The sequence below is a fragment of the Myzus persicae genome, unplaced genomic scaffold, assembly GCF_001856785.1.
Source record: "Myzus persicae strain clone G006 unplaced genomic scaffold, MPER_G0061.0, whole genome shotgun sequence".
Lineage (NCBI taxonomy): Eukaryota > Metazoa > Arthropoda > Insecta > Hemiptera > Aphididae > Myzus > Myzus persicae.
This window is the reverse complement of record NW_019103123.1, coordinates 33,354-105,442: the sequence shown is the minus strand read 5'-3', so window position 1 is coordinate 105,442 and position 72,089 is coordinate 33,354.

Sequence of the window (72,089 nt, the reverse complement as noted above, 5' to 3'; positions counted from 1 at the left end):
GACCAAAGTCGACTCACGAATAATTCGCTTGTGATGAGGACGAATGGCGCGTTACGTGGTCGTAAGTCGTTACAGGTGTCCCACAGTGTTTGGATTTGTTTTCACTGTGGGATAATACTCGCTGTATATCTCCGCATACTCGTCGAGGAGAATGTAAGCTATATAACATACCTACCCAGGTGTTTTGGACATTTGGACGAACATAACGTTATAAAATATAATAATAAAAAATACACAACACTACGACAATATAAAATTCTTGTTAAATGAAATTGTATATCATGTATAGTTACGCAAAGTGATTAATGATACATTCTTCGATAAACTGATTTCATAATAAGTAGTTATAGAGATATTTGGTAATAATATAATATGGAATGACCGACGTGAGATTCACTTCGAATCAATACAACAAACATCCTACATTTAAGGAGAACAGTAAGTTGTAAGTAAGTTTGAAGCACTTATTTATCGTAGTGTTGCAGTGGTTTATCCGAAAGTTTGAAGGTTTTGGAAAATAAATAATCTGAACAGTTTCAAGTCAAATATGGTATTTGAATTAAACACATTATATTTTTATTCTGCTAAATATCATATTGTTAATTACAGCTACACAACTATTAATATATCATAATTTATATTACTAGTAGGTAGGTACATAATACTTGTGTATACTGTTTGACTATGTTTATTACCAGTGTATTTATATATATTATCAATTCATTGTGCCCACTGTATTGGCAATTTAAAATATTCGATAGATAAAGCATGGTTGATATATTATCAAGGTAAAATATTGGTAGTTTTATTCATTAGACACGAAGTCACACACACACACATAGTGGCAGAATCTATGACGTAAGGCTGTGACGACTTATTTCTAAACGGATACTACTAAAGTACTAAAGTTTATTATTTCGTACTATGTATTCAGTCGATAAGCTTTTATTCGGCAATAGTAACTACTAACTGTGAATGTTTTCACGCATTGTCCATTTTAGGTACCCTCCAGTAATCGTGCTAAAAATATAACACATTTTAAAGGATGTGAATAAACATTTTTATTTTTTTACTTGTTTAGGATCGAAAGATAAACTATTATTTTGAAACGACTCCTATAGATATAAGTATATAACATTTTACCATAAATCTCGGTTGTCAGTAAAACGTTTTCTTTGCGATGATTCATTCTATTCACTCGCCAAATATATATATATACATAATACCTATATAATATTTATTATTACTATTTATTGTACTTTAAAAAAATATATAACACAAATATATTATCTCTTTTGCGTTGGCTTTTCGTTTCTATACGTTAACGTTTCGTCACAGTTTTCAAAGCATATGACCTTCAGAGAACTGACATTTTTTTGCAAATTAATTTTTACTTCAATTATTTAATTTAAACCTCTAATATATCTATCGGGTTACTGCAAGTACAACTAATTAACTAAAATACCCATAACATAAGCCGGCAACGTTTAATCGTTCGCGACTGAAAATGATCGTGACAAATCTGATACGAAAAGTTAATTGAAACCACAAAATTGAATAACTGTACACAGTGAAGTATTTACGAGGCATCCAGAGGTATTGGACCTCCACTCGGAGCCAAAAAAATACATGTATTTTTAATTTCTAATCAAGTTCTCTAATCCAAAAAATGCTTAGATACTCTATTACTCTGGAATATAAACTAGCCCCCCCCCCATATGCATTTTAAAATACGCCACTGATCCTACTCAAGTTAGTACTTAAACTGTATACTACCAATACTATGAACTATATATACAGGCGTGTTCCTCTGTATTAGTGTATCGCACATGATAAATTCATACAAACACAGATAATATTATTATGTATGCCTACCTGCTTATACTTAATAATAACATCATCATTGGTACATCACAGATGAGTCTGCTAATAAGCCAAAGCACGTTAGACGCGATTATGTAGCGAATGATGATTGATGAATATATATGTGTATATTATACATAACATATTTCGTAGTGGAAAAAAATCGAAATAATCCCCAGACGGAACGACACTCAGACACGAGGAATCGCGAGGTTATACGAGGTTGTGAACACTTCATGAGGATTATGCGTCATGTACAGATTACGACAGAATTTATTAAATATTTTTTTTTCACCTGCAACACCGTTGGAAAAACGTTCGCAAATCAACATTGGTTTTATTCAGTATATACTTAAGTAGGTATCTCACCTCACCACCATCAGTGACTTTATTTTATAGGACTGGCTCTAACCCCACATTAATATTGCGGAATAATTGTCTTTGAAATATTCTGTAGTTATAATACTAATTTATTGGAGTTTAAAAGATAAAGTTCAAAGTTTAATCATTTACCTGCAGGCTACAACAGTTACTCCACCTACAGTCAATTTTTTTTACTCAGTCCCATAGTAGCCTACTTCCACATTTGTTGTATCTGCCTATAACATAATTATGCGTGTACCTACGTTTTTACAAATTGTAGATTTCGATAGTAATTAGAATAGTCAGGTCGGTTCGTGGATATTCGATATTCGATACGATACGTCATTATTATTATTTATTCTTAGATTGTTGTTGTTGTCATACGATTATATAATTTTTATACGGTCTGCTGCAGCATCATGGCTGTAAAAACATTCCGATAACATTTTGCCTGTAAAATAACTTCAGTCCGAAAAATACAATAAATAATAATTACTATAATAATGTACGATTATTTTTTTGTTAATACAAACACCATATCATATTATTATGTACTATGTACTGCGACCGACTTGCAGAATTACCTTTCTATATATATATATATATATATATAACAATAATAATTTCATTGCGCATTGCTCAACAAGTAGATGTCTGTAGCGCAAAATTATTGTCATCTTATTAAAACAAAAATAGAAATAAGAAAAATATAATACAGTTCAATGTCCTTACCATGATCGTTCTCGGAGTAAATATTATTTCGTTCGTTTGGAATATTGTGCTATTTTTTTTCTACCGACTATTATACCATCGGCTAGCGTATTATAATATTATAATTCTGGTTTACCCGTACAATATGCGTGATTATAATCAGTATTTTTTGTTGTAGACGATTTTATTACGACGACATAGTGGTTAAAAAAAAGCGCCATGTCCTATATTAATATTCAAATTATTGCTGAAACCCGTCTTACGAAATAACGTACTTATGCGTTACAACGGAATAGATACACACAGATTTTGGGTTCACAGAACGAAATTACCGACAGTGAGTTATGTCGTTGTGGGACTGGAAAACATGTGAATATTATCGAATATCCCAAATGAATGTTTGCGGAATCCGATTTATGTCGTTTACATAATAATATATTATAATGTACGCACAGCGATAAGATAATGTAAACGTTTTTATTCTGAAATCGTATTTAATTTTCTAATAAACAATGACATTTCCATTATTGATTTTGGACCCTTAAAAAAAAAAAATTAAAAAAAAACTCGTTGACACAATGACGTGTTCCAGTTGATATCAGTGCTTAAAATAGGTATTATTTGATGTAATACTTTTGCGAAATATTTCAAAATGCCATACAGTTCAACCCACGCACTATAAACACAATTTGAAGGAATGCTTTAAACATTTCTCATAGCATCGACTTATATTTATTTTTGATTTAGTGTGCACTTTTAGGTATTAATTATTATGCAAAAATATAGGCTGTTATTTAAACTTTAAATTGTTGATTCTGAATTATTGTCTGAAAGACAAACGATTCCATTTTTTGATATTCCACTTGGAACCATATAATTAAAATACATGCACAGGTAGAATTTTTAATAACACGCTTACACTGCATGTATAGTCGATTATTGTGTTTTTTGAAAACTCAAAGAATTCGTAGCTAGTTTACATAATACTATATTTTTTACATGGTTTTAAATGTCAGACCATAAATCAGAATATAAAATGAAAAAATAAGTGTATTAAAGTGTGTATTATATATATATATTTTTTTTTTTGAAAACAACAATCCATTGAAATAGTGAGATACAAACATAATAATTTGTATAAGAACAATAAACCTGTACATAAATATTTTAAAACTATAGTGCATTATTAATTACTGAATTTATTCAGCTTAAATATGAATCACTTTCTAAAAGGTTAAAATGTTATATATTCTAGAGTCACCATTTGAACTTCATATTAAACTTATAACATAAGTATCGACATACATTTTCCCTAAAAGCCAAAAAATAAAAATTCAATAATATAATATACATTTATATTTTTAATTTTAATTAAAATTAATAACAATTATACGATACTTGTACTCTACGTTGGAACAGAAATGAGAATGACACTTATTATCACTGCAGAGTGTTAGAGTGTCACTTCAGAGCTATCCGAAGATGTGTGCTAAAACGCGCGTGTAAATAAATAAATTATTATTATGTTTTATCTGCATCGTCGTACCATTTGTAAATTAACTTTCGAGTGTCCCCTTATATACTTGAAAAGCGATGTAGATAAACGATTAATATTAAACTGTACATATATTATATATGACTCGGAAAGAGGACATACGATTGGCGACATTAGTTGATGTTTAAACGGATTAATGGCCACGCGAAAAGTCACGTCGTCAGATGACGTGTACCTACAATTTATTTTCGAGTTGTGCACGTAGGCATTATAGTATTGTAACACCTGTAGCACAATTCATTTGGTTGGATTTGCATATTTCGTGTTTTGATAATACATTATTACTTTTCTAGTCGATCGTGTCCAGACCCAGCAATTTCGGTCGGTCAGTTGTCGTCTGCTGAAAATTACAATTTATGTGAAAAGACGTTTACTTGCCCCGCTGACGTCACAAAGGACAATAAAATGCCCCCCGGGCCGTCGTCATAAAGTCCAAGTTGTCTTATAAGTGCTTAGTATCCGATTGTCGAGACTGCGGATGTCTGTTCCCATGTCTCTGTCGCTCAACTGCTGGTTATTTGTACTAAAAAGTCGTCTCAGTTCTCATATAATATATTAATATCCTTTCAGATAAATCTCTGATGCAATAATTGATTTAAATTTTAATACAATTATTATAATGTGTATTATGTAACTCCTCAACAATAAATAAGTGTCTCAATGTAAGTACTTCTAAAAAACAGCACTTAACGAATACCTGATCTTTTTTTATAATACCATAAAATTATGATTAATTTTTTGGAAAGTTTTATACTTAGTATTTGATTATTTCATACCAATTCTTACTTTCATATATTTTATGATATTTTAATTTATCAAGCATTAAATATTGTTACCGTATTGTTAATTATTATTAATAACCAACACACATTTTATCAAGATTTTCGTAATAACATTACGTTTTGTACCACTACCACATTTTCGGAATATCACATTATCTATATGTGAATATCTATAATATTATAAATTATTAATATTATACATTTATTTTATTATACATTTATACCATCACGTTATACACAGTGCAATGACCTGTTGGTCGTTTGTCTGTCGTGTTTGCTTGAACGTTAACTGCCGATAAGCAATACTAATAACACAATACGACAAATGCATCAAATCTATTGTCTACAGTTGTTTAGTATACTCTAGATTAGAGCTTGGATGTAATATTGACCTTTTCGAAATATTATAATATTAAATTATCATCAAAAACTTTATTGTTTTATTTACATAGTTACGTAACGGCGTAATGCAATGCACGTTAATGTTGTGTTCGACTTGAAAAAGCCGTAGGTCAAATTATAAAAATTGGTCGAAATGTCCATAAACAAAAACCAAGTTCCTACCAAGTACCTACTAATATTATATTACACAACTTTTGTCCACAACGAATTTATATAGGTACTAGACATTCTCGTCTACTTAGTAAAAATAAATAAGTCTTATAAATCACAAACTTAAATTGTACACGGTAGTTCGTAGTTGTTATTCTACCGCAGTTTTATTCATTCGTTTCGGCTAATATTATCTGTTTCTTCTTGTCTTAACTTGCTTTTACCTATTTATAATATCTGTCAATGTCAATAAATTAAATGGCAGCACTTGTTAATCGGTAATGTGCAAAAATGACATTGTTTGATTATGGCACTCATTATTGAAGTGCTAAATTGTATAAAAACTAAGTGACATGGGTAGGTTCTCGCGTAGAATGCTATTTTTAAAATTTAAGTTGTTATTTCAATAAGCCCTTGTTATTTGGGATAGAAAAAAAAATGATGATATTGTAATTATTTGGGTACTACCTTCTTGACCATTATCCTAATGGTAAAACACCTTTTCTAGAGTCCACATTGACGATTTGAAAAAGAACCACCTGAAAACTTAGTTATAACCTCTTATTATGATTATTATTATTTTAATTGCTGTTATTACGTTTTTTCACATGACATTTTAATATATAATTTGTTGGACATATAAATACAGTAAACATTCTTAAGCCACTTCAAAGTGTCCTAATTTATTCATACATTATACTATGCCCAAGACCATATGAAAACAATAACCGAATCACCGATCGGGTATAAAATGCCAAAATGGCTCTTTCGTAATGTTATTATTAATCATCGGCCGTCGTTTAATGGGTCCCACCATGGTCATTTCACGAATTTTTAAATTCATGTCACAATCCTAACTCCGTAAATCCAGTCATAAAACGATTAACGAAAATAAGTATATATTTATATAATAAAATTATTAGGTTTAAAAATTATATTTTCAATAAATCTCTTTCGTTAAAAATAATATTTTCATTGTTATAGTTGTGCCTTCATAATACGATATTTTTCAATTAGTTTCAATTGTTTTATTTAATTATTTTAAATTAATTATTAAAAATACATTTTATTTGAGAAGTATTTTAAGAGCAATAAAGTACAAAAATTATAAGCTAGAACACATAAAACTTTTATCGAATTAACAATGTAATAATGTACCTACCTATTGATTAGTATTATATTATCGCTATTAATTCATAATATAGCTTATCAAATATATAAAACGCTAAGTTGAAAAGTAAAAAACACTTAACTTATAAGTTCCTATGTATTACAATGTATACATACCATATTAAAATCTCCCAATCGCATTTTTTAGAAAATTATTTCACATTTTATGCCACTCGCACTTGTGAAATTGCAATTGCAACAATAATTTTCAGCTTTAGAAAGGTTTTATCATCACATCATTTCAGTTTTATATTTCATATTGTTTTGTCCATAATTATTTTGTTCCGATCAGGTATTTTTTCAAGTTTTCACTTAAACCTTTGAGTTTATGTACATGTATATTTTTATTGTTGATCGAAATCGTTGAAGAAAATAATAATATTGATCGAATGGACATACTTTAGCTTACATCATACTGTCGCGCCTGGATGGTAGGTACTCCAGCTAAATCGAATAATATACCTATTATGTCCATCAAATTACAGCAACTCAAGTGCGTCTGCGTACCTGCATGATATATAGGTTCCGACTTTAATTTTGAAATACAAACTACCACTATAGGTAAACGTGTATATGGTTGTAATATTATTATAATTTTATTTTTTATTTTTTTCTTGTTTGTATTACTATTACTGCTCGAAGACGAAACGAACGTATACGAATAAAAATTATAAATTATATAATTGATTAATTCAGTCAGTTTGTTTAACATGACAGGGCGATTGACTCAGCGTTGGCTCATCAAGGAAGACTTTAAACTGAGAAGCTCCATAAAAAAAAAATACCTGTGCTAGCTACTATAATAAGCAATAATTCATATTATGAATATTTTTTTGAATTAAGTAGTATAATATATTATTGTGTTTTTTTATCATTATTTTACACAATTATAAACTATAATATAAAATTTATTGCTGCGTGATTGTAGGTATACTTAATACTGTAAAGCTATATCATGACGGTTGACGTTCATCGAAACTGCAGCCCGACACTTTCCATTGTAGCATGTAATGTTATTGCTGGATTTGGTGTAAAGACCAGGGAGTATAAATAACTATAAAATAAAATAAGCCACCTAGCCATCTAACCTAACCATAGGTGGTATTGATACTAGGTTCATAAAAATGTATGTCGTACCACCAATCGTCTCATCACGTAGTGTGTCACTTCAATATTAATTTATTATTAACGAGTGACCAGTGGTTTGTCTTGTCAAACCTTCGAACGGTGGTTGTTACATGTTAATAGGTTTGATACTAATAAATATTTGGACTTAAAATTTTAACAACCTTTGACGAACGATTAATTGAAAGTAATGATAATTTTTATTATATCTTACAGCTGATATTGTATATGTAAAACGCGAAATGTACCACTTTACACTTTACTTTAATATATTGTACATGCATTGGAAAGTTTTCTTATAAAATAAAATTAAACTTTTAACTTTATTTAACTGAACTGATTCTTTACTTTTAGAGTCAAGTTTTTATCTAGATTTTCCTGGCTTTAGTAGTTCTATTAATTATTTATATGCACGATTTAAATGATAGGTTAATTAAAATAATTAATATGCAGTTCGCAGCTATACTTTAATCATGTATCTTGTATTTAGTATTAATTACTTTGTATATTTAGTTAACATAATAAGTTATGTATAATATGTACCTACCGTAAAGTTTAAAATCCATAAACAAAAATAAAATTAATTAAAACGAATACAATAAAAAATAAAAACCGAATGTTAAAATTTTAAATAATTTGTTACTTTATTTTATAAATATTGAAACAATCATATTATTTATTGAAATTCAATTCAATATCAATGTGCAATGACATCAAAGTATGTATTATGGCCTTTTAGACGTATTTATAACTAATTAATTATTTGCTTTCAATGAAATAAAAATAACCCTAGTACCTACCTGTACATTATAATATAGTATATTTATTTTAAAAATGCATAACATAGAACTTAATTTGTGACTTTCATAAAATAATTATCTTCTAACTTGTAATTTGATATATTATGTTTTTATAATCCTTTGCGCGCCTATTACCAACATACATGTAAATCTTATATACTGTAAACTTTGAAGCAAAATAAGATTTAATCAAAAATACGAACAAACTTTTATAATATGAATTCAAAAAAAATAATTTTCGTGCATACATTTTGAACTTTAAACGAACGAACCAGTTGAATTCCGAGGTTTGTACAAACATAATAAGTAACAAGTAATAAGTATAACTGACAAACAAAAAAAAATATTCGAGCGTATATCATAACAGGCGACGGTGCAGTATATCGACAGAGTTTTTTCTCGGTTCTGGTTGTACGCGAGGAGAAAATAACAGTAAGTCAGACGCCGCAGTCTATTTCGATCACATCTGCAGAGTTGCAGTGCGTGTGATGATGATGATAATAGTAATAATAATAATATTTATGTTATAGCTGGAAATATTTAGCTGCCAGTATACGACGTTCGTCGGCTTTTCGTTAATGTAAACTTACACTGCTGTGATCGTATATTATATACATTATATTATTAATCATTTATTGTTATGCGCACAATAAGCCGCCGGATAAACCTTACAGTTATACACTCCGGCTGTCGTTTGGAACGGTTAAGCATATTTTGGTCCGACACCAATATCGTGTAGGTATATAGATTATAGAGATTCATCGTTCAACAATGCGAATAGATTACCTAAAATATATAATATTTCACCGCAAACCGAAGGTTGAATTGAATGGAATTCTTAAAAGTACGAGTTATTTTGACGGGGCGACGTGATATAATATTTATGTAATAATTAGTATTAGTCCATATACATTATAGCCGTTTGAGTCAACATCACGGTTATCTACGGACCTACTCCGGTCTACTCCATTACGGTATCACCGGTATGTTAACTGTGGTCAACATAATATTATATTACAGTATGCTCTGCGGATGTGATTTTTTAAGAGTAGATATCGTAAAAATGACATTTGCTATTGGTAGTTGTTTCGTATTGTGCACGTCGTGACTCATCTCATTGGTTGTCCATAAGGCTATTGTGCCTATTTGTGCTATTGTGTTTGGTTTATTTGGAAAAAAAAGTAGGCTACACGTAAATACGCGATTTTGGCAGTCACCTTATTATTATAATATTGTAATAAATTCGTTTTGTGCCATATGTGGTCGTATTATGTAGAGCGATTATTTCGATTGTAAATAATTATGTTCATCGTTCACGGCCGATAACCGTTGGCACGTGGAGCTTACCAAGAGAATTCGTGTGTACAGACACAGACGTGTATTAGTTAAACAACAATAATAACAGACGCTAATCTAATACATTTGATTAATACACTGCCACAGTGAACTTTGATTATCTACCTATTTTTGTGATTTAAAAGTGTATTATGACGGGCCTTGTGTTTTGTTTTTTATTCAAACGATAAATCATTAAGCCCTTCAGTACAGAGACTGTTCACACAGACGGCAAAAATTTAATGAACACTATTTTTCTGTTACTTACAGATGAGATTGATTTTTAAGTTTGTTTAAACCGGTTTCGCACGTGTTGTTGGCTGAGAAACACCTCAAAACCATTAAGCATTTAGCATGCTCGATATTACACATTACTTATAATAATATCTCGCATGTAATGATTTATAATTTTTTATTTATATATTTAGAGGACCTCTTTTTTCTCAAAATAGTTAAGTCGTCGGTTAGAGATGCATAGCCGGAGTCCTAATCCGTCCGTGTCGTCCTTGCCGACAGAACAAGTAATATAGGGTATTCCACGAGAGCGCTCGAAGGTAGTTAATATAATATAATATAATGCGCTTAATGATCCGTGATTTCGTCGCGTACGAACGCGTGCAGTGTGACCCGATATAATAATTTTGACACGCAGAAATACTGGCCGTGAACACGTTTCTAGACCGTTGTGGTAAGGGGTGGTTCGGAATTATATTTTTTGTCCGAATTCAACTGGGGTCGGCGACGGTGTGAGCACAACAGAAAAACGTTCCGGAGGTAGGTAGGTGCATATCATTATGTGTAATATTTTTGAAAGTGAACGTAAAAAAAAATAACTCAAGATATAAATTATATTATTATTGTTATCTTGGTCGTTTTCGGTTGACTCTAAACAACCAGCTCCCAAAATTATTCCTGTACGGTTTATACATATATATATTACATCGAAACGAGTAGGTAATGCAGCATAATAATAATAATATTATACTTATATATTATTATTATGCAGTCGCTCGAAGGATCCCGTACAAACGCGTAATATATAAGTACACATACACACGGGTATATTTTAACAATATGTGCTATTGCTTATAAGCTGTATATACGTAAGACAATGATAAAACATTAGTGCACCGAACAATATTATAACATATTCATGTCAGAATACCTGTAGGTAATAAAAAAAAGACTACCTCATGTCAGACTTCAAAAAAAATAAACTCAACTAAATTATCTAATTATTATATATTAAAAGCAAAACAATGAAATCATGGCAGGCCAATTGGAATAACTGAACTCTCCAAAAGACTAAAACCAAACACAGAAATATCATACAAAACATATCATAACTTGTATTTCACTTTAGGCTTTAGCACAACCTTTCAACATTGATGTTGAAACATAAAAAGAAAAAAAATAATAATCAATATGAAAGAAAAAAAATTAAATAGCATTTTAAATCACCGATGAGACTATAAAAAAAAAAATTAAAAAAAAATCAATTTTCTATCGTACTGTCCGAGCACTGCCTTGCTAATTTCATTGTCCAGGATAAATTGGCACCTCTATTAAAGATGCATATTTAAACATTTGTCGCACTTTAAAATGTTACCCTTTAGCCACCCAAGAATATGCTAATTTCGATCATAGGTACCTACAACTTTTTTTTAAACAGAAAAATTGCCTGTGTGAGGTCGTAAGTACTTAAACATTTCACTGCCGCGTACATTCTTGCATTAATATATATGTATGAAATCTCATCAAAAATGTGCTCGCGTGTGTTTTTTTACATAATATATAAGTGTGGACATGTTAATTGAGTACGTGTGACGAGTAATAAATGATTCGCAATGGTGTATCCAAAGGATACGAACGTTATAATATTATTATCGACCTCGAGGTCAGATTAAAACATATAGACAAATAGGTATGTGTACTTATAATATATTAATATCGCACGAAATCGGTCGACTTCTATATTATTATAATGATCGTAAACGATTAAATTAGATCAAACGTTTGGTTATCCGCCGAGGAACCAGCCGTGGTTGGTCACACCGATATAGGTGCAAGTCGTATAATGCGGTTTACGTGCACTTTAGGTAATAGTATCAATGGCACACGATGTCGTAAATATAATTATTGTCGTTCCCTCCAATGCTCGTGCATTGCGTCTTTCGCGTCACCACAAACTTTTCGCCGAACTACTATTCAACTTCTGTTCCGAGTGTACAGTTATTTTTTGTCGTATAACGTACACCGTCTAGCTGTTATTATATAAAGTGACTACTATTACTACTACCATCGCGTTGATTTGCAACAGGATTCGATTCACGGAGTGACCGCCGACAGACCTTGCGCGACGTCGGCTGCCATCGATCGAAAACACGGCATTAATATAGTATATTATAATACTCTCAAAAACGCAACATGTGTGTTGATTATTTTTTTATTCGTCGAGACGTCGAGTGCACGTTTTAGGTCAAACGTTCGAAACCGTAAGCGTACACACACACACATACACACAAATGTTGTACACCGATAAAGTGATAAAGATATATATTTATACACATGAGTTATATCGGACATAATTATCCGTGTAAAAGCGCATTATTTATTAAAATATAGGGTTCGAATGCAATATGCTGCAGGTGGCCGTATGATATTTTATTCTATCCGTCGAATGTTTTACGACGAGTCGTCGACGGGCGCTGGCAATCCCGCCGAATTTAGTTTGAAAAAAATCGCAGGTCGCGGTTTGTCTGAAAACAATAATATACAAGCACTGTATACAATACACATTGTTTTTGTATATAGGCATAGATATTCGGTTTTCTCTGGTATAGCTGCTCGACGAAACATGTACAGTATGCATATATAGTTTGGGGTGGTTGTCATCGATGGGGCGAGAGTGCGAGGGTGGGAAAATGCGCGTCGTCAAAACTAAATGCGGTTATCCCGGTGGAACGAAACAAATTAAACACCCTATGAAATACGTACGTATATATTATGCACCCCACGGCGACGACAACGAGCGACGTGCCGAAAAAAGTTCACATGATGAACGCGAGCGCCCGTTGCTATTATATATTATTAGACTACATATCGCGCGTATCGTGTAATTTGCGGTGTTGGCCTGCACTATATCGAAAGCGTTTTTTGGCTTTCTAGTTTTGGGTCGGGTGGGCGCGTGTCCGGCGGCACGTGCCAATTATTGAGGCAGAATAACAAAAAAAAAAAAAAAAAAATGCACAATACATACCACCCGTTTGTACGATGTATGTTGTATATATATATATATATATATATTATACACTCGCTAATTGTGCGCGATCCGTGGCGGGTGATAAACTATAATATGAGCCTTAGGCATGGTTAATGCACGGAAATCCGACTAGTGTACACCTATATACGAATCAATAGTATGGGACGTAATGCGATGTGCGAATTATAACAAATCGTTCGTTTCGGACGTGCGAAGAGTTATTTTTTTCGAAATTTCTCCCGAAACGTTCGCGCATTATAATATTGAACATACACGACGCGTGCACAGTACCACGTGACTCTGCGTCGACGGCGACTGCGACATAATGTACAGTATAATATATATTATAGACATGTACAACCTAACCCACATACACATACACATATTACATATTATTACGTATAACTGAGTCGTCTCCCGGCCGTGCATATGTGTTCATGTGCGCGGGCCTTCCCATCCACGGCCCCCCCCCTCACGCGAAGTCAAATAAAATGAAGCATGTGACGAACGTCTTCCCCCGGCACTGAGACGTCCGCGGTGTGACCAAGTATGTGTTTATGTATAATATTATACGTTAAAACCGTCGGGTGCGTGTGTCGACGGTTTTTTAACCGAACGGGGTTTAAAAACGCCGATCGCCGATAGCATGTGCACACGCCACCACACGATATACGCTTAAATATTATATTATAATGTTATTGTGTACACAAGAAACCACCTCTACCACCGCCACCACCACCGCCGCCGCCGCGAAGTAGTATACGCTCTCGAGTTTTATTTATTTTTTATGCCGTGTATTATGGGGACGTAAAGTGAAAAAATCGAAAAAACCATGACGTTGTTTCGGAATCGTTATTTTCGCAAGTCACCGCACAACTATCCTGTGACAACGTTTACTGCCGAGCATAAACCTGCAACTTCGATTTGGGAGATAAAATCTTAGCGCCGACGGGCAAAACTTTATGCATAAACCATACATTTTTGTAAGATAAATAAAAACAGCGCATTCGACCAATAAAAATATTTATACCGATTAGTTATTGCTAATAATGAATTGGTTTGAGTGCTTTTTTGTTGTTGTTTGTCGACTGTAACGTCGACATAATAATAATATTATCGGAAACGATGCTAACAATAATCTAGTGGTAGTAAAAATACGGAAAAGCTAAAAAAAACTCCGAGTAGAACATTATTGACACAACCATCTCAAAACCGTTGACCACTGACACCAATAATATTGTTTATGGGGTGGCCGTGTAATATACTATTATTTGCTATTTGATTTGTTCAAATTTGATCCTATGTTCTGATGTTCAATATATCCACAGCCGAGGAATTTGAGGTTAATAATAATAATGCTAATATATAATATTATAATATATATATATATTATGTACTAGCAGAGGCGATTTCGTTGCATCGCATCGAATACAATTTTAGAGGCTAATTGAAAACGTGTAAAATAAAGTAATTTTTTCAAAACTCAAATAATCGAGTAAATATATTTTAAGATTTTCTACGGTTGCAGCCAACTGTCGAAAAAGTAATATATAATGGCATGTACGTATGAACATAAGAATGGACGTTCGGAACAAAGATAAATGAGGATTTTACCCCCTCCCCGTTTGTGGAACCATTGATGAAAATTGATCGGTTTGGACTCGACAGGAAGAGGGTGATGGTAATACTATATACATACATACATCAGCATAAACGCATTATATTCCTATAAGTTTTAACACTCGGTGAGCACTGTAACGATATGCACGCAACCACTATCCGGCAGAGGATTTAAAACAAGAATGCTCGAGCTTAACCGGTACAATTTTTTTTATTTTATAAACCACCCCACACGCAGAGCACGGTGACCTAATTTCGGGACGGACAGTAAAATTTGTAATCCACACACACACGAGACACATCAGACATGTGTCGTAAAACGTAATTTGCCATAAAAGACCTGTGCGCGTCGCAAATTCGCTTTATACATATTTACACGTATAACACAATATAAATTCGGAACGACTGCTCATCGAGCTTAATATAATATGTATTTATGTGCATGTATGTAAAAAGATATGCGTTCTAAAATTGCATTAAATGTCATAAACGCGAGGTGGTGGATGATGGCGAGTTTTTACTGTGCGCGCATTTCGATTTTACAAGCCAACGAAACGCCACGAAATATAATATTTTATAGTTTTTATTATAATAATAATATGCACATTGCACATGTACCCGGCGATGGCGATAAAACGATGGGAAACGTTACAGGGTAGGTGCTGGTGGGTGCCGGTGGGTGGGTGGAGTGGACTAACGCGAGTGCGCGACATTGCAGAATAATAGAAAACGATTTTATTTCAAACACGCAATATGTATGTGTTTTACATCGCCCGAACAATAATAATTATATTACTGTTCCACTATTACATTAAAATATAATATTGCGAGTTGTACTGCAGAAGCAGCAATAATAATATACTATATTAGTCCGCATTTATCAGAAATCGCACGACATTTTCCGTTTTGAACAAATCTCTTGATGCTAAGCTCAGATCCCGGGACGTGTAAATAATTTATGAAGGTTTATCGCAATTTATGGCGCTTTAACGCACCCACCCGCCACACTTGACCTTCACCGCCGAAAAACCCCGCACTGCCACCACGATTAACATTCTCGAGAATAGTAGAATATATAGACAAATTTACAATGCTGTAGTATCACCGTATCCGATAAATATAATATTAACGTTATATTGTACTCTTATAAATTAAGCAATTCGACAGTTTTTCCGAAAAATAAACACACGCCGCTCGTCATCTACTTGTAACGGGTGGGCTCAGTGACTCCGCAGGATAAAAACCAAATAGTTATAAGCTTATAAGTAATAGTGTATGGTTCATGGTTCATGAAGTCTGTTCGTCTCCAATTTTCATTTGATCTAATACATTTATTAAAATTATGATTTTTGAATCTTTTACTATACTTATAGATCATATTTTAAATGCAATTGAAAGACGACTGATCTGTAACAGACTTCTATTTTTCCACTGATAAGAGATAACCACCTTTTTTTATTGTTAATTGTTAAATTGTTAAGAAAATGATTTTTTTTGTAAATGTCGATGTATGTAAATCAAAATTCAAACTTAACGTACTTATTTAAGAATAACTATAGTCCATGATTAGTTTAGAATTATATTGGAGCCACAATAATTTGAAAATTATGAAACATATTTAGTATAATTATATTTTATGCATAGCATCATTAATAAGGACTATTATTCTTAGTAAATAAAGTTTGATAACTCAGGTCTTAGAACCTCGTTGTTCAAAATTTGATACATCAACATTTTCAAAAAATTAATTTCCTAAAAAATGTACAATGAAAATGGGTGGTTTATTTGAAAAAAAAGCTTATACCACCACAGGGCAATCCTTAAGTTGCATAAAAAAAATAAACATTTGAAAATGTAACCTATTGGAGTTGAAATTCCAAGGCTTGATGAATCACCTTGTCTATACAATATATAATATGCCATACCTATATGTGGCTACATGTAATCGCTTCAGCCTGCAGCTCATATAATATGCTTTATGATAATATTTCCGTTGATCTTTCAAGGATCAAGTTCAACACTAGTGACTGATGCTATGACGTCGCAGGCGAGCTTATTAAAAATCGTGCAATATTCTAAAATGGTGTTTGATTTTTAATATCGAAATAAAAGCGGTGTGAATGCTGAAATATCTTTACAATGATATGATGAAATACGCGTATTGGTATAATAGCTAGTATGCATAAGCGTTACGTGTATACCTGTATTAGATCGGTTGTAAAAAAAAAAAAAACCATTAAATCTAAGGGAGTGATAATAAAAACCCCATGGGATCCGAGCCAAATCACGCGTGTCCGGAAAACGAGGTCCGTAAGAAATTTGTAGAAAATCACAGAGCGCGTTTCCTTTTGTTTGTTAAACGCATCGACAAAATTCGATTTTTTCCCTAAGGACCCTATGCAAGGATATCTCATAAAAAAGAAAAAGAAAAAAAGAAGTGGATAATAAAATGTACAAAACCTGCAGTACTATAAAAATAATAATAATATAATACCTAATATGTGAATGGTGCGCGACGTAAAGGCGTCTGTATAATATAATGCATTATGTTTTATCGTTTTCGGGGTCCGTGACTATATATACGTATATATATGTATGGTATTAATATATAGGTATAGAACATAGTTGTGGTGTATACCGAGCAATGATGGTATGTGGTGGATGGAAAAGACGGTTCGAAAGAACAGAGTCTGTGAAAGAGGGAGAGAGATCAAAGACGACGATAATGACGTACCGTCGTTGTGTTGTTGTTGTTATTATTATTGTTGCGTGCTTGCTTGTGTGTGTGAGACGTAGACCGTATCGCGTTTTGTGTCAGCTGGGCGAGGCAATCTCCGAAGGATCCGATCCTTACCTCCACCCTCTCATCCTCGGATTTCCACCCCGCAGCTCACCACTCCCTACGCTGGCGACCGATCCGTGTATTCGTCCTTTTCCTCAACTGCATAGAACCCCCGCAACTAAATCGTCGTCACAATCAGTTTGGGTCCAGTCGATCCTTTCCTCTCCATTCCTCGCCCCGCATGGTTCTGAAGTCCGTGCGGACCCTCCGACAACGTTTCGGGCCGGAGACCATTAGCGCGGACTTGCACGATGTCGCCAAGGCCAAACGGATTTTGACTACCTTTAGGTGCAATATACTATACATGTATATACTACATACATAACGTACAAGCGATGTTTGCTGTAACTGCGGCTAAGGGAAAACACAGTATTTACAATATATATATATAGTATGGTGGGGTTTATAGTTGTTCAACACTACATGTCTTGGATGATGTCTCGGAGTGATCTATTATAACACGGCGTTAATGCGCCTGTAACCGGAAAATGAATTCGCTATTTTCAAATGAGCTTCTTTTTGTCAGAAAAATTACTGTTTTCCGCTTAGTTTTTATACTCGTCATATTTAAGGACTATTGCACAAATCGTAACTGTTTTGCGCGTCAAATACTATACAAATATCAATAGTCATCACATCAAAATAAACTTAATATGCTCAAGTATGCATGTTGTAAGCATGCTAACTCAGGGGTGCGTGTTTTCAAATTTAAACTAGGTTTATATCACAATAATCAGCTATAAGTAAATAAAAGTCATCCAGATGATTTCTCTTGACCTCGTTGCCCAGCATTCGTACGGTGGCCCGATAAAGCGTCAAAAAAACCATAATACCCGTCGTGGCGTTATTCCGCATGAAAATGTCATCACTATATTATAATATTGTATATAACAATAATATAATATACCTACACCTATTCGAATAGGTATTACACACACGCATTATGATATATTGTTCCGAAAATGGTTTACTGCGCAGGCTCGGCGTTGACATTCGGGAATAAAAAAATTAATATTTTGACAAGCATATTATACACAACTATTACGCAGAGGCGACCACGCAGTTCCACCGCACAAACTATACACAAAATATTATAATAATAACACACTGTATAATATTATATCATGTTATAATATATATACCGCACATCATAAATTCACTCGTTCGCCCGTTGGGGATCGCCGCCCTCGGCTGAAACGTTTTAATGACGGCCCAACAAATAGCAACGAGCGTATACGGTGCCCCGGGGCTATTAATAATAATGACCGGTTCGGCGGGCGTCTCGCGGACGAATCTCAAACACAGTTTATTAATTGTATTTTTCGTTTCTCGTCCGTTCCCCCAGCAATGATGATAATATGGTTGTTGCTCCAGCCAAGGCGTATCGGGGTGGCTGTGGGCCGATCTAGCCTCCGTATACAGTCTGTTATCATACATATTGTAGTGTGTGTGTCGTACATAAAAAACAGTATCAAATGAACAAAAATAATCATAAATCCTTTCGAAATCATTTCACACGGTCGCATCGTGCATATTAATGTACATATTGTATACCTATAAATACAACACGTGCCTCAGGGGCGGCGAGCGACCGCGTTATCAAGACTTCCGGAAACGGGTGGGACAGGCGGCCGTCCCTCGTCGTCCCCTCGACAGCGGGGTTCCTAAAACCTGGGATGTATAACACATTTAAACATTTTACGGTAATAATGATAACATAACACAAAGCAGGTACCCATAATGGTGGAGTTTGTTCAAATTTTTTTAATACTATTATATACCCCACTCCGACGGCTTCGGATGATGATCTGAATAAGTTTTGACGTCGAGGTCTAAATTTTTTAGAAAATCGTTAGGTTAGGACTTATGAGAAATATTTTTTCTTAGCATGTAATCCAACTTGTCTTCATTAATAACTCTTCATTATTATAAATAATTAATAATTATAACTCTTTACTTGTACATCAAATGATAGTTCACTAGACAACAATAATACTATTATCTATTACCAATATTATCTATCCATGCTAGTACGTGATAACATTGATCTTGGGTATTTAAAAAAAACACAAACATAAATAATATTATCATTACAATACATTGACACTAGCCAACAGTTTTTTTTTATCCTAATGATGATGATATAGGTGTGTTACTTTGAATTTACATAACTCCAAAATCCCATAATTGTGAAAAACCAAAGTAATTAGATTTCTAGAGACACAATGTGAACTTATTTTAAGCTGACGAAACAAAAAGCACAGACAAAACAGCATCTTCATACATTTTTATATTTGGCAAAAAAAAAATAACACAGCAATAAATTATAAACTTTCCGTTTATAACAAGAAAGCAAAATGGAGATATTTATGAGGCGATTGTTTATGTTGTGTTTTATTTAATAGAGGGTTCACGCCGAAAAAAAACAATACAAAAACAAGACATCGTGATTTTATGTTATTAGTTTCGATAGCTTATTAAAAAAAAAACAAAAGTCTCTTGTCAAAATGTTGACAAAGTAAAAATAATATTTATATTGGAAATTATCAAGAAAATACATTTTACTTTAGTAACAAAAAATACGTTAACCATAGTTACTCGTCAAAATGATGTCAGTGAAGTTGGCCCTCGAATTTTTCGACGAACAAAAAATATCATCAATAATCAAGTATTATCTAAAGTAACAATAATAATAATAATAATAATAATAATAATATTAATTATATATCTACCTAAATTTTATCATTACAAATATTTATATAATTTTTTGTTTATAGTCTTAAATTATTTATGAGTTTTTTCCGCATGAAAACTAGATCAGTAATTTTTACTAAAATAAAAAAAAAAATACCCGAGATGATTTGATTTGATTAACTTTTTCTGAATCATATTTTTGTTTACAAAAATATTCATAAACAGCGGTAGTCCGGTAAATTTCCAACCGACGATGCAGGCAGTCCGTTTAGGGTATAATACGTAATAAAAAACACTTTTTATAACATCGCCCGAAAACGTGTTTTAGATGACTTTTCACCTGAGATCGCGATCATATCATAGCTGTTACGTTTTTAATGGTACGTATAACATAATATATTATAGTATAATATGGCTAGCGTGTTACGATGATAATAGGCGTACTTCACAATATTACAAAATACAGTATTCGTAGTGTAAACGCGCGGTCTGAGGTTTTGCGAAAACACGGTTTTATTATTTTGCACCACGTTGCACGTATTACTAATATTGTCTCTTGTTGTTGCACGACATTGAACAATACTCTGCGACCAAGTCATTTATTTTGTGAAATTACCGAGTGTATGTTTTTCACAGCGGCTTTACAGCGGGCAAGTCGATGTTGTATTTCAATAATAAGTGATAATAATTATCAAGCGGGGAGTTTTGAATTGAATTTCTAGTCTTAACATTTTTTAATATTTCTATGCTTTAAGTTAATAATATCCCGAGGTCTAAATAGTTATTCGTTTATTTTGACGATGGTGATAATAATAAGTCGTTTTAACGTTAAAGTCTATTTACGACAGAGACAAAATAAAAATAAAAACAGATAAAAGCTATACTTACTGAGTGGACTAAGTTGTTTTTATTTTAGGTCTAAATTTTTTAGAAAATCGTTAGGTTAGGACTTATGAGAAATATTTTTTCTTAGCATGTAATCCAACTAGTCTTCATTAATAACTCTTCATTATTATAAATAATTAATAATTATAACTCTTTACTTGTACATCAAATGATAGTTCACTAGACAACAATAATACTATTATCTATTACCAGTATTATCTATCCATGCTAGTACGTGATAACAATGATCTTGGGTATTTAAAAAAAACACAAACATAAATAATATTATCATTACAATACATTGACACTAGCCAACAGTTTTTTTTTATCCTAATGATGATGATATAGGTGTGTTACTTTGAATTTACATAACTCCAAAATCCCATAATTGTGAAAAACCAAAGTAATTAGATTTCTAGAGACACAATGTGAACTTATTTTAAGCTGACGAAACAAAAAGCACAGACAAAACAGCATCTTCATACATTTTTATATTGTCGATCCTTTCCTCTCCACTCCTCGCCCCGCATGGTTCTGAAGTCCGTGCGGACCCTCCGACAACGTTTCGGGCCGGAGACCATTAGCGCGGACTNGTCTGAACACGTAATTAGATAGTATTTTTACCACGTATATACATACGTCCCAGTTGAATTCGTTTTTTATTAAACTTATTATTATGTATCATGTTGGGACCACTTAACTCATAATATATTATGCACATCCTTAAGATGTTTATAATGTTTTCATTATGCTTAAGTAATAATTATAGCTTACCATTTTCAAAGATCAACAAAAAAAAGATTTTTTTATTTTGCAATCTTTCTCAAAGCGTATAAACTAAGAGTTAATATTACAATTTTACTCGTTTTTTGTGTAGTATTGGGTAGAGTATAGACAAAGCAGTGAATAGTGTTGAACAATAAATATTGAATTGATAAATAATACAATTTCAAATAAGACTAAATTAAAGTAGGTATAGGTAGGAATAAGATACAAATCAAACAGCGTAAGCAATATATTCAGCAAAGTATAAGGATCGGCAGACGAGAGATGCCATAATTTATCGACTAGGAAATATCGATATGACGCTTCGGTTTATTTTCTACCCATATTTTCAGCAGTTCTATCACTACGCAGTGTGCATACCGATAATACCTATGCACCCCTAAAAACAAAAAAGTCTAATTTAAAGTCAATATTGTTTTATTCGAGCCGAATACAAAACGCATTACAACAGCCGAGTCACTGCATTTTTACTGGAGATGAATTTGTGTTTATTACGTGACTGGAGATTTTAACGAACGCATGTGATTGAATTGTTTTTCCTTTATTCCTAGACATGGGTTGCGGTGCCCACTATCAATAATGGGAGTAATGAGTACTTATTACATACCTACACTTCGCGATCGAAATATAACTATCATCTAACGGTGTATAAATCAGCTGTTCGGCTGGTATATGTTTCGAGATAGCCGTTATCATAATAATAATATAAATTATATTATAATATATTATACTTAAGATTACGGCAAGAAACCGAGCGCGGCTGCCCCTCCCTCTTTTTCACGGTCTACCCCGCAGGGATTGTAAACCGGTTCAACAAGCGGCCGAACGTTATAAATGTTCACGACAAGTAGGTATATAGGGTGGTATTTTTTCACACCGAAGGGAGCACTAACTTTCTTATCCATTACTATATGGTTTTGTCAATGTTTTTGTTTTTATTTCAGCTTTTGATCATAGATAAATAATTTAATTATGAACGAAAAATATTAAATTGTATTTTCTTAGAAGTATTAAAGCACATAACTCCTGAACATGGTATTGGCTGGCTCGTGAAAACATATTAATCACCCTGTATACCTACAATTTATATACGCCGGCGATAAGGGTCAAAGAGCCGAGCGTGAACGAAAACCGTTTCCCAACTCGATGCGTGTTGAGCCGCCCCCTCCCACCACCTACCTACCCACCCACCTGGTGGACTGCTGCTACACAGTCGTATTAAAAATATATACCGAGGGCATTTAAATTGAATCGTTTCACCCGAAGCCATAAAATAATAAGTATTTAAAAACCATATGTGTAACGAAGTTATTATTCACATAATAACGAATGTGTTAATTATATATAATATATATTAGTATATACATGATATAAATATATTATATATTATATACATATACGTGTAATGCATAAGAGAGTATGTAATAATTTGGTTACACATCTGTTTTAAATAATTCGTTATGCTCGCCGAGTGGTTTTACTGTTTCAGTATAAGATGGATGTATACGCGTGCGCGCGCGTGTGTGTGTGTGTGTGTGTGTGTGTGTGTGCGTGGAGAGAGAATGAGAGAGTAGGGCGGAGTGAGCTAGGAGATGCTATTAGAAACGCGAAAACCTACAACCTTTCGTCGAAATTAGAAATATTAAAACACATGATGTATAACGAGTCGTTATAGAATAGCGTTGATATTCAATGTGCCGTGTAGGTAAAATAATATTATTATCCATAGGCTGGTGGCAGGGCATACAACTACAACTGGTAGGTACCTACACTGAGAATGTATATTTTTAGTTTCAACGAGAATGCAAATAATTATTTTACACGGCCGGGCTAGATATAGGTACCGGTACATCGGCTATATCGTGTTTTTAATAACCCGTCGTACGTTTTTCGATTCTCGTATATAATGAAATCAATGAATTATCTTTCCTCCGTGGCCCAAACTCTGAACAAACGTATATCGTGCACTCGTTATCACAGGGCGTAGTTGTATATTATATTATTTTAAAATTAATTTTTGTATAAACCCGTAATGCAAAGGCCAATGGCGTCTGTGCTGGAGGATCGATCGGTATACAAAAAAAAATCGTCAGTACAAAATAATATGTGCGTGTGGGTTTCCAGGTCGTTTAATGATATTATAAATATTATATCAATGGAAAAAGAAACTATTTGCGTAGTACTCGTACATAATACATTGCATGTGATAATAATATATAATATTATAGTTTACTTCGAGGTTGACTGCTGCAGTGGCGTTTAAGAATTCTTCGACGAAATGAGCCGCCACCGTCGCGTCATCGCTAATCGCTGTTCTACATTATTTTTTTACAAGAATAATATCAATAAGAAGCGCAACAAACGATGTTGCCCGGTAATTTTGTAGGAAATTAACCCGATATCCACATAAACTGTTGAAATATGCATATCGAAGACCAAGAAATTGTACCAGAAACCCTGCTTTAAAACGTCGGAATCGTTGTGGCGTGTCGACAAATGTGATATACATATCCCGTAAATGAGCACGATAAACATATAATATTTATAAATATATTAGTCGAGACGTTTGAATCTTTATATGTAATCTAATATTATTTTAAAGTCATATCTGTTTTTTTTTTTAAATTAATTTTATATGTATTAGAGTTTTAACTCGGTCAACCCGAATATTACGGTTTTGAACATCCAAATCATATTATTACTTACATTTTTTTTACACCCGAATTTATTAGCTGAATGCCCTGAAATCCGATTAAGCTATTCGAGTGCATAGCCTTGATTTAATTAAAACTCAATTACTTTCGTGTTACATCATATAGTAGGTCGTATAACATTATCAATATTATATCTAAGCGTTCAACTCACATTATTATAAAATGAATAGTTTTTATATTGATACATTTAATGTACATAAAAAAAAAAGTGTTCCATAGAAATCAATAAAAATACAGCATAAATGTATCGATCTGATATGGTAATTATCGGTATCGTATAAGTATAATTAATACTATAAATTTGTAAAAAAAATAGCACTATAATCGCAGTGGTTGTTAGGATATTTTTTTCAGTGCTGCGTACATACGGATTGGGTTGTCTTAGGTACACACATTAATTTACTGTTCCAGCGTATCTATATAATAGATTTTTTTTTAAATTGATCTTCGCCAAAATGTTTAGTTGATAAAATAAAAGTTATAGAATAATAAATAATAGAACCTAAATAATATATTATTATTTAATTAGGTAGGTATTAAAATGTGTTGAACCCTGTAATAATTGCCCGTCAAATTTGTCCTCTTAATACGCCACAAGAGGTAATTAATTATGATATTCGACGTCACTCACGGATATAATATTATGATGGAATTATGTTCTGTAATATTAGCATTGAATAAAATACAATATAATAGTAACTCATTTTAAATCAAAAATGTTTGAAATCATTACACATTGGATTTCAGTTGTTATTTTATCATCACGATAAATAGTAACAAGTGAACTGAAAATACAGTAAGTACACATAGCAATACAGGCACACAATTCTTTATTATTTTAAAATTCTGAATATACGACGGGTCTCAACATAACTATACTTTTGAAATAAATAATATTTCATCGATATTTTACTCACTGGAGACTGAAATATATTTTTTTCTATTTTTATGATTATACTATACCGAGTATGTAATTAAAAGCAAATTAAAAATTTCGGAATGTTAAGAAAAAACTGATGTAATAATTATAACGAAGTTATATTAATAGCCCGGTGCTAATGTCGTTTTGTTCTCAAAATTAAGCTCTACGGAAATAATGATCCAGTCATGTAGAATCGACAAAATTGGATCATTTTTTTTTTTAAATTAACACAGAAAATATTTTACAGCTTGTATGTTTAACAGCCAGTTTTTCAATAATTTAATCTCAAACTTTATGATTAATATTAATTATATAAAAAAGAACATTTTTAAGGTTTCTTACACATTATTTCTAAAAATAGGAATTCAATGTGGGTGTAGAAAGGATTTTTCTTTCAGATAAATAAACAGTTAACCAAATTGGATAGTTTTTAGAGGCATGCCGAGAGTTTTTTCTGTTTAGTTATTTTTTATAATATAATACATCGTACCCCCTAAATATGACATTGTATTGGGCAGAATGAGTGGAAAAGTATTGTAATTAAGGTCAGCACCTTAAGGGGATTGGTTTCAAACAGTTATTTTAGTCAAAACATACTAATATTTTGTTCATCATGCTGGTTGAAGATCATAAAAGTATACAATATTAAAACTAATTATTGAAAGCACAAACTAATGACTTGGAAAAAGTTTTTGAATTGATTCAGTTCATAAAATGTGTAGGTATTTATAATTTTTAAACAATTATGCTAGGTATTGGAGAAGGTACTACCTACTGTTAATATTAACTTTGAAATTGCTATCTGAATTTACTAACTTTTCGGTGACTTGACAGGTAGGTATAACGTTTTATCTTAAATGAATGTAATGAAATAAATTAAATTTATATGAAAGATGAAACGACTTTACACTTGATGATTATATAAGTTTTTGACGAAAACGCTAGTATAACGTACGGATATGCGTATATAACTACATCGCAGACGAGTAGGAAACATCAGCTTGATATAAATAAAAAACGCCTAACCAGCTATACTGGTAGTTGAAGAGTAGACGATCATAAATCATACAACAATAATATATATTATTATAATATATAAGAATGCGTGCGAGATATATATTATATTCGCGATGCAGCCGCAAATAACGAATGATATTATAAGAAATGACAGAGAGGCATAATATAGGGTAGGCCAAAAAACGTTTCAATATCGTTTTGTTTTATGATTGAAAGATTTGTGAATTCCTCCGAGCGAATAATACATATATAATATATTATGATGACAGTTAATCAACCGATCCCGATCCTGACTTGAAATGGATGTGGCCGTGCAGAACGTACGTTTTCTCTATCTTTTACAGCGAACTGCAATATTTGTGTAAAATATAAACGCACGCAAATGATAACTCAATAATAATATGTAATATTATGCAGTTTGATTACCCAGCCTCCCAAACAGTAATAATTATTAGAAACTATTTCTCATGATATGTGTTTACGAAAAACAACATTGTTGCAGAGACGCGACCGAATTGTGTGCGTTTGCACGTAGACAGCTGTGTTTGTGAGTGATTTAATGGTTTAAATTATAATATTTCAGGCGTTCAACAACTCAGCAAAAACATATTTGCTTTGTAAGTAAACATTTTTTCTGATATACCTAAAATAACAACAACAACTCAAAATACACTTTTGAAGTATTTGCACCATTTTTGTATAGCCTTAAATGGCATAAAATATAATAATAAAATAATATCAAGTTATGTTTTCAAAAAGACCTACACAGATAAAGTACGGATATTGAAAGTGGTGGAAAAGATTTGATACGAGCAAATATGGCCAATGGTGCACGAACGACGATGAATGACGGTTAGAATAATATTCGAAGAAAATATAATATGTCTGTACAGTTTATATTATATTATTTATTTATTTATTTACAGCTAGTCCTCTCCCCTTAAACCTAGAATAATGTTGGACATAATAGAAAAGTTAAATGCTCATTGAAATATACCATTTTATTTATAATAATTTATAAGTTCAAATCATGTCGTTTGAATATTATTTAGCAAAAATGTATAGTTTAATATTTACAGTATTAATGTATAGGTATTTGCAGTCGTTACTCTTTTGCAAAAATTTAGTTTTTACACTAAAAACCGTAGGTATATATTTGAAACTCAAACATTCCGCCATAACAAATTATGCATAATATTCTGTATTTTATATTTATACCTACATATGGAACAATCGATGAAGTCCTATGAGCGTTGCGGTTGGTCTTGTGTTTATTTATTTATCTATTTTTAATACTTCAAACATATAATTTTCCACCAGGTCACAAAAAAACCTGTCAGGTTCTCACACTGAACGGGCTGCAGCACACCAGTAGTAGTAGATATGTAGATGACGTATGCAAGTGATTACAGGCCGAATCACGGATGCAATGTTTTGCGCACGGAAATGTCGAGAATTTGTGTTTCTCCGGACAAAACACGATTTTCGAAATAACACAACCCCAGCACCGGCTCTCGTGGTAATCAATCGCATAGTGTTGTTGTAGCGATTCCTTGGACAATATTTTCAAAAACAATTCCAATAAAGGCGGATAATCTCGGCATGGTGGCACTCGACGCACGTGTGTGGTCATCATAATATTATATAGACACGTACATATTATAATATTATGTATACCTATACGTTCCGAATCGCGTGATCACAAGACTCTCGAACAAGATCGTGAGAACAGATATTATTTTTGCGAAATTGAAAATTAAAACAACACCATATAATACCATGTAATTTGTATGTCTTGACCGATACCCGTGGACGATATAACTACTATATAAAGTACGAAGGTAATAAACCGCGAACCGTATAATACGGACATTAATAATTAAAAAACTAAATATTGAAATTTCCACTTTGTTTTGATTGTTTCGGTATTTTGTTGAATGTGTTTGCGGAGTCATCGCAGTCGCGTCTGTCGTCGGCTTTGCGAGCCGATCGCAAATTAATAATAATAAATAACAACAATAATATAATATAATAAATTACTTGTGCAGAACCTCGTGTATCTGGAAACTGTGTGAACCACACTGCGTGATATATTAATTTAAACTCGAATTATTTTTCACGCGCCAACTGCAGTACATAATATAATATTATACCTCACACGAACGTTCAAACATATAAGATCATACAATTGCACGATATAACGCACACTCACAAAAAAAAAGGTGATAGCTCATAGTTCATATTTGAATCACTGTGTATTTTGTAAGTACATCATTTTCTTGGCAAAATATTGAAAAAGGTAATATAGGTAGTTTCTATCGATAATATGATTGTGATATTTTTAAATTAAAAAAATAACTTTAACATTATATTTTATTCAACATTTTTTTTTAAATTCACTTAAATACCATTTAGTAACTAACATAATTTAATACACCTTCTATGAGGCTATGACGTGGAACACGAGTCGCCAAAATAATTATTGATGCGGTGAATAGCGATGTTTTCATCATAGCCTATGATCAAGAAACAGTTCTATTTATTGTAACTTTTTTGGTTTTAAGTCATTCTGATATGAGACTAAAATCACCATCGAAGTGATTGACTAGTTTCCTCCACTCACTTTTACCAAAAGCCTTAAAAGAAAATTGTGCTTTTACCAAAAATGTATGGAGAAAAACTGCGTTTATGCGGAAATATATTTTACAATCTATACTGTATCTAAATAAATACAATTTTTTTTTCCAAGGACTGTGCATTTTTTTCTTGGCATAGGGAAACTGACCTTTTCGATTTCCCTCGTATAACTACTTATCACTAATTACTAATTACTACATAAAACTTTTCAAGGGCCCATCTTTGATTTTAAAAAAACAGGTTTGAGATCTGTGATACCATAACAGTGCTGATTAAAACGATACATAATATCTAACCACGACGGTCGGTCGACGTAGTCGTACATTAATGTTATTATATTTTTATCATGGTAATTGCATAAACAGCTAAGCAAAAGGACAAAACATGGTCGACTGACCAATATTTATTTTAAATCCTGCAGACGGATGACCAGTGGCTAATATTCATACAACGATGTGTGCAGTTATCGTTATTAATCGTAATCTTAGCATCGCATGTCGTGTAAATTGTTAGCGCCGCCACCGAAGGGCATATATAATAATATTATACTCGGTCGGAGAAGACGTGTGCACGTAACCTCTGCGCGTTTGCCCGGAGGTATTCCGCCGTGTGTGTATATACAACAACAAGTAACAACTAGAACAACAATAATAATGTAATACGTATAATATTATTACGATATTGGTGTGTGTGTGTGACTGAACGAGAAGTGAGTGGGTACGAGTATAATATATTATATCGCCCGTCCGGCGCGAACACGCGATTCTTTTCACGAAAACCAAACACATACTCGTATATTCTGCGTTAATTGCATCGGAAAATATATTTAGGACATACATGCAAGAAATAACGTCGGACAAGCTTTAGTTGATGCGTTTCGTAATATTATTATATTATTATGCGTTTATAAACAAGTGTTAGAGTGTGCGTATATACTCGCTCATGTATCAAAACTGTGGTTAACTGTGTCCAGTTGACCAGAGAGGTATATGGTCATGTGTAGACAAGTATTTGCTGTATATTTAATGCGCATGGAAGTGGTTTCGGAGTTCAACTCGTTTCAGGAGGAGGGGGGGGGGTGAGTGCTCGAAGAAAATGGAAGATACCTAGACAATATATCAATTCAGTGGCAGTGAGAATAGCTATTTTATGAAGCGACCACTTCATGTAAAAGTAGGGGTGAGTATCTTAATGACCCCGAACTCGTTTATAATTTACGAATAATTTATGTACTTTTATGAATTCGGGTAGTGCGGAGAGGTGTGGGGTTGGGTTAGCTTTACACATTAACAAGGGAGCCATTGGTGGGTAGGTACTTATCTGATATAGTTGCTCCATAGGAAAAAAAATATTCACACAATATATATGTCACTGTATATCATATACGCATCTACTTTGTATAGGTACGCGTACACGGTTTGGTATAATGTTTAATCTGTAAATTGAATGGTTTCGAATTATTAAAAAATAATTTAACAACTTGACATTTGTCCCCGCCAATGCACTAAAAATATAATTTTTTTTAATAAATTTCGGATGATCTTAACCTCCTAACTTGTCATTATTACCTATGGGTACCACTGAAATATAATTTATATAATCAACATGGCTATTAAGTGTAAGACGTTGAAATATTTTACTGTCTTTCGACCATTGTGAGAATAATAATTATTAACATCATCGTCGCACTTTCAACTTCAATCGTCCCACTATGGCTATCTGGCGGTGACGCGTGGAAATTGGTCTTATAATAGTTTCACACTGTACAGAGAGTCGGGCAAAGGTTCGACGAAGGGCCATTAAGTAATATGTATATGCCTGCGACACTAATCTATATATACTTAGGTATAAAAATGTCACCGGTGGTGGTTCGCAGTAAGTTGGGGCGATGGTCGCAGCCGACATGGTGGGCGATCGGGGCTACCACGTGACTGACTAAAGACTATACATCACGGACGTTTTAATTAATTAGCCGGTCCGCGTATCTTGTAACGAGTTACGTGTACGCTCGTCGTAAGAGGGTGAACGTTACGGATATTAAATATTAAGTACCTAGCCGGTCGGAAAGGAAAAACAAGCCGTAGATACCTTTTAAGAACGAACTGAGGCTAGAGAGAGGGAGAGAGAGAACGTTATCCTCGCCTGAGGTTGTGTATTCTTATATATATGTACTATATATATATATTTTTTTAATTTTCCGCGGAAAAAAGTACAAGGAATACAATTTTTAATTGAAACACCGAGCGCTTTTCTTTAAGCGCAAAACTGAAAAGAAAAAGGAAAAAAAATATGGTTGTGGGAAAGGATTAAAATCGTACATATATATATATATATATATATTATGTACATATTTTTAATAACGTTTGTAGTAAAAACAAAAATGAAAAAAAATCGTTCCCTACACTCAGCGGTAGCATTTATAATAATATGGAAACTCTCCGTAGGTCCTTTGCGAAATCAGTCCCGCGAGACCGGAACAACCGGCCTTTCGTGCATACATACTGATATTATATTATATATATATATACGCCCACACATAATACATATAATACGTATATGGCGTGTGTTTGCTTATATCGATGCCTTTATATATATATATGTACAGTATAATGTATTAATGTGCACAAGAGCACTGGTACGTGCGACGACTGTCCAAACACGACCGCGCCTAGGGTGGCACGTGTGTGTGCTGTGAAAAATCGTAAGCAGCCCGGACAAGAAGGCGTCATGAATTTGGTACTACTATTTTTGTTTTGCTATGCAAGTGGAGCTTTCCACCTGTCCGATATTTTAAACACAAATTACAATTTTTCCTAAAATCTACATAATATTATATCCTTCATTTCAAACGAATTTAATAAAGAAATTCATTATTTATATTCATGTACATTATAACTTTCTTTATTGTCCGCGGTAAGTTTAAAATGCAAAAAAATAAATTATAAATTATAATATAGACATATATATATATATATATATATATCAGATCAAATGGAATATCGTATTAGATATATTTTCTTATTCAAGAAGCCTTTATAAATTCTGGAAACAATATATTATTTGGGTTAGATTTGTAAATTACTTTTTAAAAACACTGTAAAAAATGTAATTTTACGCAGACACTGTAGGACCATAAATAAGATTGACAATAGTACAACAAGACTATAGAAGTATAATGTATATAGTGAATACGAACTGCAACTAAGAGATACAAGTATAGAGACTCAAATAGGTAAGTCGACACGTGTGGGCTCAATGAAAACGGTCGATATTTAATCATTTACTCTTTCGTCAATAATCTATGTACCTAGGTATAATATTGACATTAAATACAGCATTAAACTGTAGACTCGGTCTGGCATCCTGAATTAAATTGTACATTATTGTAATGTAAAACTGTTATATAAAGAAGCCAGAAACCAGTGATTCGAGATCCGATTAGGTTTAACGATTAATATTTCATCTTTTCTGGTCGAATCGTGAAGTTCACAGTCAGTAGTATAACCAATACATATCATTATAATACAATTTCCTAAAAATTTACCACGGTCCACACTACTACAGCCTAACTATTCATATAGGCTCGGCGTGGTACCTCCTGGTGGATAGAAGAGAGGGTAGAGTCCAACAATCAAACATTATATTGGAAATGGGCAATGATTATCGCCTTTATCTACTTTACTAGCTTCATTTGTTTTGTTTTTAATTTATACTCTCAATACCTTCAGCTTATTGCCTAATATCATTAATGCGATTTTCGTTATATCATGTTTTGTTTACTATACTTTATAATATGTATCATCAATATTTTACTAAACTAAACTGGACTTTATGACCAACAAATAAATAAATATCTAAAACTCATAATAAACATATGATACTTCAGCTTGCTTGTTCGGGAGCCTTATTTTACGAGGGTGATTGTCCTCCCCATCTTCTGGGTCTATATTTTGTAAGTTTACGTATCTATAACTATACCATATGAAAAGTATGATTTAACTGTATGTATGAAATCGTGAAAATTGAAATAATTCAAACATTTTATGAAGCATAAAAATGTGAGCTTCTTGTGACTCAAATATTCTGAAAAATTATTAATTATTGTGACTATCGTTGGGTAGGCGACAGAGGAAAAGTTGAGTACCTACTTCCCTTCCCTATAATGAAGACTAAACTACGATTATCTGGACCGCGGAGGTCGTTTCTCTAGTTGTCGGCTGCCTGTCCGCTGAAGCGTCTGTCCAACCCAGGCACGAGCTCCTGCAGCTTGTCCTTGTCAGCGATTTCGTCCGAAGTGAAACGCTGCCGCCCGGTCGCACCGGTCTTCGCGTATCATCTGCCCGCCACAGGTGCGGCGCGCGCGTCTCCGCAGGCTTTCTGAGCATTATTATTATACGATTATCATATTATTATTATTATTATTATTATTATTATTAGGCAGCGTGAGGTCCGGTGCCGTTAGCCGCTATACTCTGCAATGGGTTTCGCGCATATGAGACATGTACGGTTGAATAATAATAATAATATAATAACAGGCGTCATAGCCGTCGACATACCTTTACCTGGGTACATAATATTTTAATCATACATACATATTTTAATTTGGCGGACAAGCGCAGGTGATGACTATAGCGACTCGAACACCTGCGCACGTGCGGGATCGTGACTCGTGTAACACTTTTTGTTCTTTCGTTTTCCAAGCACACGCGTTTCCGTCACGGTCACATCTGCCCGCGAAATTATCAAGTCCGTCTGGCGGTCGGTTTCGCAACATCGGCGGCGATGGCTGCACCAGTTTCTCGTTTCGTCGTTCGTTTTCTCCCGGTCCAGAGAGATTTCTGTGTACCTGGCGTATATATCATCAATAATTTATATGCGGGTCGTCGTATAGCGGCACCCAATAATAATATTATCATCATTATTCGTTATTATTATTATTATTATTACTCATTTAGACAACTACAGTCGTCGTTTGTGGCGGTTTCGGCGCCGCCGATCCGTCGTCGTGCTCCCGAAAGACACGGTCACGATTCACGAAGCACTTAGCTCGGTTCGCGAGGCGAAGCGCCCCGTCGACAGTTTTCCGAAGGTTTATTCTCGCCCATCGACGACCAATGCAAGATATTATCCAATATACGATAATAAATAATAACCATATACCTACTATCATACACACGACCACGGTACATACTATAGTATATATATATATAATGTATAACATTATGTGTACATAATATATTATACACACGATACGTGACCGACCGACAACGCTGCGGAGTACGCGTATGACGGCAGGTATAAGATATCTGACATACTATGGAAACACATATTCGCAATTAAAACTCAACGAATAATTATTATTATCGTCACATGTGTGTGCCCGAGTCTGTAGTATATTTATAGCCGACAAAGTCCGACTTGACTCGACCGGTTTTCCAATGCAAATACATAATATTATTATAAGTATTATAACACATACATACACCGACGATTTTGACGATTAATATTGGGTTGCTGAAGCCAATCGAACCGATATTATGAAGTATTCTACAATGTAGGTATGCCGCGCACCACATATTATTATGTATTTAATTGTAATTTATTAATCTACGTCACCTGAAAATCACCACAACTCAATGAGAATGTTTGGTACAGATAAATAATAGTATTGTGGTATCATAACAATAATATTATAGGTACGAACTAGACAGTATAGTTGTAGGTACTCAACAGGGGTCTGTTTAATGATGGTCAAATAGATTGTGTGTAAACAGCGGGATGCCAATATAATATAGAAATATTAAACTATTCGATATTAGACGAAACAATTTTGAATAACGTATACAGACACTATAAACAAAATTATTGTTAAAACTTAAAATATTTCATGTTTATTGAAGTTTAGTTTCTGTATTACATACTTTTGATGTACGTATCGATAAAATAACTAAGCTAAATAGATTTTTGTCTAGGAAATTAAAAAAATGTATCAAAGTAAACTAGCCTAGAAAAAAAAAATTGTTTTCGAACTTAAATAAAAATGCATTTTTTTTGTGTATCATCAATATTTTATAAATTTAAGATGTTCATAAATTAATATGACAGTAATTTTTAGTTAAGTTGACTTATTGGTACAGTAAACAGCAGAATGTCATGATTTTTCATTTCTATGAGTACCTACCAATCTAAATTTAAATAATAATAATAGTTTTAAATAATTTTTCATAAAAAGGAATTATAAAACAATAATATTAATAGTTTTAATATCAAACCCCTCAAAAATATTCATTACAAAATAAATATGAAATATGAAATAGATAGGTACCTGTTTACCTACCTACCTACATATTCTTTTGTTATTTTTTACTGGAGTAAAATATTTTTATAGATATCGATGACGATGTTGAATAATATACAAATTGTTCCGAACAATACTTGTAAGATAAATACATTGAAATTCATAAAATGTCTTCTAAAGACGAAAAGATAAGCTTATCTTTTTTATACTGTCGTATATTGTCCATCGGACAGCTTTATGGCATATATTGTATAATAGCTGTCCAGTGTCCACTGTATAATATCCATTCAATGTACGAATATAAATCTATGTACTATAATCGGTGGGTTTGTAATCGTTTGCAATATCGACTGGAAGGACAATATCAGTCGCCAAAAATCGATTTATGCGTTACGTTTATTTTTAAAAACCATAATAATATGCTGCGTTGGGTACTTTCGTAGGTACTTAAGATAAAGTTTAAGTGTAATAGCTGGTCTTTAAAATATATATATTTCTAACGAGGTGAGTGTACTGTACAAAACTGCAAAATGACTAAACCTATTCAATTTTAATATAATGAATTTATTTATATACGGCACAGGCGCACAGTATAATATGTGCAAGTGCAACTGTCATCAAACATCCATTCATCACCATAGACATTAGACTGCATACGTTAGAAAGTACCTAATGTGTATTCCATTAAAAATGTATACATTATATTTTGATTAATAGCTAAAACCTTAATCCTTATAAAATATAAACATTATAATGTCATACTACTCATACTGTATCAGTATATTGAGATTTTTGTTTTAATTTTAAATTAGAAAATGCATTAAATATTAAACTCCACATTTGTTACACATAATAAAGGTATATTTAAATATAAATAAAGAGGTTTTGCTTACAAATCAATTACAATTAACTTTAACTTGTGACATGTCTAACGGCAATCCACCGTGCTAATTGTTTTTTAAACCAGTATAACTGGTCTGTTATAATATTTTGTTGATATTTTAATTGTTTTTTTTTCCGGACGAAATGAAACAATTGGATTGTATATTCAATATCCGTAGAGCTGAAACAGTTGAGCTAACTTTCTCTAAATAATTATAATAATAAAATGCATATAATAATAATTTCCCGTGAACTTGGAAGGACGTAGAAATACTGAATTACTTATGTAACATGCAACAGCGATTATGAAAACATTAAACATTATAAATATAGAATTTTTCATTAACGTAATTTTTCGACAAACATGTTTTTTTATAGAACAAATTGTTATTATAACATTGTTATACTTCTTAATCGTATTGTATTTCGTATTTCAGTTGTTCACTGCCTTTAGTTATAAATTATATTGTCCACAGTCTTGACTTCATTCATTTTTATTTGCATTTAAATTACACAATATCCGTATAGGTAAGCCCTCATATTATGAGAGTCTTTTATTTTAATTAAAAATGGAGCCCATTATAATATTATATACATTGTGATATTTGCTTTACGTATAAATATTTTGTTTTTGTCAACAAATATGATACACAAGCTGAGCTTTCATAATAATAAACACTTCCATTACCTCCACTCCGTGTACGTTTTATATTGACTGTCATATTATTATTATAATATAATGGACGACTGACGTGTTTCGATTTATTACGATTGCGTTTTACGAAGATGAAATACGATTGTTCGACCATAATTTAATTTACCAAATCGAATGAATATGAACATTATACGCTTATACGTATATTATGATATTGTACAATATACCTACACGTATTTTATTTTACATGATGCAATATTATATTTTATGGATTTTATACTTTTTAACTTGAATTACACTCATATTATGAAAAAAATGAATGGCTTAATGTAATTCCCCAGTGAGCAAAAAAATTTAAATAGTAATATTACAGATATTATAAATGGGAAATAAGTTTATTTGATCAATGATGTGGAATGTGAAACGTTATTAATAACGCGGCGCTCGATTAAAATCTAAATCAACACAATTATAATACAAGCTGATATGACCGATCTGATTGCCAACTTAAAGTCTTGTTTCATAAGCCACGCAACATCGATGGTTTTTAAATATCGAAATAAGAAATCAAACATGTCATTCTATCAATTGAATTTTAGTTTCAATATTAGAAAAAATATATTATACAAATATATATATATATATACACGACTATGCGAACAATATTAACAAAATATCATAGCCCTTTTTCTTCCAACGTCTCGGCTGATGGGAATTGCTTTTCTACGAACCTTTCAATAATAGCTTATATTATTAGTTCAAGGTTTGTTGGTGACATTTAGGAAACGAGCCATTTCCAAGGAACTGTAACTGTATTCCATTTATATTTTTCAAAGTTCAAAACGTATTATGTTCGGTCGCTTTTGAAAATACACTCTTACTCCGGCGGGTACTACTACCTACCTATACTGCTATTGATCGATTCCTTTGATAAATTCCATAATATATTTAATATAAAATCTTCTCGGACAACACTGCATCTTTGTAATGTTGTCAGTTACCGAATTTCAGTTGACTGGGAAATCAATAGATTTCTATCTATTAATTTAATTAATTTATCGGCTACAAGAAAAAAAATATTATGAGACCTCGTTAAAAAAAATATATATACGTCAAAAATTGTATCGGCTTTTAGTTTTGTAAATATTACTTTGAATTTTTAACTTGTCGTCGTTGCAGACTCAAAAGTATATCTCTGTATTGTAATTAAAATCAATTTATTTAATTATGTGCCATTTCAACATTGTATCTACATAAATTAATAATGTTGAAAAAAACAAATGTTAAAATATCAATTAATTGCGCTTTATAATGACTACATATTGTAATACAGAAAAAATATATACATGGGATACATGTAATCATCATAATTCATAAATTATTCAAATGTGTACAGTATATAGAATAGAAAATTTTAAAACTGTAAGATATTAAATTATGACGTGGTTTTGAGAATGTTTTTTGTTTAGAAGATGGCGATTTTTTGTTTGATACAAGTGTAATAGGAAACGTTTAATTGTATGTGTGGAAATTAACTCCACGTGTAGAATCTTAACTAATGTCATAATCATAGAACATAATTAAATATGTGTAGACGTGCCTTACAGATAATAAAATAGCGTATTAATATATGTAGGTATGTATATATAATAATTTATAGTAATATATAAAGCACAATTAATTAATTTGTATCTACGTTTCATTTAAATTATTGTTGTATTCGAACAGTTCTCAAATGTGTTTAGATGCGTTGATGAGCAAAGCGCGCGTGTGTAGATAACTAGTATGGGTAAGTAAATGAAAAAAAAAAATTACGAGAACCAATTTTACACGATACTTGTAATTTAATACACGGGAACTTACTTTATATTAAAGCTATATAGTTACGGTGTATGCAATTATAATCACTCCAATTAAAAGTTGTACGTAGCGTCGTAGCACATATTATTATAATAATATTATACCTTCGTGTATACATAGGCAGGTATATTGAATAATACACAATATATATATTATATATAGTGTATATACATATGTATAATGTATATATGGCATTGTTAGTGTTTATTAAACAAGTGCATATAGGTATAAAATAAAGTATAAACCATCAACGATATATAGATACGAGTTATATAATAATATATATCTCTCGGTACGTATATATATATAATATGCTTGACTAGAAGATCACGACTTGTTTTAATTATAGTGCGTACACGTTTATTCGACCGTTTCCCGCCGTGTACTACAAACATAGTAGGTAGGCAGGTATAATGTATCTGATGCGGTATATAATAATATTGTATATTATATTATGTGTATGTTTGTGTAGGTAGTGGAAGAGTATAGTATTTTTTTTTTTTCTAAACACTTTTACATCACGTCTCTTCGTAGCGCTCGCTTTATTTTTTCTTTTTTTTTCTTTATTGAACTAAAGCCTTGCAACTATGGTCATTAGCTGTTTGTAGGAGGAACGGTTGGTTTAGAACACGTATTGTGTGAGTGGCAATGATTTTGTTTGGTGGTCACCCATCCGGGAGCTAGCAACGCCGGGCGGTACGTACACTCATAGCGTTTCCGCAGATAGATCGTAAGACCCCCCTTCAGTCCTCACCAGGTCACGCATTTTTATTGTAGGTATAGAGCATTTGTTAGAGCATACGTCAACTGAAGATAATAATAATATTTTTTTTATTTTTTATTGATTTCAATGTTTCGTCATAGTTTTATTTGCTATTAATTATTAATAATATGTACTAAGTACATTTTTTTCTTCATTGTATGACAATATTAAAAACAAAACATAATAGATGAGTTTATAACTTATAAGGTAGTAGGTTTGAGATTTCAATTTCCTTAAAAATCACAAAACAATTACCTAAACAAATAAATGCTTTAAAAATCTTAAAATATAAACTATAAAAAAAAGTAAAACAAAAAGTATCATTAACATATTCAGAATACTCCAAAACACACTTTGTCACTTATGGAGTTACACCAGAAAAAAATGACATCATAATCCTATCAAAATTCTACATACTATTAGTAATATAGAACTAATATAGTGGTGATTACTGTAAAAGACGTAGACGCGTATCAAGTATCAACTGGTGCCATTGTATCAATATCTTTATTGATTTCGATTAGTGTGCATGTGTGTTCGAATGTTCATATGCTTATTTAGACGAATTTGTGGAAATTGAAAAAAACTCGTGCAGTGTGTTTTTAATCTTCGTTTGGGGCCAGTTTCCCTTCTCAATTACTTTAGGGGGATGTTGAGCTATTTGTCTAGTGGCTCGTGACGAACGACAAATCTACCTTCAAAGTGCCCCTTTTTCTCCATGACCCTTTTCCTAAAAAGCAATTATCCTGCTTGATAATCCCCTTTTAGTTTCAAAGCACTTCGCTGTTGAGATACACCGTTATATATTCTTGTATTCTTCTTTATCTCAAAATGTGTTTAGGTTTTTAATTTGGTGTAGTAGTAATAAGTACCTAACTCTAGTAGCTCTAAACGTACTTACTAAACGTTTTATTTGGATTTAAATTTTGAAATATACACTGATTTTTAGATTAATATAAGGGGATTGTCGAAGTGCACTGCTTACCTCAACCAAAATGCCTGAACAACACTCGGGGTAAAAGCAAGCAATGTTTAAATTGTACTTGATCCGATAATTCAACATAAATTATAAATATTCATTAGGTTAGTAGGGAGACTGGGTAGTTGAGGCAATTTACTGCATGTGCATTGTGCATTGTGCAGTGTGACGATCAATTTAGTATTACAACGACAACGACGTTCCGCGATGGAAACAAATATAGAAATACATATAGATAGGTACAAATTGTATATTATTATTTTTAAATTCTAGGTATATATACGTAAATATTAATAAACATTAGACATTAAAAATACAAATATTCATTCGACAGTCGTCTATATTTGTTAATAAATAGGTTTCATATAATGATCGGAACGACTGAAATTTGAACAAAATCTTTTTTTAAGCTGATTGCAATTCGGACATTGTATATTTTTGAATTTGAGTGCCATATAACAAAAATGGGTGCAATTTGACTTTAACTTAAAACAATGATAATAATATTATGAAGAAAAGAACAATTTTATATGGGTAGGAGCAATAGATAATTGTTAAATGTTTATTTTTCCGAGCCTTAACAATACACCATACATGCATTATACCTACTATTATAGTATTTTACATTGAAATGTATCGAAAGCCATTGATTGAAATTAAACGTTTGTCTGTTTGGGCCGTGTAAGTAAAGTTTTTAGTAGGCAGGTACGTAATTATACACAAACTCGACGATCGACAATCCAATACTACAATAATACTACGTGTTCATTTCGAGAAACACCAAAACTGTATATTAAGTGACCCAGTGAAAGAGTGTTATTTCAACACAATAGTTAGATATTGCTGTTACTGTAACTAGGTTTCGAGAACAAGTTTAATTAATATACTTCCCAATTCTATGGTACCTACATATTATTATGAATAGTGCACTTGAAAGTTTTCTTAAGCTATCCGAAAGACGTCGTGTAGTTTCACGTCGTGTTACATAAGTCTAGAATGTCCAAAAAATATATAATGACCGGAAATTATTAAGTACTAACCATAGAAAAATGCGTTCTATGGAATTAACTAATGTACCTAGTCTATTATATTAGTTAGTTACTTGCAGGCTAGTTACTAATTTATTTACTATTTACAATATTATTTCTATAACGCAAAAAATAGACCCGATTAGCCTAAACAGTGATTGTCTTGCGATCACAATGTTATTTTGATTTTACTACGACGAACAAAACACACGGAATGACATTCATAAATGTCTTACGTTAAATGGATCGGTCTATTCGGTCTGTATACGGTGTATAAATATGTTAAACGTAATTTAATAAGCTGTAAGCCCGTAATGACATAAATTACTATCAAATTTAAATACAAAAAAATGGTGTGTTTTTTTTATTTCACGCGCTCTCCGAGAACTCAAATGTTGAGATGAGAGGAATTTTTTTTTATCCCCCTCTGGATATATTTCAGCTTATCCGTCGATAAGTCATTCGTACACGTCCTGCGGCAGCGCACGCGAAGGCGAGCAGCTAAAAAATTGTTTCAGCGGTTTCACCTGTCGCACGGAAAAGAAGAAAACACACATCACCGTACCTGAAGGCTCCGAGCTGTGCCCACGGGATAACACACTGTTTAATGGCCAATGATGATAAATTACGTTATCATTAAATTAATATTATTAAAAATTTATAAGTTTAAGCGATATACCTGAGACACGCGAAACATTACACTGTATTATAGTAGTGTTGCCGGGTGCCCCGCTACTCAGAGGACGCGCTGCCAACGTCGCTTTCACCGCATCCGCTGCAGCGGCAGAGGATAGCCTTCTTGCCTGACAGGTGTTTTTCGGGACTCAAATCCGCCGCCGCCGCCGCCGAGTTCTTTTAGTGACGTGGCCAAAACAGCAGGCATGCTATACAACATAATACAATATAATACCACAACGGACCCCCCTCCCCCTCTCCCGTATAATATTGTGTATTACTACACAGCGTTATTATTATTACAATATTATTATTATTATTATTATTATTATTATTATTATTGTGTGCATATAGTCCTCGTCTTCGGAATTTCTCGCCACACGAACAAACAACGTCTCCGCCGGTTTTTTTGTGGGTCTTTTGAAAAACACTCTCGAACACACTCGCACACTTGAACGGGTTTTATTGGCAAAACATAATAATATCCTCTGGACAATAATAATATTTTGTCGGTTTTAAGGACAACCTACCATTTATTTTCGTCGTTTCGCACGAGTATTGTACTGCTGAAGAGTGTACAATATTATTGTAGTACTTAGGTATATTTTTTGCTTCTAGCTATAGACGGTGTTTTTATGTTGCAACGAATCACTAACCGGTCGAAAATTGCGATATGACAATAGCTAATCAAAATTAATAAGTTAAAATAGGATCATACAGCGGTATGTAAATTAATCAATGGCGTAGCCAGAATTATGAAAGGAGGATGGGGTAGTTATAAATGTAACTAAGTTTTTTATGGTTTTAAATAGTATTAAATAAAACATTTATTTGGGAGGGGGGGGGTCAACATCAACCACTACTGACGTCGATTGTTTATGTTTATATATATATATTATTATTTAAACTGTTTAAAACTTTAAAATAATAAATTAAACATCCATACTTGTGTACTATTACAAAATATAATGTATTTCGTACATCGAATAACGAAATCTATAGTTGAAACATAACAATTAATCGGCCGGATAGTTTAAAATGCATAAACATTATCGTTGATGAATATGCAGAAATATTATACATTTTATCAGAAAATAATATCAAAGTAATATTATATTTTCTTTTAAATCAAATTATGTGTTTTTGTTTTGTACGTTTCGCCAATTAGTTAAATATTTTATGTCTGTATCAGCAAATGAATTCGTCGGAAAACATTGATTTTTTCTTAAAAAATATAAAATACATCCATAATATTTTGCTCACTTTATGCCCGTTTGAATTCCAACCCTCTTCAAGTCTTACCATCCTCGTCACTTTAAATTCTTTGCAATTTAAAAAGCATCCTTGAATGCATCACATCAAAGATGTTTTTTGTTGCTTATATTGTGTAAAGATTCGAAAAAAGTAGTGTGTAATATTTAATCAAAAAAAGTCAAAGTCTTCTTACAGTCTTTGACATATTTACGGAACAATAGTTTTAAATTTTTTCACAATAGACGTGTCAATAACATAAAACACGTTTCATGAAGTTTGACACTTTCTTAATTATTTCTTACATGGTAATTATATTTATAACAATGTTCTAAATACTCGTAGCCTGTTAAACGTACCTACTAATGAAGTATCCTTGTACAATAAAATAAAAATAAACTATACCATATGAAAACTTTTTTTAACCCTTTTGAGGCTCTCACAAAAAGTATATTATATCGTCGACCTTATAACAAAATCGTTTAAGTATAAAAAGTATAAAATACAATTATAATTCACAAACGAACATGACATTATTCTATAATAATATATTATCGTATAATTAAATTGAAATATAAGTTAATTAATAAAAACATTAAATTCAAATAAAAATTAATTTTTTTAAAAATCATCTATTAGGTAATAATTATCAGCTGGTACCAAAATTAAAAAATATTTTACAAATTGTACGAGCCTCTGAATCAACCAGGCGCACACTTATGATTATAAAACTACGCTTAATATTTTATTTTAGATATAAAGGTGTTACAAATAGACAAATACTGATTTCTACAAACAATTTTAACGCTCATTCTATTTCTTACAAATTTGTAAAAATTTTGAACTCCGGAGAAATTATGAGTATAGTATGAAAGAGGTGGGACAAGCAAAGGCAATCTATATAATATTCCATAAATTATTTAACTACATAGAGAATGGAAAAGCTTTTATACAGATTTTGGGTCAAAGTGTATAGATTATGATCTTAATTCGTAGGTCTGAAATGGTAAAAAAAATACTATTTTGTTAACTTCTGTTGCCTGTTTCATACGTCATACTGCATCAATGTTCATACCTATGTGTACATAACTATTTTTACCTATAGTACCGAGTGGTACATTTTGTTTACAAACCAGAAAATAATGTTATGCAGCATGAAATTTTTTTATTTCACGTTCTGTTGAAGTTGTATGCGAACTAATCTAAATCGATAAAAAGTACTATACTCGCACACGATAAGTCGTGTAGTGGGTTTAAACACGCGACTATAGAAAAAAAGATGCAATATTAAACATTTCAATAGCGATTAGTGATACTTTACTCTCTCTCTCACACACGACACTGAGTGTACGGTACGATCGACTCTTGCAGTGGTTTTTCACTCGAAGACCCCTCATCTGCGATTGGGCGGCACCCAGTGGGTCGGTGAAAATGGAACGCGCACACGTATACATTTGGCTTGCGACCGCGTGTTGAATTGCAACGGGGCACGTCGCACGTGTGCGCGTGGGGACCGGAAAAAAAAATACATAGGTACCCGCCGGTATATGGGGCGAGGGTGCGTCTGAGGGGAGGGGGGGGGCGCGGCAGCCAGTTTCATAACAGTAATAATATAATATTATATTATATTATATAACGACGAGAGCGACAACTGCGACCGACGACTATACAGCCCGGTACAGTATACATATATGTATATATATATATAAGTGCAGCGTTTATACCTACAATATCATTACGCATATTATATAATATATATATATGTATACACTGCAATATGTACAATAATGTGCACACGGGAAAAAAAAGTATCCGGCAAAGGGGAGCGACGAAGGGAGCGGTCCTCCACCACCGGTCTGCTGCAGGAGGGGATGTAAAAGTCGGTTGCAAAACCGGCGCGCGAGGGCCTTTGCAGCGAAGACGATAAATACGCTTGTACACGCGGCACTGCTGTTATTATTATACACACACTTTCTTGTACACGTAGGTATAAAATAATAATAATATAAGCGACTGGCGCGGGTTGCGTCAACCCCTCGTCGACGTCGTCGAGTCCAGGTGGTCTTTTCAAAAGTCCAAAAAGACGTGTTACGACCGACGGCGACATTATTCTCTGTTATTATTATACGCGTTCGGTGCACTGATGTAAGTGTGTTTTAACGATATATAGTAATACGAAATTATATTTTATATTTTGTCAAACGCGAAACTCTTATTACAGAATTCAGTCGATATAATAATTATTAATGAGCGAGTTCTAATTCGCGAGATTCGCCCCCTCCCTCGCGCTTGTCCTACTCCCGCTTTGACGAACATATAGTAATATACTCACCACACGTCACGCCATCATATATAATAATATATTAGTGTAAGTGCATGAATACATTTCTCTAACTTTATCTTAAATCTATTCGACCTGTAAATCTAATATTTACTATAAGAATTTATGTGAAATTATAATATCAGACATGACCAGAAATTTATGAAAAAAGCAGCCAACAGTATGATGGCACATTATAATTTTATTTTTTCTCGAATGACGATTTATATACTCTCACTACTTTTTCTAGTATTGCACGGAATACTGTCAAAGGCCACAGCACATGTAATGAGATATGAATGGCTTCATAGTCGGTAACGCAAAATGACAGTATTTACAGGATTCCATTTTCCATTTATTCGATTGCTAGTTTATGTTTTTAATTCTGATAAAATATTTTCTGTAGGTAATGGTTAAAATTGTAAATGTAAAATTAGTCAAATGTGAAAGTAATTGCAGAAAATAAATGGTTTGGCATTTAGTCGATTCGTAAAATCGTTGTACCTAAACCGATACGTCACACTTTTGAGTAATATTCTACTGTAGATCACTACTGTGCTGTAGAATATAGCCTTACCGGGTAAACAATTTTCATTTACGAAATAGTAGCTATCATACCATGTGCGTGAACGGAGGACATACACTGCCTGCTCTATTTTAATCTTTGAACTTATCAAGAAACATAACAACGGATTGATTGGATCAAAATGGTATACTGTGTCAGTCATTGAAAATACACGATGACTGATTTAGACAGTGGTACCTTGTATATAAATATAAGCTGTGGTCTTATGGGAACTAAATACCACTTTATTGATCCATTTCAGAGGTTATTTTAGGTTTATATTCGATCATTTTTCAAAAATCAGTTTATTTTGAGTTTTCGCTATGTTCTAACAGTAGGTACATATACTTCCAAATCTCTTTTGTGGCTTTTTAAAGATACGAGTATCTATTTGATATTATTTATACAGTTACACGTATATGCACATAGTTTATCTAGTCCACCCTTAATGCCATTCTTAGATCCACCCCTGTATGTATAGACGATAGTTATTGTTGTTATATAATATTTATATTTCGCAAATCTTCAGCAGCTGTGTTGTTTTTTGCTGTCAGTAGGTATTTATATTCATATAAAAATGTTTTCGTCTTTAGTTTTCTCGTTTATTATCTTCTAGAGTTTCACCACTAGGTGGCTTCTATGACTTTAACATTTTAAGCCTTTTTTCGTGCTTATATCTTTCCTTCCCATACCTACTCATATTGCAAAAATAATATTTACAGATTGTGTATCATTTAATAAATATTTTCAAAAAAAAAATATTATACTATCATAATTGGCAGTTGGTAGGTACACAGTTTACGCTTCGCTTACCTGCAGTTTTGCAGTAGAGGCGGCATTTTTTGAATGTGACGAACAAAAGGCAAATACAAGGGAATCGCCATGAAAATAAATAATAAACATAAATGTTTTTGATTGACGGGCTTATATTACTTGTATTATTATTATCATTGTTATTATTCCCGTCTGTGTCAACGCCGCCGTCCCTAATGTTTTCGGTTACCCATCATCCCTCCAACCGTCACCGAATCGCAGTTCGGGGAAGAAATGTTTGCGAGTTTTATTCATCGGCTCATGTGTGTGTGTATAATGTATATTATATTATAATATTACATACCATCCACATATACATATACTATTATAAAGTATAGTTATTATACTTTTTGCAAATAATAATAATAATAATAATAATAATAATAATCACAATTCTGCCCGGAACCAAATGCGGCACGTGTAATGGCACTAAAAATATGTTATTATATTTTTGTCGAATAAATATAAAGTTGAAATGATCTTTTTATATCGTAACATAATTTATTTATTTAAGTTTTTTTTCCATCATGGGGGGGAAACGATGACGCTTTGATCAAAGGCTCCCTTGGTGATGACGACGTGCTGGCTTCCACCATTCTCCACCGCGGACGTCGAAAACTTCGTACGAATTTTCATAAAACACTAAAACATATACCTACTGTGCGTACACTCTATAATATCAAACAATTATAACATATACTGTACTATATTATTATGTACGACGGTATGACTTATATGAGTTAAAATAATTTTGACATTGTTTAAGGCGTTATACACAGTTTACATTACGCCGAAACAACGTGCACTCTACGCGTCAGGGGTGGTTCTAGAAATTATAAAAGGGGTGAGCTAGACACAATATATTCACCTAAATAACAAGAATTGTAAAATTTACAGTGAACTTGGTAAATTTGTATATGTTCAGTAATGTACCTAGCCAAAAGAATACCTATATTTTTACCACTGTAATTTATGTAATTATGTATACCTACAATGTTAAAATATTTCGATAAGCCATATGGCATTAATTTAATATAAAATACTTGAATGAATAAGTCATAATGATTTTAGATTGTTTTTGTATAATACATATAGGTTGGTTTGAAACATTGTTTCCAGATATTATATAGTTGCAGAGAATAAAACATAATAATAAAAGTAAAATTTATGTGCAAGGCTATATGTTGCAGTTGGATAATCAGTTTGGCCAACGGTTAATTTATATTGAATTTACTTATTGGTAAATGGTAATATACATTAATTTAAATAAATTTGATATGAAAATCAGAAAAAACAATCTAAAACTATAAAGTCTAAACACATAATTATTGAAATTAGTACTAATTTTTGTATTAATCTTAGTTTAGACTTTAAGTTCTATATCAAGCATGTACCTACTATTGTTATGTTACAAATATTAGCCCCTTAAAAATGTTTTTTTTGCTAGTTTTTTGGTAAAAATAAATAGATTTTTATAAATTTACCATTTATGTGTAATGTGTGGCAAATACATTATACTTAGACATAAATGAAATAGTCGAAGCTTTAGAAAGTTAATATAATGATAAACCATAAACTTATCGAGTTGGTCTTGGTATAGTCGGTACCACCGCTAAAGTATACTGCATATATTTTTGTTAATTAACCAATATAAACGAGAAATAAATCATTGAAATAATATCTCAGGGGGGCCTCTGAAGGACCTGTTCTTTGTACCTATCCACCACCGCTGTGCGTAATGTGTCCACCATGATATATGTTCATTTCCCATATGCAGGTTCTTCTGCGAAGATTTATACTTTTTTCAAGTGGTGCGGGGATTAATATGATTCAACCTCGATTACGCTTCATCTCTTGAAACTATTAAATCCTCGGGGGAGATCCAGGGTTATATTATTTCAACGCAGCATATACATAATATTATATACCAACGTTTTGAGTACGAAATCCAGACATTACAACACTATGGCACGCGCAATTATATAATATTATAATGTGTATACTGTATGATGTGAAGTGTACCTACCCATACTATCATCACTAATGTAATAATAATATACTCCAGGATACATTCGACACGGCCAGATCATAATCGATCAAGTGGACATATTAAGAAAGTTCTCCTAGAAATTCACGAATTTCAATTAATATGAAATAACGCATAAATTACGTACACCACCGGGAGAGCAATTTACCGAAACGTCTATGTAATTTAACCCCACGAGTTCAGCATAAGCTAACCCTTTGATATACCAAACGACATATTATACCCGATATTCCAGTCTATAATTTGGACGCATTGTCGTTTGTATACATATTTACAAGCCAATGCGATCATGTGTAAGCTTAGATGCAAAGTTGTGTGAATTTGTAACTCTATATATTATACTATAATTCACCCTTCAATCACAATCGACCTATAGTCGCAGACTTGATTGTGTGTTTCGATTGCTGTCTGCTAGCCCAAATGGAATCGGAGGGCATACTATAGGTTAGCGGGGTTGTTTGTCATTTATAAGCGTTAATAAAGTTTCGAACGCAAACACGGCTGTAAATTATGTATGTGCAAACTATACGGCCATAGACATTATTAGAATATCAGCTGTTATATATGAATATTTATCATGATTCAATTAAAAGTGGAAATTCTTCATGCGCTGGGTGGATCAGAGTTTTAAGTGGTTTTAGAGACACCTGGACTGGACATTGGTCAAGTGTGTTTGCGACGTAATATTTGTAAACTGTTATTAGTAAAACAGTATTAGGTGTACGTATAAACAAATTATAAAATGTTCTTTTATTCAATATTGTCATATTGTTTTATAACATTAACTAAAAACTTAACTTATTCCCAAATGTTTTTTATACAATTTCTGTGAATTTTTAAAGTATTAAAAAAAATATCTGAAGCTCTATTGAAGTCAAATTTACATTTTTTAGAAAGCTAAATGAAATGTTGTCATCACTATACTGTCAAATGGAGTTTAAAATAAAATCATCGAAGAACTTATAGATTATTATTGAATAATGCTTACAGTTACTATTTTAAAATAATGGAATAATGGTTATTTAAATTTTATTTATGTAGGTATATTTTGACATTGGTACTTATATTATTATAATATTATATTAGAATACAACGATTGTTATTTATTTCTATTTCCTACTATTGTATTTTAGGGATGTGGTTAATATTTCATGAACTTTACAGCTATTATAATAATAATAATTATAGTTTTTATCATTAGTATTATTATTATTATTATTATTATAGTCAAATAATGACAACAATAATAATAATACCGACATCGTTGGATAATAAACCGTAAACACCAAACATAGTCTATTATGTAACCGTTTTGCGAAGTTATAAAACGATTTGGAAAATAGCCATCCTGCGTACAGGAAAATGAATGGATATGTTTATTCTGTACACATTATTTGTAGGTTGTGTGTTTATCTGCAAATGAGGTGATGACAGCGAATACATGATGAAATCAAACGTGCACATTTTTATTTATTAAGACGTTAATTTTTATCCTAATGTCGATTTTGTATATTAAAAATGTGAAATAATTATTTGTTTAATATCATCACTAATACTGTTAGGTTAAACAAGTTTAGCGTTCATCAAACGCGATCACTCTGTAGATGATTGTTTCGTTGACGAACTGTGGTATCAAACAGTAAACGGTATTAAGATTGGTCACATAAATATTATAGTGCATCAATATAGCTGGTATCAACGTCAACGATATATGGAGAGCGCTCTCGATCTAAAAAAAGCTCCGGAAATAATGCTTGTGAAAAAACCAATACAATACGCACTGTGTATAACTCTGTGTAATGTTTCATGTTTCTTAAATAGGTAAAACGAGTTCGTAACAAGCGAAAAAATCGAAACATAATATAACAGCCGCGTGTATGCAATTTATTATGTACGTTCTTCACTTGGTTAGACAACATTATTGAGTCAGTTCTTTTTTTACCTTCACGACAAAAAAATGCGGTAGATGGATTTAACATTGAAAAATGTTTCAGAAGTATAAATCACGAAAAAACATTAAAACGTTATTTTTTTTTCAAATACGAATAGAACGAAGTCGATGTAGGTACCTATATCTGAGATACGGTGAAACGATTATTTATAGGATTCAAACCTACCTATACATCTAAATTACAATATTATCGGTATTACAACAACTAGCGATGAATTATGTTTTCGTACAATTTAAAAAATTTGTCTACACCTCAGTTATATTCTTTGATTTATATAATATAGTGTACAAAAAAAACTATTGTAATTTTTTTATTTTACTCAGAATCTCGAATAAAATGTAGTTCTGAATCCTTTGAAGTCTCTCAAGGTTCAAATTTATGTAAACGAGCGTTTTATATAGTATGCGTGAATTGTAGATTATCTAATGGTTAAATGACAATTTTAAATGTTTATGTATGTTAGGCTTGTATTGTCAGTAAACTATTGGTGTTATACATAATTTCAGATATATCGATAAAATATATACGTTGGTATTTAAGTATTTCAGATTTAGAATACCTAATAGTATGTTTTATTGTTTAAAATATTTTATTTTTTTATATATTGATATAGCAACATAAATAAAATAAGTCTACATTTTGAATCTGAGTCCAAAGTACCTATGAATCAGAAAACAGTATAGTCAATATGGAGATTATTATAGACATTTAATTATTATACTAAACCTAAAATAGGATTAAATTATAAGAATTAAACTGGAATCAGAGTAACTTACGATAGTTATAATTTATTTAAACGCCTAAAATTTAATCAAATTATTATAACATTAATGTTATAATGGTCTTTCGTTTAGATGAGTTTTGGAAAGACCAACATTTATGTGGTTGTGTGTAGCGTGAAGATTTTAACGAATATGCAGTCGTGAGAAATAAAGAATAATATTAGTCACGTGTAAAATTATATTTTATTAAAAATATATTACATGGATGTGTGTGCGTTGATAAAATCCATCGATTTCGAAGTATGCATTATGTAATAATAATATACATAAATAATATTGTTATTAAATATGTGTAAATAAAATATACACTGGTGCAACGGGAATCGGTTCACCTCTCGCGGGGCTACATCAGTGGTTATCGCCAAAACGATTCGTATTATGATTTATAAGCAACCGTAAAAAAAAATCCATCGTCAGATGGGGTGGAGTTTTTAAACATTTTCCATCGAGTCGTAACACGAACAAAATAACGAATATCGCGATACGATATAATAGTATATAATGTTATATATTACATCGAAAACGCGTATTATAAAATATATACACGAGTGGTTTTAGGGTAGGTCCTCGGCACGAGCGACTGTGACATTTTAAAACTCGACCGTAGAATAAAATATATAATATTATCATTTAACGTGTATTTTTATTGGACACATAGTCGACTACGAATACGTTGCAGGATATGATACATCGTGAGTACACGATAATATTTCATAAAACGCACGCCAGTGCACTTATTTCAATAATATAATAATATGTAGGTATCATTTTTAAAAAAAATTTTTTTTTGATCTTAAGTCCGGTAACTTAGTCTATTAGTTGTTTATAGGGGGGGGGGGGCTGTTTTTTTGAACACGTGTTTGTGTATGTGTAGCCAGGATCTGTTGCTGAAAATCCCGGATGGGTGACCATCCGGGACCTAACAACACCGGCAATTACGCGTACACTCTGAGCTTGTACGCAACTGAGTGTAGACACCTCTATCATATTATTGTACGCATAACGCATATATACAGACAGCTACTTATCGCGGACGTTTGACGCTGACAATAACAGTTTATAATGTCTATAACCCAATGTCGTGTGACAGTAACATTACACATGTGTGAACTCATACCAGCTACACGTCTGTATAAATACCACGAGTAGGTACCCATTTTGAAAATCGTGTTGACGTGTGACGGAGACTTTTGCCCGTGAGGCCGTGACGAAAGCTCATTTCGAAGCGATCCGTCTGCACGTATACCTACCCCCCCCCCCCCCACGAAATACGGATGTCGAGTTTTCGCCACAATCGCAAAATAAAAAAATCGATGACATCGTCGTCGACGTTTGAGTACTATTATTCGAAATCGAGTATTATTGTGTAGGTAAATAGATACTGTTTAATCGTCGCTGGCCATAGGGATAAAACGAAATTAAAAAAATAATAACGATTAACGACCACGAGAAAGACCGTGCTCGGTGGCCCGTTAAATTCATTCTAACATCACGCGTGTGTGAAATACACGAAATAAAAAAAAAAATCAACTCTTGCGACCTGTTATCGCGTTACACGCTAGCTGTCGCCCGCTCGTCGCGACGGTGCGGGCATATAGGTACGCCGTGTTTTTTTTATATTTTTTATTATTGTTTCCCCTCATCCATCCGTTCAAGTTCGCCTTAGCGCTCAAACACACTCGTTGTATATTATGTACTTTGCCGGTCTCGGACCGAAGACCCGTTAACCGGTTCTACCGTGGTCGTCGTCGTCATCGTCATCGTCGCCAGGAAATATATAATATTATCATAATATAATGTGCGTACTGTGTGTGTGTATATATACATTCGAGTGTTGTTTATACATAAGTATTTAGTGTGTATGTGTATATATATATATTTATTTATTTATAATGATATATATACGATAATATATAAATATGTATATATCATATTATTATATTAATGCGTCTGACGATACACATAATAATATATTAATATTGTCGGATTTTTTTTTCAGTCGAACGCAGGTCACTAACCGCCGAAAAACCTTGACGGGCGCCCGACGAAAGACTGATAACACATACACTATCAGTCGTGCGACGGAGAGTCGTGTTCGATATTATATACAAATATACCTATATATATTACATTTGGCTCGTCTATTTTGCCGAACGGTACTTAAACGCACTATCATTCTTCTCTCCGCTCGGCGCCCACGTCGCACGAACGGTCACCTAGGAAGACGCCAAGACGGCTATAATAATGATAATAATGATGATAACAATAATAATAACGAATGCTTATGAATTATGATGTCCATTATCACATTCACGGCCCAAGTCTTCTCGATTCGTCCAAATTTCTTTAAATGCGTCATTATTATATTAGCAGAATAATGAATCCTGTTCCACCGCACTTTCACATCTCATTATAATAGTATGTTTTTACACAGACCCGCTAAAATGTTTAACTAAAAACTAAATTATAACCACCACCGAGGTTAGGCGTAGCTGGATTAGCTGCGGCCTACGACGCTGTTTACGATTTTCATCAACTGTTTTCGTAAAATAAACATTGTCTTGCGATTACTCAGTATGGAAAACCGGACTGAGAACCGCAATGCCGATAACAATGTTATGTTTCGATTCCATAATACTGCGTGTCTGCTGCTTACCTGCTGTAAAAAGTATAACGTTATATATTTATATTTATGCATATATATATATATATAAAATATAAATACTCGTTCATAAGAACATAACAATCCGACAAGTTCGTATACGTTTTTTTAACCGACACGAGTCTCGCAGCAGTGATCGAGGTACACAACGTTTCACCCGCCTCAGTAAGATTGTCTCCAATCGACAACCAGATACCATACCCACGTCAATATCCTGCTAGTCAAAAAAACAGCGAATCGAAAATTTACAATAATTGTAAATCGTAAATGATTAATAATATATTTTGTTCATCGACGTTAATTGTATGTGTTATACAATATACATCCTATCTACTACTTCACTGTGATCTACTACGAATCGGTGTAGTTAGTTTGAAGTTACAAATAGGGTAATTATTTTTGGAGTAAATGATAAAAATACTTCTACACAAAAAATATATTTTATAGCATTAGATATTATATGAAGATGTTGGCTATATGTTTGTAACCATATTATATATTTCGTTAATTCGACCATGTTGCATATTATTATAATGTAATACGCAGTGATTTTATTTATTTACAGATATATCTTTAAAATAAGCTGATTGTTCAATTGCACTGTTACACAGACCAAAAATCTTGATCATTATTACATAATACAATATACATATTATTTCAATATGCGGTGAACTGTTGACCGATAAAAATAATTTTATCTCAATGTTATGTTTTTGATATTTTATCGTTGATTCGGTTACATTATTAATTCATAGTTGATGTACAGTTGTGGTGAAATTATGTGTATTGCATTTAAATTTAGATTGTACGTAGCGATGTACTTTAAATATTTAATCATTGGTCATGTTATTCTTTCAATACAAAATAATTATTGGGGACTTTTTTCTTAATGATATTGTATAATAATTATACAACAGTATGTGTGAGTGATGACTAGGCGATTTCACAAACACTTCGGCATTCAACCTTATACCTACTTATGTACAGTTTATGGGTTCTGTAAGTATAAGATTCGTATAATGTTACTCGTAGATATACCGACCATAATATGTATATACCATTGATATTTTGATTTTTTCGGTTGCTTTTAGTTTTGGATATAATATTTTATATCCTGAAAACACACGGATAATGGTCATTTCGGTTGTTTTCCCCGCCGACACCTCGAACTGGATACTCTTCCCCACATTATACCCATATAATATAATATGATATCAAACGCACGGACATCTATAATACAGGCGTAATATATTATATACATTATACTGCACATGCACACGCATGAAGACGTATTTGTATGGGTTTATAGGTATATGGGCATAGGTACGTAACACATATTGTGACAACAAGAGGCCTCGGTGTCGTGTCCGATGCAGTGTATGCGATCGCGGGTCATTGTGAGTCAGGTTTACGGTCAATTACGGTCGGCGTTCGCGTTCGTCGCCGGCATGAGTCACGAAGTTTTTACGGTTTGTGTCACGCGATTCACCGCCACAATCGCGGGATGAGTTCCGACCGACACGGGTCACGGGCGGCGGCAAAACGGAGTCAATCGCGCATACGACGGACACGCATTTATTGTAATATCGTTATAGGTACATTTTGTTGCATTAATGGCCCCTCTCGGACTTTCGAAGACGTGATGGAAAAAAAATGAGCTCTTACGATCGTGGCCGTAATATCATTATAATATATAGTCGACAGAATAACAAATTAAAATATATCTACCTGGATGAAATTAAGTGTGAATTAGGCGTATTAAATATCGGCGAGGAGAGCTTGAGGGAACTAGTGGCTAAAAATTATAAATCTCTTAGTTCGAAAATAAACGTAACAGTATTTTCTTTTTTCCGAGAAACATAAAAAATGTGGCACATATATTTTCTAACCTGTAAGTATAATATTATGCCTACGATAATAGTATAATACTCGTACCCCTATAATAAAATACTACTCACATGATTAATTATGGTTAGTTAACCAATCATAATGGTGAAGATATGAAAATCATTAATTTTGAAGAATACCTACGACTGGGCTTTTTTAAGTAGACAAAAATCTCGGGACGGTAGTATAAATTAAAATTAGCTGGGCCGTGTTAGTCCGTACAGATTTCTAATAAAGACTTATTTAACCTTATTAATGTAGTATAATATTTGTTTGAGTCTGATACGTAATACATTGGTAGGTCCTCTAGCCCCGATTTCATCCGTCTGAAAAACTATGTTTATCGTGTTTATTATTATAAATATTTATAGTACAAATTAAATATATGGCATTAAGGCGCCAACGATGGTGTGTATTTCGACTGCGATGTACAATTTTTTCTCCGATGAGAATTCATAGTTATCGATGATTTTCCAATAATACGTACCTATATTATACTATGTTCTTCGGCGACGATTTTATCGCTGCACAAACGGGTCCCGCAATAATATTATACTATCGCATAAATGCGAGTTTGTATTATTACCTACTTATTTGCGTTAAGTAAATAAACCCATGCATAGATAGGTAGGCGTATAAACGCGTTCTGTAAGCATCACAGTTCGCGTCCGGTTATGTGCATATGTACATGATAAATATATTATGTAATACGCAGTATAGGTTTTGTGTGTGTGATGTTTTTTTTTTATTACGCGACGTTTTTGAATTCAACTGTGCTTATTTGATTTAGGCGTCATGAAAATATTTTAGGTATACGTTAATATTACGAGTGCGTGTGAGTGTGTGTTCCGTATTATGCATTATGTATTTTATAAGCGTGCATTGAGAACAGGACTTTCAGCGAAGTCGTTTGGATCCAAACGATAGAATTAGAAATGGGTCGCTTTACATAATTTCGTGTCATTATAGGTGTATACTGTTAAAATCGGCCTTTATATTGTGATGCTGTAATAAAACTGCGCATGTACATATTATATTTAATGATGTTTTTTTTAATCCGTTCCACGAACGTCTGAGGACACCAAATCAATAGGATTAACATTAAATGATGAACGAAATTAACATTTTCAATGGGATCATAAAAGACTTGAAACATACACGCATATATACACATTGATCGGAGGCCATAAACATTATTATGTTATTTTGACTACCCGCATAGGCATATCCAAATGAACCGACGTCATTACCATAATTAGAAATAACCATGGCGTTGTGAAAATAAATAATTCTAAATATAGGCCAAATCGGTCGACAAAAGGTATAATATTTCCAAAATATTATATTATAGAAGCCTATAATACGGTTTGTGTTAAACCCAAACAGTAAACAAAAACCAATAGCTAGTTTGTAAAATTTACAAATATAGGTACATCGAAATGATGTTAATAACACTGAGGCCGCGATCAACACAGAAAACAATAAAAGCACGAAATCTATACTATGTTTATATAATGTTCTAGTGTACAAAATTCATTAAAAAAAGACATTATACATTTCCAGCTGCACGGAAAGTAATAATATTATTTATCAATTTGTAAAAACAATTTTTTTCTGGTTGTCATGGCAACAGTAATGGTCAGAAAAAATCCTTAGAAAAAAAATCTTTTATCCAGCCTACAACCATATTTATGTTAAAACATATTGAGCATACAAATCTCAGGAACTAAAATTGAGACACAAGTGAAAACTCCAAGTATAAATTGAGACGTGGTGATCGGTGGATGGTGGGCGTATGAAGTATATACATGTCTTTAATAATTTCGTGCTAGTTATCATATTCAAAATAATCGCATTATTACATACTGATAGTATACACAAAAAAAGTTAAAATGATATTAAAACTTTTAACTAGAAAATGGGGAATCGTAACATTGTAACGAGAAAACGTTTTTATCATCATTTAACATTTTATCAAAACTGTTTTCGTTTTAATGTACTCAAGTAGGTCAGATTCGATATTTTTAAAGACTCGATTTGCTGTATAGTAGGTTTAAAGTAAATTATTACAAGTCGGTCACTCTAATAACTATATACATATAATAGATCTGTTAAATTTTAAATTAATGATAAATCCTTGTGTATGAAAAATGATTCTCGAAAAAGGAGATAATAATATGATGGATCAGCATTTATTTAGTTTATGCTATAAAATTATTAGAATTGTATTAATACAGAAGGACTTTTACCAAAAACATTGAATATATAAGTCACTAAAAAGTCAATACTGACAGTTAAGTACCCACCATAAAAAAGATTGAGGTATGGAAGCATGGCACCATGCTGAGTAAAAAGGTTTTTGGTAAAATTTCAAGTCCACGATTAAAATGTTTTGAATTACAATAAATAACTAGAAAATATTTGAAGCAAAGTCGATATTTTACGTTTATTGTATAGATATCCAATTTCATCAATATTTAATCTTTCAACGACTATGTTTTTATCAATATTTTTCAACTAGTGAAAGAAGTACTTACAAGAAATCTATATTGCATTTTCAATCTTTTTGAAATCTATATCAACATACATAAAAAAAGCAGATGAAAATGTAATGTCTAAACTTCTAGTTCAAAAAGACGCTATATATTTCGAACATTTAACCGTGTTTAGAAAATGCTAATATAAATATTTGCCAAAAATGTTCAATCTCAATGAATGTTTCTTATTTTTTTAATTGTGTGGAAAAGTAGAACAAAAAAAAATCAATTATGACATTCTATCAAAAACCGGTGCTTTGTAAAAACGTCCGTTTCCCCTCTGTTTTTGCTGTAACCTAAACACATATAGTAAAAATGTATCAACAAAATATTATCAGCATGCATTCAGCATACTCAGTTAACTTCTTGTAGATACCTATATAATATTATTACAAGGTGTATCGTTGTGTTTTTGTATGGATACCACTATAATACTGCCTTGATTTTTTCACGGATGTAAACATGATGTATGTAATATTATTATATTTCTTTATCTTCGGTCCCGTTTGATTTATTATAATCATATTCAAGCGATAATTACTGTCGTCATTAGCACGCGTTATTATACGAGATTTCCAGAAATATCTTGTTCTGGAGTGTGAAGTTATATACGCGTCCGTGTAGTATAAATGTATAATAAAATATTTACTTAATGTGCGTAAAAGGAAAACAAAATTTATTATGTTATTGTATACATTATTATTATGTATGTATAATAGGTATGCATAGGCATGTGTGTGTAAAAAGAACACGATACCATAATATAATATAATGTTTAGTAACACCGCCCGAATTGTTTAAACCGTGTCGGTGTAACCCGAGATGTGAAAATAATAATAGAAATTAAAAAAAAAACAACCTAAAAATCGTTACAACACTGCCCGTGTACCTGTCTAATTTATTTCACTCTGTTTCATACAACGTTCGTATATAACAGTGCAGAATTTGAGTGTGCGATAAGTAATATAAATATATTATATTATTATGATAGCACAGTTTGATGAACGTGGTAATGCTATACTATTAATGTGTATAGTGTGTACTATTACTTACCAACCACTCCGAAACCAAGTCTTCGTGGTTTTTGTTTTTTCGAAATATAATAATGTACTCAGCCATCTCTCGCAATTAGATGCGTTCCGATATAACCAACCTGTATACTAGCGCATATAATTAATATTTTATTAGACCAGATATTATTATCCTAAATGGTTGCGCGTGGACGTATTTAAACAACGGTATAGAATAATCAATATTGTCATTGTCACTTTATAATTTATAATAATCTATGTAAAAAATACGTACCTAATAAAACATTGCTAATCATTGATATTTTTTCATTAAACAATTTAATTGAAGTAGAATAATATCAACACGTGGTCTCCGTGATAACTTCATACAATTTTAAGACTACCTATATATATACGATGAATTATAAATAATAAATTGAACAGTTATCAAAGTATTGATCCAGAGCTCAATGGCTCAATGAACAGCTAATAAACACTCCATCACTGTACGGAGCTGAAACGACAACAGTTTGAGAAAGCTAAAATCTAAGACTTTGAGATGTGATGCTGGAGAAGTGGAGAATGCCTCTGAGAATCGTATTGACATGGAAATGAATAGGTCCTTCAAAAGATGAACACGCAGAAGTCAATATGGAATACGTTTGAGGAAAGAAGAAAGAATTAGATTAGACATTTAATTATAAGGTATAATACTCGGGTGACGACAATAATCGAAGGAAGAATTGATGGGAAGACAGGAAGGGAAAACCGAGAACGTCTTATGTGATCAATTGAATGAGTACATTGGATTCAACACATATGCAAGATAAGTATGTGACAGATATAGATGAAGAGAAACATAATCAATCATTTAACTAACCTTATATGATTTAAAATAAAAATGTAATGAACAATATTATAGTTAATAAAATTGTATAATTTATTTATCATGGTCTATGTTAAATGCTCTTCATTATATATTATCATATTAATGATGTACTGTATTCAATTTTAACAATACATTATTTTTCAATACAATTGAATAGTATTTTTTTTTTTTTAATCGTTTTTAGTTGTTGTCTTTAATCTTTATCTAATAGCGTAAAGTTTTAGTTTGAAATTAGTAATTACTATCATAATGCAAACTTTTTAAAACGTTAGGCATCAAACGCACTCCGCAAATAAGAAAAAAATGGTTTATAATATTTGCTGTGAATAATAAATAAGCTAAAAATAATTATTTAAGTGTATATTATATAGGTGTAGTTAAATCATATAATAATATGCATATTAGATACTTTTTATCCTGTTTTTTTAATACTTGTATATTTCTTTACCTTATAAGTTGTTATAATACTACAACGATGTACATTTATGATTATTTTGTACTCAAAATATTAATGAGCACTTAATGTATCCATTAGGAAAAAAATACCATAACACATTTTCTATTTATATTTGATTGACATAAATATTGACCACACACGGAAAAATCATATATATTTTCTGTAATATTATGTTAACCGTTTTTTATCAAACGAATTGTGGTCTAAAGGTTTTAACGAATTTTTTTCTTCAGAAACTCGTATTTTATTCCATAGGAACATGAAACACGTTATTGAAAATGTTTAAACGAAATTCCATCAGTCTTGATCCAAGAATTGTATGCGGAATTTATGTTAGATATTTTATAAAGCATGCAAATAAATATAAAACAATCATGTACCTACTACCTAATTTTATAAATGTTACAAAGAATTAATACGAAAATACAGAAAAAAATTAAACAGGTAGGGAGGGAAAAATGAACTTACAATTTATAATTATTTCGTGTTATTTCATCAATTTGCTGTTGGGCCTGGACAATATTAAAAATTATATAATTATTGTTAAGCAGTAATAATTATTAATAGCCGATGAAATTGCGTAATAATTAACATTGAAACTTTGTAGATAATACTCATCAATGCTCTTAATTATTTTTTCAGATTGAAATAATTATGGAAATAACATTTGAGTGTTAATACAAATAGATTGCTATTCAAGTACCACAATGAGAGGCATTTTCTTTGACTGGTCAAAATACTATTTTGAATTGCACACCTACACAGATATTTGCATTACAAATATTTATTACCTATACCATAAGTTTGTTAAGATTTCGATATTTCCTAAAATCTTGGACTACAAAGAAAACCAAATTTTTCTGTTATGTATTTTTTATTCATTATCGAATTGTTTGAAATGACGTCCAACACTTTAGTTTAAAAAAAGTTTGATAGGTAACTGATTTAAGCACAATATACCTACACTTGTTCAATGGACATTTCAGTGTTGTATTTTGTTTTTATATATATTTTTTCTTAAAAACTCCTGAAAATGTGGCTATCGGAAGACTTCTGAAGTTTTCTAAAAGTTTTAGAGTATTTGGAAAACAGTGTTTTGAAGAAAATATGACATTTATATCAAGGTAAAATCAATATAGCTTCCGGCCATCGCACTTTGAATCTAAAAGTAAATACCTATTTATTTATTTTATTAAGAGAAAATCATCATACCAACGCATATAAAATACAAAAATTTAAGTTCAAATTAAAGTTCCAATTTTGTATTGATAGCTTAAATATCAGAGTGAATTGAAATATTATCAAAAGATAAAAATATATATTATAATTTATAAGGTAAACAAAAATATAATTCTCTATAAAAAATTAATTTACATAAATACAAAATGGGATTTCTAATTTTACGCAAACACTATTTTATACCAGTCAAATTGGTTTTTAAAGCCATAGTATTGAAATTAGTAAAATTATAACGAAGAAATTAATAATTATTATAGTCATTTCAGCAGTAAAATAAGATACTCTAATAACGTATAATAAAACTATTAAGTTACTTTTGGCTAGATATATTTTCTCATATTGGGAAATAATTCAGTACAAATAGTACAATTAAATACAACCTAAGAAAATATATATTGTAAAAATAACACCGATGTATAATATTATGTTATGCAGAAAATAACGAATGATCGCCTACACTCGCGATGTTTGATAAAAGCCGGTTTAGAATGCATATTTTGTACTTATAATGATTTTAATCAATGTTACGTACATAAACATTGCGTATATAGTATATATATATTATATATATATATATAATATATATATAGTAGTAGTATGTGAATAAGTTTAATAAGAATATTATGTGTGTGTGTGTGTGTGTGTGTGTGTGTGTGTGCGCGTGTGTGTGTGTGTGTGTGTGTGCGCACTGTTCAGTCGTTTACGAAAATAAAATTGCATAATATATAATACGTAATGATATATAGTCTATAGCAGTATCAGTGTGTGTGTGTGTGTGTGTGTGTGTGTGCAATACGTATACCCGGGTGGGTAAACTGCTGGTAGGTACTTCGTCGTGTGTGATATATAGGGACGACCGGGCCGCCGCGTACGCGCATATANAGAATATTATGTGTGTGTGTGTGTGTGTGTGTGTGTGTGTGTGCGCGTGTGTGTGTGTGTGTGTGTGTGTGAGTGTCTTATATTTATTTTTTTAGCAAGTTCGTGCATTCTATCACCAAATAATTGAAATTATAATACGGTAGGTGTAATAAAAACGATAGCCATCATATGAAATTCATCTCTCTACACGTGTGTCACTTATTAGTTATTATAATATAATATATAAGCAACCGTCGTTAATCACAGACAAGGTCTTTTGAATTACAAAAATTACACTTTCTCCCAATAAAGCCCAACAAAATAAAATATTTTAGTATAAATAATAAAAATAATGATGTACATTATTATTATGTACCTACCTACTCTAAATTAATTTAACCTAACTATTCGATAGTTGTTTTGTTTTCATACACAAATCGTCGTGGTAAATTGGCGAGAGAATAGGTACGGATTTTCAAATCTGGATAATAATCATGCCTATGTACATACAAGTGCACAACTTATAATTATTTTAGAACAAATAATATTAACGTTTCTGTAGAGCAATATTGAATCAATTTCATTCGAAGAATAGAAAACATATTTACCGTGTAATCTACTATATTATATACCAATATTCTATATTATTATAATACGAGTATAAGTATTTCGTATTTTGTCAGTACTCATATATTATTTATTTATTTATTTATTTATTTACTTAATATTAAACGGGCAAGGCCCAATTACAATTAACAACAATATTGAAATCATTAATAATATAATACAAATATTATTTATAGTAAATGTGAACAATGAAAATTATTATAGTAAAATATTATAACATAGTACATTATGAATTAATTATTAAAGAATTACAATACAATTTGAAGGAATATAAGTTTGGTGAGCTGAACATATCAATTTTTAATTTATTTACGGTTTGTATTACTCTATTACAAGGAGTAATGATTATGATCATTTTTATTATATTTTTTTTGTTCCTCTATATTATTCCAATTATAATGAATAAATATAGAACTTGTTGACAACGTTGTTCACTTGTTCAAAACAGCTACAAATATTCGTGAATATATCGTATCAAAAATATATGAGTAGGAAGTTTGATTTTCTTAGTCGTAGTGGTGTGTTTTGTGTTACCACGATCCGAATTTTTCAATCAAATTTAATGCCTTATCGAAATACAGATACAATCTTTAAAATAAGAGAATTCTTTCATTTTCCATATTGTATACGATTCTGTTGAAATGGCATGCCAGAGAAATTCAAAATTGATCCACCAGTTTTCATTTTATTGATGTCCAAAGTTCCGTTGATTTGAAAAAAATGTATTCGAAAAAAAGATATTTTTATAATAAAATCTCATTCTTAATAATTGAAATCCACTTTTAAGTTATCTAAATCAGTTTGAGAACTTTGTATATAGTATCATTGCCAAATCGCATGTGCATTGAAAATAAATGAGAGAAAAAATAAACTATTTCAATAACTATATTTCATTACTTATGTATACGTTTAGAGTTATATTTTCTATTATTATCTATTGCTATAAACCATTTTTTGCCATCTAACTGATTACAACATTAATTTGTATTATCTTATATTTATTTTCGTTTGTTTTATTACTCGTTTTGGAGTACTTTATTAATTTTAATTAGAACATTCATCTAGGCGTAGCGGGAAAATCGAATCATAAATCCATCCAAAAACATTTAATGGCTTCCGTTAATTTTAAGAGTCCTTAATACTTCAAAATTAAGAGCTACAAACAAATAACAATATTGCGTTGTAATGAAAAACTTAAAACATAATTATTTTTACATGAATATGAAGGTAGTAATTTCCTTATTAACAATAAAATATATAATAGTACCAGCTGAATTAATATACTGTAGTTGTTGTGTTCAACACAGATAGATATTAAAAACAAAACCATAAAGTATAATTTGATATTTTTACAAACGTTTTTAAACGAATTTAATAAGATTTAACTCAAATAATGTCTATTGTATGTAGCAAGTATTTACATATTTTTATTTGATAAAAATTGTTTTACCTTTCAATAACACTTCCCGAGGCAAAGTATTTAAATTAGATATAAAATGATATGCGTATTGTATATTGTGCCGAGTTAACTTTTTCTGTAAAGCTTAAACTCATATCTGTTTTTTTTTTTTTTTTAACACCGGTTTTTCTCTGCGTTTAATAATGCTTATAAATAGTTGGAGGACAAGCCCTTATCCCTAAGGCATTTATTATTATAAAACACAGAACAATTTAAAAAAATATAAACCTGATTTTTACTATCCATTATTTATAATTCCAGGCCTAGAAGTATCCCGAAGATAAGTTTAAAAAAAAACGTATGGACTCTAGTTCTTTAAAAATGTTTGATTAATGAAGTTATGAATTTTTAAGTTATATACTAACGAAAGCGCTAAAAACAAAAAATATATTATTATAAAATATATTTGGAATTAATCTTGTAAATTTCAAAATACGTATATTGTAGGTATCTATATGAAATATTATAAATATTTTTTTCGTGGTTTACTATCTTAAAATTTATTTTACACGTTGTTGAACTATTTGTTATAATTATAGTTAAGTTGATAATTATTAACTATGTCATAAAAATAACTATAACTAAATGAATGAATGATGATAATCATTTTTGAAAATCTTCTAACCACTAATTTGTTAATTTATATTATTGCTAATCTTCTTGAGATATGATATGATACTTAGAGAACAACAATCATTTTCTGGGGTGAATAAAAAGACATCAGAATACCCATGATTCTCTCGTAATTCGATCAGCACACTTATAATAATAATGTTATATATAGGGCCAAACGAAACTGGTATCGCTTTAGGGAGATTACTATTAAACTGTATGTATATTAAAAAGAAACTTGCCGGATATATTATATAAAACCACATATTTTGTACTTCATGCTTAATTTAATTTTTTTTATAAAACACACTAATATTAAACATAGTTTTTTTAAAGACCTTCATCGATGACCCATGTTTAAAATGATAAACTTGTTTTAATCGTGTGACGTTTAGTATAATGCGTTTACGTTTTCACCTTTTAACTTCGTCCGTATATCTTGAGGATTAATATTGTTATAAGTTCAAGAAAACAAATTATAGAATACTCAATGGAGCAAAAGACACGAGGCATATTAAATAAAACCCAATTATTATTGATTCTCGTATTTTATGTATTATTTTATTTTACACTATATATACGATATATTATTATACCTGCCTGATATATCATGTTTATAACAATTATAATACGAGTAATATACCTACCTACTCAATTTGCAGTTAAAAAAGGACATGTGTAGGATCGACTCAGTGTTGAATACTTGAATCCGACCAACGGCGGCGATACAGCGTATGTACAGCCATATAGCTTATATTATATATTATAAACTGTAATAATAATACATGAAAACAATGTTTGAATCTTAGTCAGACCGTTTTCGTTCAGAATCGTTTTTCGTAGAAATTATTTATAGTTGAATTCAAATTTAACACATCTACTACAGGCAATTACTCAAGGACGATGTACGCTTAATACTTACTGTACAGCGGAGCTAAATCCACATATTTAGGAAATAGTCTGAGCATATAATATAATAATTCTTTTAGATTTTTTTACCATCATTTTAGTACAAAAGATATGTGTTTAGATATGGTAAAACGTTTTTATTAAAGTTGCAGTAGGTGCTGATAATAGTTAAATGATTACGTATCGCTTGCGTATTAAAATTTAAAAGTTTTAAAAATAAAATAATACATGTATAATAGTAAATAGTGCGTATATTATGAGTATATCTGTATATTACATATTATTATTATTATAATATTTGTCTTTACTGTACAAACATAAACTATTAACAGTTATATATTATGCAATAATTGTAAGTAACAATAATTGTTGTGAATTAAAAAAAAATCAAAAACTAATATTAGTTAAAATAAATGTTCCAAACAGTTATTATGATTAATACCTTCAACAGTTAACGAATCAAAACTTCAGGAATCCAATATTCGATAGAAAATAAAATAAAATAAACATTTAAGTATAGAAATAATTTCTAGATTTCTAATTATTTAAGTAATATATTGATAATATGATAACTGAAAAGTCAGGTCAGCTTTTAGTCTTTAGTCGAACTGTATTATCCGCATTCGTAAGGCGGAACCCTATTGATATTTCAAAGTAATTTAAACATGGAGACCTATTACAGTTTAATTCTATAGATGACAAGAATCTATTTTAGATTTTGAGCAAAGCAATACATGTATTCGCTTTACAATAATGTGTGTGTGTGTTTGTTTTTCAGCCTGTCAACAAATTTTGGGACCGTAAAAATGCTTTAGTTTTTAACTTTACAGCCTTGCAGGTGGTATCTGGTTGAAAATTGGATCTAGGTGGGAATTTTGAGGTTTAAAAGTATAAAATGTACAGTATTTTAAAAACAGCCGGAAAAGACAACAAAAAAATGAGGAATAAAGCAAATTTTAACAAAAAAGCTTTATTCGTTAAAATCGATTTATTATTTTTTTTGGTGTACCTATCTCGAAAACTAATTTTGATATTACCTTTGATACTTGAAATGTTCAAAAAACGTTTATATTAGAATTTTATATACATGATAATATTATGTAATACAAACATTTTCAATTTCATGTTGTTTTTTTTCTATAAATTTCGATATAAAAATGATGAGTATTTTTTGCTTTTAATATTATTTAAGTTAAAAGCTTGAAGATTTAATATAAGGTTCCTTAAAAAATATTAGTATACTATTTAAATATATTAAAAAATACATAGCCATGAGCATGTGAAGTTATAAATTTTTACAAATTTCTTCAAAATTGAAAAAAATTGCATAAAAATTATAAATATAAGTAATAATTAAAAAATTTATACTTTATATATATTTTTAATTAGTATGTACTCATAAAAACCTGAGTCACAAAAATTTAGAAGGCAATTTTACCGGGAGACGCAACTAGTTATGGGGAAGGGGGGATGGCCTGGGGCTGATAACTCCAAAATTAAAAATTGAAAATAATTTCTGACATACATCTCAACATCTAGCTGTGATTATTCTGTTAGTTATTAAATTTGGTAGGTTTACCTTTTGTTGATAACTGATAAGACGTAACGGTCGTTAAATGTTCACTAATGTAGTAATAATATTTTTGGTTTGACAGAAACTCAATTGTAAATAATTTGTATTGCATAATGGCATTTAAAATCAAAAGGTGCGAAGTATATACTTATCAATAATTATTGTTGTAGCACATCGTACAAATATTTACTGATTTACATGTTTGTCGATCAAAGTGAAATACAAAATTAACTATGCAATCAAATAAAGCAGTTATATAAATCGCGAGCTATAATGGCCTAGGTATAAGGTAATACATCTATAATAAACCAATTGAATTTAAGCAATTATTTAGAATAATATTCACTTAGATATTTTCATACGAAATTCATTTCAAATCAAACTACGGCAAATGTTTTCATATACGATTAATATTTCTATAATGGTAAAAACAATATTAACGTGAGCATTTATTTTTGTAAACACATTTCCGTAATTTAACGCATCCGCGCCAGCTTTTTCCAAGTATAATTTGGTTTGGTGTACCCGTTAAACGTTGTACATTTCCCACGAGTAACGTGCAAATTATTTGAACATAAATCTGTTAATGTCATCATGCCATTGCAATAATAAGCTAATACAAACCCTAATAGATCGTGGATAAGACATAAAAAATCACAAAATAAAAAATATTCATTATGGGCGAGAACCACTATATTAATATAACAGCCTACCTATACATAAATTATAATAATATATATTTTGATTATGCAACTCGCGATCGACGAACCATACGATCTTGCCGTCCGATATTAATATTGTATTATATTATATTTGATACGCGTACCTACCTATAGCTAGAGGTTTAAATATTATGTAAAATACGTATAGTCGATTCATTTAAATATTTTGTTTCGCGTGTGGAAATAATTTCTGGTGAAAAAAATAATTGCTGATAATTTGATCAAACCGTAATTTAATATAGGCTGGCAAGTTTAGATACTACAGGGTGCGACGAGGGATACTCGTACTACCTACACTAGGTATATTAGTTAGGTATAGTCGTTTGTATAGGTGAACTACTGTGTTCATTTGGACGCGCGTGAGAATGAAAACGAAAAACGATCGGTTAATTACTATAATAATAATATGAAATATATTATTATTATATTATAATTTATAATATACCCGCAGCGCACACGGTAACGTGGACTGTTGTTTTTGTTGTATCGCCGAAGGTCATACTTTAATATTATTATAATATGCGATTTGAATTTTATTTTTTTCACTTCTATTTTTTGGACGGAAACGCGTCGCGGAAACGCGAACCGAAACGTGCACGCCCGTTGGCAAGCGAAACGATTCGGCGGCGATGGTTTCGTCGTCGTCGTCGTCGTCGTCGGGGGCTACTGAATAATGATAATAGTAATAATAATAGTAATAATAATAATACGCGTCGTGCCTGACACGCGGCGGCGGCTACCGGTTGTTGCGCGCGACGGTTTAATAATAATATTGTGTATTATTAATAATAATAATAATAATAATAATAATAATAATAATAGTATTATCATATTTATAAATACGACGATCGTGAGAACCAAATTTCACGTTTCTGTAAATAAAATCTAATCGTTTTTATTTATTCTGATATATATACTGACGTGTCAATAATTACAATGACCCACAATTACGGTTATTCAATAATCGTTCAATTTTCGTGTGAAACTGACTCGCGCGTGTGTTGATATACGTGCACGCAATCACACACGCTGACCACCGATTGCATAACGTTGTGGTCCGATGAAAACACTGAGCAGCGCGCGTGAAGATGACCCCCGCCCTCTCACCACCCCCGACAATTAGCTAGTGCAATATTAAAAAAAAAATAATAATAATCGACTTGTAATCTTCACGTTTTTGTGAATTTGATCGATAAAAATAAATAAATATAATAATAAATATAATAGATAATGGCTGTAATGTGTTTACATGATAACCATTAAATAATAAAGGTACATATATTAAAACTGAATGATAATAAATACATACATCCATACATGAACATGTTTGGTGTTATACCTATAATGCGATAGCCCCCTTCTTCAGCCTAAGTAACTTAAAATAAGTCGTAGTTACGGCTCTAAGCGTTTGAAGCTTCAATTAATATCTTGAGAGTTGTCAATAAGGTCTTTAGCAGTTGAGTTGGTGTATTTTCACCTGTTAGTTGTCATTGTCAAACTTTTTCGATTTCGCCCTGGATCTCCAAGATCCTTATCTCAACAACGAAAACCTCACTGTTTACATATGCATTAAGAAATATCAGATTAGAATTTAGAAGACAATACTGATGGTACCTACCTATATATTACATTCTCCCATAGTACTATAATTGACACATTTTCATTTCTCGAGAGAGTTTCGGTGTCCGTTATGTATACGTACTCGCTGTAATCGCGGGATATTATTACCTATTATACAGAGAAAATATTTTAATAAGTAGTTACAAAGAATTTAAAATCATAGTTTGTACCGTTGTTAATGATATTTCTAAACCCTAAAATTACACAAAAATTCGCCAGGCTCCCGTCAGACACTTAAATAGAGATTTACGTGGAAATTCCCAAATCGCAATAGCGATACCTATATAATATATATCGTAACTCACTGGTGCACGTGGGAAGACGAACAATTTCAATTTTAACACTATACGAATATGCTTGAAAACATTTTTTCGAAGACCAATAGGTGTAGGGCACTTGATAAATTACATTCCGGTTTGGGGGTGGGTCAATTTCACATTCGCCTTGTGTAGGTACAATTCATTATAATTCCTCGAAAATAAAAGGTACTGAAGAACCGCACAAAAAAAAAAATACGTGC